Raw genomic sequence first — 63,678 nt, forward strand, 5'->3', positions numbered from 1 at the left:
AGCACCTGCAAAAGTCATGCTCTGTTTATATATAGAGAAGGCATGCTCTGTTTATATATAGAGCAAAGCACCTGCAAAATATATAAACAGTTCAGTTTATATATATATATATATATATATGTTTTGCCTCGGTTTGCTTTGTATAAAGCATGCTCTGTTTTTTTTTTCTTTGATGAAATTCACCTGTTTTTCTTCTGCAACTTCAGGTCAATATTTTGAGTGAGAAAGAGGGAGAGAGAGAGAGAGAGAGGTGGTTGTATTATGGTATGAAAGCCTGAGATTGAAGTGGATATATATGAGGTGCATTGGGAGTCTGAGATTGAGATGGATAAGAAGAGAGAGGTACTTGGCTACATGGAGGTGCATAGGTTTATGGTGGATTTGTAGATTCAAATGTTTAAGGTTTTTTTTTCTTTTTTTTTTATACACCTATACCTCTATTTATATTAATATATATATATATATATATATTTTTTTTCTCAATACAAGAAAAAATAAATATTCAAATCAATTTTTTTTATTAAAAGTTTAACATATGCCAAAAATAAATACATATCATTTAGTTGAAAATTAGTCAAAAATGTTCCTACGTAACGAAATTTTGATTAAAATATAACAAATTAAAGTTAAAAGAGTAAAAAAAATGCATAAAATTTAGTTTTAGAGGGATTGTTAATGATTTTTAAAATTTTACGGTCGCGACGCCCGATTCCCGATACGTACCGGCCGATACTACCGATACCGATACTCCGCGATCGATACCGTTACGTCAGCCGATACCGCGATTTAGAACTATGATGGGAGGGTCAACTCTCATCAATGGGGATCAGACCGGGGCAGTTGGTGATTGAAGAGGTCGGCGAATTGACAGCAGCTTCTCAGCCTCCACAGTAGCAACCTTATCAGGGAGATCGTTCCATTAATGGTCTTGACCGGATGACCCTAGATGACTCAACGGATGGGGTCCTTCGAGCTCTTCAACTTAATGGGCCAAGCCCAAGATTGAATATCCCTTTGGGTGAGGCCCAAATTCTTTCTCAGGCCTTCATGATCTCAAACCCAAGTCGGTTGGTGCAAATGGGCTCAGTTACGTTTGAAGAAGGCCAACCCAGTTCCATCATGGATGCCAGACCGCAGGGCCTCCCTCAGCTTACCGAACCGAGTCAAGAGTCTCTCCTTGCGGCCCCGTCCTTGCGTCCGTCCTTGCAGGCCTTCGGGCCTACTTTTAGGCCTAATTTTGATAATTCGAACCGTTCATATTTTATGATTTATTCAGTATATCATACCTGTAAAAAATCAAGTTGATCGGATGTCAGAAAGCATGTGTTCGGAAAACTGTTTATTAAATTATTTAAAAAATAGTTTTTAGTTCAATTTTTCGAACACATACTTTCTGATATCCGATCAACTTGATTTTTTACAGGTATGATATACTGAATAAATCATAAAATATGAACGGTTCGGATTATCAAAATTGGGTCTAAAAGTAGACCCGAAGGCCTGCAAGGACGGGCGCAAGGACGGAGGCCGCAAGGAGAGGATCCTGATTCTACCGAACCTCCTCCTCTCAGTCCTTCTTTATTAACTGAAGGTGGGCCTCCATTACGGAAAAGGTTGCGAGAAGTGGACGAGGGATATGAATTCTTATATGATACCGACTCTATGTCTGTGATAGATGAGTTTGGTGGTCCAGTAGGGGACCGAGAGGCCGAGTTGGCCATGCAAAGGACAGGTATCGTTTCTGACTCCAAGTGTTATCTCCACAGGTTGGGTTATTTTTTACGTACACAGTACAGTCGGCTAATGCGGGTACGGCCAACTTTCCCACCTCTTGTGCATGGCCATGCAGTTTCGTGGTCCGTGACGACTGCCTCTCCCAGATTTTCGTCTCTTCGGCGGCGTCGGAAGATATGGTATAGAGCGGGGCATGCACACGGTGCACGTCGGGGCCAGAGTTTTCGTAAGCTCCGCAGTAATCTACGCGGCCGTTCTGACCCCACGGTTCTTCCAGTACCAGTCAGCTTGGCATCGAAATCGGGTTATGACACTGGTGACAGTTCGTCGGATAGTCGTGGGTCCTGTTACGAGAGGCCACAGTCAAGTTTTCAAATGGAATTAGCTCGCGTTCATCAACAAACTAGTCGCTTTCTGGCTTTAGCTTTGGATCCAATTCTCGACTCTAACCAGCGGGTTTCACAGGAGGTTGTCCCACAACAACCTCCTCGTTCGCCATGAAACTCTTCAGCTGGAAGTGCAGGGGCTTGGGTCATCCCCTGACAGTTCAAGCAGCTCGGAATTTGACCCAACAACACAAGCCAGATATCTATTTTCTGATGGAAACCAAATGCTCAGTTCAGTGGGCTACTCAAATTGGTTATTCTCTGGGATTCAAGTATAATAGTGGAGTAGATTGTATGGGCAGATCAGGGGGATTATGGGTTGGGTGGCGCGACGGTAATCTAGTTCAAATATATGAGCGGGATTTGAATTTCATTCTCTTACAAATTCAAGATACGGTGTATGGCAGCTGGTTTATTATTTTTATGTATGGATCACCTTTTGTTCTGAATCGGGGAAGGGTGTGGAGACGAATAGAAGCACAGATTCAACACCTTCAACTGCCGTTTATTATTATGGGGGATCTCAATCAGGTTCGTGGATGGTCAGAAAAATTAAGTTCTCATCGTCGCACTATTCCTAGAGCTTCAGAGTTTAATGATTTGATTTTTCGCAACCGGTTGGTTGATCTCCCATCCCAAGGGGTGTGGTATACGTGGTGCAATAATCGACGCGAGTCAGATGTGGTCTATGAGCGGCTGGATCGGGTTTTGGCCTCCTCCAGTTGGGTCACAAAATTCACTCATTTTTCATTGGTGACACTCCCTATTCAAAGATCAGATCATAGTCCTTTACTTCTTGATACTAGCCGCATGGAACTACTAGGAAAGAGATGGGGCAGATTTGAGGCTGTTTGGTTGATGGACCTGGCAACTCCGAATATTCTTCAAAAAGTTTGGACGATGCCTATCCAAGGAGACGATTCATGTTTTCGCCGTCAAACTATACTTTTCCAACATTTGAAAAATTGGAATACGTTATCTTTCAGGAGCATCAAAGGCCAAATTGCAGACATTCAAGCTCGCTTACAGTAGGTCCAAGGATCGCTTTAATCTTTGGGTTTTCAGTCATCCGAGTCAGATTTGCGATTTCAGCTAGATGTTTTGTTACAGAAACAAGAGTTATATTGGGCACAGCGATCTAAACAACATTGGTTGCATTTGGGAGACCACAATACTAAATTTTTCCGTCGAATGGCCTCATGGAGGTGGGTTTGAAACCGTATCTCGCTCATTCAAGACAAAGATGGACATGTGCTGACTCACCCGAAGGACATTCAAAGGGCTTTTGTGGAGCATTTTCAGCAACTCTTTTCACCTTTGCAAGCCTCCAACACAATGTCATTGGACTCTCTGGACTCAGGTTCATTTCCAGCACATTTTGATTTAATCCATGTAATTAATAGTCATTTAACTTTACATCACTGTGCTTTTCTGGATCAACCTTTTTCCACTGAGGAAATTCAAGCTGCTGTGTTTCAAAGGGGGAAGTTTAAGGCACTGGGGCCGAATGGGTTTATAGCGGGTTTCTATCAAAAATTTTGGTCGACTGTGGGACATTCGGGTTTCTGACGCCGTTTTGGGATTTCTTAATTCGGGTTATTTATTTCCCCATCTCAACAAAACTTTTCTTTGCCTTATTCCCAAGACGAAGAGTCCTCTTACTATGAATGATTACCGGCCCATTAGTTTGTGCAATGTGATGTATAAAATTGGTGCTAAAGTTCTCGCTAATAGACTTAGCTCGGTGTTGCCGGACTTAATTGCCAACAATCAATGTGCTTTCCTTAAGGGTCGACTTATTTCTGACAACATTTTGCTGGCCCATGAAATTCTTGAATATATCAAAAAGCAGAAGCGAGGGCGTTTATCCAGTTTTGGGCTAAAGTTGGATATGAATAAAGCTTATGACAGAGTTAGTTGGGATTTTCTTCGGGCAGTCATGACCAAATTGGGGTTCTCCACTAAGTGGATTCAATTAATATCCCAATGTGTCTCTACCGTTCAGTTTGCGGTTATGATTAATGGTGTTCCCTCAAACTTCTTTTAGCCTAAGGCGGGGTTACGACAGGGAGATGCCCTGTCGCCGTATTTATTCTTGTTAGTCATGCAAGTATTGTCAGAAGGCTTTGCTCATTTGGCGTCGCTCAATGTCTGTAGAGGTATTGCCATTAGCCAGAAATCTCCCCCTATATCACATTTGCTCTTTGCAGACGATTGTTTTATTTTTCTACACTACAAGCCAGCGGAAATTTGGTGCCTTCATTGGTTCTTAAATGCCTTCTGCTCTTATTCAGGGCTTCGCATAAATTTCCATAAATTGGAACTTTTTCTTAGCCCAAACTTTTCACACTCCGCCCGGGATTGGCTTGTCTCTTTATTTGGTGTTAAGGTGGTTTCTAAACCTGGGATCTATTTGGGCGCTTATTTGGGGTTCTCGGGGCGTTCAAAATCTGAGATTTTTAATTCTATTTTGAGCAGAATCCAATCGAAACTACAAGGATGGAAATGTGATTTTTTGAACTTCGCTGGCCGGGGAATTTTAGTGAAACATGTTCTACAATCCATCCCAGTGTATCTCCTGTCTGTTTTTCGTATGCCTGACAACTTCCAACATAAAACTACAGCTCTAATTCGTCAATTTCTTTGGGCTTCATCCAAGGGTTCAGGGTTAGCATGGAAAAAATGGACAGCTCTATGTCTTCCCAAAGGTTTGGGTGGGCTAGGCTTTAGGGACCTTACCTGCTTCAATCAAGCCTTACTAGCAAAACAAGCATGGTGGATTCTGTCCTCACCTAACTTACTGCTCTCGAGAGTTTTGCTAGGTAAATATTGTCAACAAAATTCATCCTTGGAGGCTAAACACTTATCATTATCATCTTGGGGATGGCGAAGTATTTTATGGGAACGCTCGTTATTACTTTCTGGTCTTCAATGGGTTGTGGGCAATGGTCGGAGTATCAATCCATTTGAAGCTCAATGGATTCCGATTGTTTCCAATCCTTGTAAAGGACGCGGCTTGAGTGATCTTTGTCCTGCAATGAGGGTAGAGCATTTCATTCACTCCTTGTCTCTATCTTGGAGGTTGGATTTATTAACTTTGTTTTTTCCAGCCCATGTTATTCCTCATATTTTATCCATTCACATCCCCCACGAGGATCTTGAGGATAAAATTGTTTGGGGTCCAACTAAAAGCGGTCAATACTCGGTGAAATCAGGCTACAAGCAGGCCTTAATTCGTCAGTTCCTGGATGTTTGTAGGCTTGATTCGGACTGGACCGTCTGGAAGCGACTTTGGTATTTTAAAATTCCTCCCAAATGGACTTTGTTTTTGTGGAAATGTCTACACAATATTCTCCCCGTTAAGCATGAACTCAAGAAGCAAGGTCTCACCATAGATGTCCTCTGTTCGCGATGCTCAGCGAATGACGAAACTATTGAACATCTCTTTTTTGATTGTCCTCTGTCTCAAAGGGTTTGGCGTGGGTCTATTTTGGGCTTAGATTTTGGTAGTGGAACACCCTTATCATTCTTCTCCTAGTTCAAGCGTTGGGTGGAGTAGATTACTGATATTGAGATTTTATTTCACTCCATTGCTTTATTATGGGCCATCTGGTTACAACATAACTCAGCGGAATTTCGTGGTGTAATATTGCCCACTGATCATATCTTGCAAACAGCTCGTGAAGTGCTTTCCACCTTACTGTCACCTTCTACTTCTGCTGCTCATGACATTTCCTATTCGGATAGTATTGTCCACCATTCGGTTGCTAACCAAGTTATCTTGCAGAATGCTGCCACATCCCTTGGAGACTATCCGCAACAACGGATCGTCGTCGACGGGTCTTGGACCTCGGTCATGGCCAGGACGGGTTTGGCTTGGGTATGACTGGATGACGCAGACAATGTGGTTAAGCAGGAAGCCATTTTGGGGCACACATGTTATCTCCTCAGCAAACGGAAGCTGCTGCGGTTCTTCAGGCCTTACTGTGGGCATCACAGCAGGGGATCAAGAGCCTCCTTTTGCAAACAGATTGCTTGGTTTTGGTACAGCTCATGCAGCACTTTGATCAAGATGAAGACTAGCAGCTCCACTCTATCCTACATGACATTTTGTTATGCACTAAGCATTTTGTTTATGTTGTCTTAGAGAAAGTAGATAGAGCAGTGGTCCAACCTGCTCACTTTCTTGCACATTCTGTAACACTCTCTTTTGAAACTTAATGAAATATCTATGCTGTTTTCGTTCTCAAAAAAAAATTTAGAAGCTTTATTCCAAACAATATAGTCTTAGCTCATTATTTTAAGTAGGGATGTAATCGATTTGGTACGGTCAGTATTTAGGTTAAAAAATTTACCAAACCGATAATATTAGTTTTATTATTTTGAACATCGATACACACCGTTTTTCTCATCAAGTCGCACTGAACCGAACCGAACCGATTGAAACGGTTTAATTTGGTGCGGTTTAATCGGTTTAGGACCTTTCAAACTTGAGCCACTTTTTAATATAGTCACTAATGTATGTAAAAACATTGAATTAGTTATTTGTTCATCAATTCAAACATATCTAATCTATCCATTTAATAAATACTTTTCAATTCCTAAATTAACAAAAATACAACAAAAAAAAAAGAAGTTACAAAATACAAAGATTTTAAGAATAATGAGTTAGAATTAAGATTGTATATAATAGAAGTTTACAAATTTAGGTTATAGAGATGATAAATTTAATTAATTAAGGTTACAGATTTATTATACTTATTAATATCATTATATTATTAGATTATATATATATATATATATAATAATTATAAATACAATACATGTTAAAGCGGTCAGTTTCTGTTTAGTTCAATGCACAACATGCTTGAACCGACACCAATCGAAAATCGAAAAAAATTAAATTAAAAAACCGTATATACTGATTATTGTTAAAAAATAGATCAAATATAACTGGTTCGGTCCAGTTCAATCGATTTAATCGATTTTTATTTTTTATTTTTCTTATATCTCTAATTTTAAAAACAAAAATTCACCAGTGCGACTTGTATTTTTTTAACAAAAAAATACAAATAAAAATCACCACTACATCCTTTAGTATGAAATTTTGTATTCATTTTTCAAATGATTTTATGAACTTGTTGAAATCTAAGATGCTGAGATTGCCGGCCATGGTGGTCAATGCATAAATTTAAAATTCTAATTAGACCAACTTGTATAAACTGTAGAGGAAATTCTATAGTACACATGGAATGTGTATCATATGCTTCAGTTATAACATTTGTAATTTTTGATTATACTTAATTGTAATATTAATTATGACTCAATTATGACTAATTGTGATATTAATATTATGTTCCATTTGTTTGGGCGGAAAATATTTTATAAAAAATATTGTCCGTATTTTTTTGGTATTTGGTACAATAGAAAATGAAAGTCAACAGAAAATATTTTCTACTTTTAAAAGGCGAAAAATATTTTCCGGACTAAAATTTTATTATTGTCAACACACCGCCACCACCACTCTTATCTCCACCACCACATGCACCACCATCACCCACCGTGGTCACTACTACCATCACTATTACCATCACCGCTGCTGTCGCCCCACCACCATGTCACGACCTCCACCTCCACCTTCACACCACCACCATCAAATATAGAAAAATATTTTCTACAAAAGTTTTTCCTACAAAATATTTTTCACTAGAAAATGTTTCCTATCTAAACAAACGGAGCGTGTAGACGCCCCATTTTTGACCGACCTTAAGACTCAGACGTCACCAATTGAGCGCTCGGTGATGATGCATATTGTGCTCGTTCTGAGGTTTCAGAGTCTCGGCTGCGAGCCTTGCCTCCGGACTTCGGGGCTCTTTTGTGCTTTGTCTCGGTTTGCGAACCAGGTCTTGTTTTCTCTATTTTCTCTTCCCGAAGGGAGGGAGAGGTCTCATAGACCATCCCTCAGTGGCCATAGGCTATGTTTCGTGGTCGAAGGCCTTTTTTTTTCCCGTTTGGAGCCCAGTTTCCGGTCTTTGGAGCTGTCGGCTGTGCGCCTCGGTTCGGGACCTCTTAATTACCTCCGATTGCTCCGATTTTTGGCACACATCTTATTTCCTCCCTTTAGAGGGACATTGTGGCCTGGGAGACCACCTTCGTGGTCATACGCCACTTCCAGTGCCTAACAGCCTGTTTTTGAGGCCCCGGGCTGCGCGTGTTGGCCCCCGAACCTTCATTTTGCATCCGTTTTGGTCCATTTTTGGTAGGGACCCTATTTTCATTATTAGGAAGGTGGTACAATGGTGGGAGGCCACCTTTTCCCCTGAAAAACCAGTTTTCTCATTTTCTCTCTCCAAAAGTCGATTTTTCTGACCGAAAGTTGGTTTTTCCCATTTTTGAGCCACATTTTCTGGCTTTTCATACCACCATTGTGTTGTGCTCATCTGGGAGGCCACCAATATGGGTAGGCCGGCCAGAAATTTATCTTGACCTTTTTGAACCTTGCTTAAAAGCTAGCTTTTCTCTCTCTTAGGTTACTTTTTCGGGTTTTTCGCTACACAGCTGTGTTGCACTCATCTGGGAGGCCACCTTTTTGGAGTGGCCGACCAGAAATTTTTCTTGACCTGTTTGACCCCTGGTCGGCCGACCAGGGGGAGTGGTCGGCCAGCCACTTGAACTGGGCGGCCTGCTTCTTGCTTTTGCTCTCTCTGAGTGTAATCCAGCTGTGCTAACTGGAGGCCATTTAGTGCATCTTCCATACACGTGTATGGAGGATACTTGGGGTCTCTTGGAGATATTTTGGAGCCTCTCCTCTATAAAGGAGAGGCTTGGCTTCATGTTGAAGGGTTGAGCAATTTTGGTGAAGGCATATATCCTCCATCCTCCATAGTCACTATTCCAAGCTCCAAAATCCTAGTTTTCTTGGCCTTTTTGCACTACAACCCCTAGCACCACACCCCCATCATCCATTCCAGCACTTTGGGACTGATTTTCAAGGGTTGAAGGTTCACCAACTTGGTCCAAAACTCCAGCTTTGCTGCTCTTCAAGGGTAAGTGCCTATTTCCCTTAAACTTGTATTTTTTTGCTCCATTGATTAGCCTTACTTGCAAGTATTTCTGGACTTTGTCATAAACTATAAAGTGTCATATTTTGAGCTCCTCTTGAATATTGATTGAGGACAGTTTTCTGTTTGAGGTCTTCTACATCCTTGCATGCGTTATCCCTCTTTGTAGGCCTATTTTGCATCATATCTTAGTCCTACTTGTGAGCATTTTCGTGATTTGTCATAAACTAGAAAAAGGTTCCTTTTGAGCTTATAAACATGTTTGTTTAAGATATTTTTTCTGTTTGGGGTCATCTACCCCCTTTCATGTCTTATTTCCTCATGTTTTGAGCTATGCATGTGAGCACTTGCATTGGCCTTTTAGCCACTGAAATCCAGCGAATTTTCAGTGGCCTTGATGTGTCTTTGAGCTCCAAAACCATAGATGGCTGACCCTCTCACCCCTCATTCTCTTTACTAGCATTGTTGGCCTTTCAAAGGGACCCTATTTTTCATGCATTGAAGTCATGTTATAGGTCTCATTCTGAGGGTTTTAAGGTCTACCTAAGCTCTGTCAAGAGCCAATTTTGCCATATTTATGTCTATGATGCATGTATAGAGCAACCCCATTCAAGGCCTTTCAAAGGGGCCTTTATTTGCATGTTTCCGAGACTGATTTCAGGGCCTATTTGATGGGTTTTAGGGCTGTCATAATCCATTTCCAGAGTTTTTTTTTCCATGCTAAGTGTTCTTGTTGTATGTGCTTAATAACCCCTTGTATGGCCCTCTAAAGGAACTCATCATTTTTGCATGCATTGGTTGCATTTCAGTGGTTATTTGGGCATATTTTGACATGTTTTATTCACTATTTTTGGCTGGTTTGATGAGTTCTCATACGCTTCATATACATGTCATGTAAACCATGCTTGCTAGCCAAATTTGCATGCTATTTTAGTCCATCATGTTAGCACTTTTTGGCCATACTTTAAACTAGAAATGTGCATGTTCTAGGACTGCCTTGGCTCTGTCTTTATACTTCACGGCCAAATAATGCTTGCTTTGCATAGTTACAATTCGATACATGCGCCTAGCTTTGAATTTCGGGGCTTATTTCATGCATCGGGTGCCATATTTCCATGTTTCGGGACCGTTTAGCATCATGTTTCAGTGCTGAAAATTACATGTTTGTATGCCATCTTTCATCCCTTGCCATGCTTTGGTAGAGTGGTGTTTTATGCCTTAGGTTCGGTCCTTGGAATTCGTGCATGTGTGCATGCATTTCGATTCTCTCATTTTCATCACATGGCCACTGATGTGAGTGTGGCTGAGGTCCACTCATGTTGGTGTAAGTCCATCATGCATTGTGTATGCCATTTCAATCCATAGCATTGCGTATGCTAGGTTGCATTTTAGAGCATTGTGTATGCCATGTTACATTACGCGCATTGTGTATGCCGTTTTAGTACAGAGCATTGCGTATGCTAGGTTGCATGTTAATCGCATTGTGCATGCCATTCCATTTGCATGGTGCTTGGAATAGGGTTTAGTCCAAGCACGGGAAACGAGGGGCGTTTCGTACTCCAAGTGACGAAACGTGCCTCGATTCCCGGTCCCCGACGTTCTTGATTATCTATGATAGAATTGCTGGCTTCATATGTTCATACCTGCATTCATGTCATATTAAAACATGCAATTCGATCTCTCGGGCATCATGCATCGAGATGCGTGATTAGTGGCTCGAGAACCGAGGGCCACACTCCTTAGAGCTTGTGCAAGGACGGGGAGGAGTGGTCGCGCACACATATGTTGAAAATACATTGCTTTCTCTCTTTCTTGCCTTTGCTGCAGAAAAATCAGAGTCCAGGGGCAGAAAGTGGTCGGCCGACTAGGTTTTCTGGTAGGCCGACCACCTTTTTTGGTTTTCACCATGAGGGGTGGTCGGCAGGGGGTTTCCAAGCCAATACCTGGTCGGTGGCTTTCCCAAGGTGGAGTTTCAGCCTCTTGGAGCTTTGTGTAAGTTTCTGAAATCAGCTGCAAACAATGGCGGGACAAGGCATCGCGATGGAATTTACCGGCAAAGAGCATCGAGCATGCATGCATTCATTGTCATCCAAAACAGAGCCGGGGCAGTCCATTTGCATGCCAGTTTATAGCTTACTTAGCTAATTTGTTAGTTCGTTAGTGGATGTGTAATAATTAGCTGTAATTCGTTATTCATTTTGGACTGTATTATTTATTCGGACCCTCTGAGCGAGGGCACAACTGTAATAAGTGTGTGTGTGCGTGTGTGTGATGTATGTCTTCCAACCCCACGTCTTTCTCCCATTTATTTACCACCTTATGATGGTTAGATTAGGGCATGTTTCAATTAGCATACAGTATGATAGCATGTTTGCATTCATTCATCTGTTTTGCATGCACTGGGCTCGGCGCATCATACTAACTGCATTTGTATTTCAATTCCGAGTTGAATATTTCTTAGTTGTAGAATTTCACATGCCATCTTTAGAATAGTCGAGCCTATCTTAGTTGCATTTTGCATGTGTTTCATTAGGCATTTCTATATAGTTAGGATCATGCATAGATTTCTAATTAGCTTCTGTTTTGGCTTGGAGTACTCGGTAAGTTTTATGCTTTAGCATCCTTGCATGCGTGTGAGTGACTGCCTTGATTGCATGCTTACCATGAGGCTATGTGCTTATGCGATATAACTGCCTGAATGCCTGTGAGTGAAGGTTGGGTTATTTGAATTGGAATAATTCATTAAAATGTGAGTTTTAAGCCCACTAGATAGTGGCAAAACCATGTTTTCTAAGCCCACCTGAGGGTGGCAAAATCTGCATTTTAAGCCTACTTGCGAGTAGCAAACCATTTTCAAAACAAACATGAGATGTGTTGTTCCAATTCAGGTGATCCTGTCTATATTTGTATGTTGTGCGTACCACATAGTAAATCTAGGCTAATAACCAGAATAAGAACGCATAGTGTTTTCAAAACCCGATATCATGGTTAGTAGAGGCTGATCTTTGATCGGGCGAGCGGGGGTGCTTACAAAGTGACCTTCCCCAATCGTACCCAAGTTCACAAGCCGAGGCAACTTTGGTGATGACGGACACGTGGCCTTAGGCAACGAGCCAGGGTTTCCTAAATTTCCCAAAATAAAATATTTAGGTGGCGACTCTGTATCTGGCAAAGCAGTCCATGTTTGGCACTTCTTTCAAAAAATCTATTTTCAAAAACGATTTGCCGGATTTGTACTCTTTGATGATTTCATCGATCTTGCATTGCACTCTCCGAGATTAGATACAAGACCGCGACATTGAGTCCTGAACTGTAGTGAGCCCAATGAACAAAACGGGGGGAATTTCCTCCTGGGGCTTTCGGGGACGTCTACAGTTTCTGGCGACTCTGCTGGGGAATTAGAGAACTTGACTCGAACTCATGATTTCTTATTTTGATTACACTTATGTATTTCTTTGCATTGCATTTGCATTGGTGCGCCTAGGACACCGTGTTTGCCATATGCTATTCCTGAACGGTTTGCAGGAGGCTCGCTTCGAGAAGCGTGCCATAAGGCTGACCGGTTGCGGGCTCTACCACGACGGGAACACAAACCCCAGTTTTACCGGGGTACCCCTTTTGACCATTCGACCTAGTGCATATTTGGAATCCATAGTGACCATTCCAAACTAGGACAGGTTGCTTACTCGATCATAGGTTGTTTGAAACCACTATGTGCGTAGTGAAACCCTAGTTCCTGACAAAATAGGACAGGGAAACCCTACCCCACCATAGGGGTGTTTTGGCTCTCACTTGCTTGCTATATGCTTTTAGGGTGTGTCCCTACAGGAATGCATGTAACAGTTTGCAAGTCTGGGTATCAAGCCTGAGGGCATCAGTATGTGGGGAATCAGTTTGACCTAAGGGCATCAGTTTACAGGCAGAATCTTGGATAGAATTCAGTTGAGAGCACAGTTATTCGACTGCTCATATCTGTTTTGGTGAAATCAGGCTGAGATGCTGCATGTTTTCTCTTTTGCTAGGTAGTCTTGGAACCGTAGCTTCAGAAGGCTCCAATATCCCTTGAGGTTCATCGGACTTGTGCTGATAGACTTTGTCAGGTCAGAGATTCAGTTCAAGGGCAATCAGCGTTCCTTTGCCAGAGGCAGGGTAAAAAGGTCCAGTTAGGCACAGATCACCGGTTCAGCAGTTACCAGATCAGTGGCCCTTATTCACCCCACTAGTGAACAGTCAGGCTGAGGCCTCAGATTTTATCACAGAAACAGATATACCAGTTAGTCAGCCGGAATAGCAGAACATGGCAGGGATGGAGGAAATGATGCGTCAACTCCAAGAAAGTATGAAACTCATGCAGCAAGACGCTGCCCGCCAGACGGAATTTGCCAAACAGCAGGCTGCGATGATGGCTCAACAGGCAGAGTTAATTACCCGGCTACAGCAGCAAACCGGAGCATCTGCTTCGCACCAAGCCCCTCCCCCACCAAGAGTTCCAACACCCGAGGAGGCACCAAATGTCCAGGGAGATACAAACATTCCGACAGGACCGGCTCTGCCCCCAATATTACCCCAGCTGTCTAAAGCACCGATCAACCTGTCGGATTCACCCTTTGAATTTGAGTTAGACCCTACAACGCTGAAGGAGAGCAAGCTGGAAAAGATGTTCAAGAAATCTCAGGGAGTAAAGTCCATTCCGGACAATGAGGACCGGTATACCGACGCAGCTGTGACGCTGCTGGACAGATTTAAGATACCACACATCGACCGATTTGATGGATCTGGCGGTTCCATAGTGCACCTCCAGTTGTTTTCGGACATACTAAGGCCGATGGGCCTCACCAAACTGCAGAAACTTTCATTATTCGGCCGGACCCTGTCGGGTGTGGCGGCCATCTGGTACGCAAAATTGGAAGATGATGTCAAGAGGAATTGGGATGAGATGGCCGAGGCCTTCGTTGCACAATACTCGTATAACACGCAAATCAAGATTACGACCCGTGATCTTGAGATGACGAGGCAGGAGCCTAAGGAGAGCTTCTCAGAATTCGTAACTCGCTGGAGGGCCAAAGCCTCAATGATGACCATTAGGCCAACGGATAAGGATCAAATACGGATGGTTGTGCACAACCTCCAGCCCAAACTAATGCAGAAAATGATCGTGCTCCCCTTCTCTACCTTTTTAGATTTGCATGAGATAGGAGTATAGATCGAGGATGCCATGAAGCAAGGCCTTGTTGGCCAGGAGAAGGAGCAGCCAAGGCGGGCATTTTCCCGCAGTTCGAATGTGACCACCAGCGGTGATGCAGTTGCAAGATCTTCTGAAGTGGGCATGGTTACCACCACCACATCAAAAAAAGCTACCCCATTCACTGGTGCGTCCGGAAGTTGCTCACAGACGGCCAAATATCCACCCCGAGTCAAGAGGGTTTTCACCCCACTTTATATGCCATTGTCAAAGGCTCTAGAGGTCTTAATCCGAAAAGGATATCTGAAACCGTTGGAGCAACGGCCTTTACCTGATCCTCTCCCTCCAAAGCATGACCGGACTAAGTACTGTGCCTACCATCAACAAACCGGTCATGAGACCGATAGCTGCTTTCGTTTGCGCCATGATGTACAAGATCTGTTTGACAACAAGGTCATCGCCACACCAGCTCAGCAAAGTCTATCGCCACTGGATCAGTGAACTTGGGGGATAGTGCGAATATGTGATCAGGGGATAAACCACCTGCGAGCAGCACTCAGTTTACTCCAGATGTGGCGTATGGCACGCACTGTTTTGAGCATTTGCGAATGCTGGTTTTTGTAGCTTCTGACTTGGGTGTTGAGTCAGTTCTGTGGTTTTGTTTTGAGTCTGTCTTTTTGTTTTAAGTCAGTCTTTTTGATTAGGGGTCTGTCTTGTTGTATCGAATCAGTCCTGTTGTACAGAGGTCGGGTGATTCCGGGGGTGTTACCTCGGGCATCACCATTTTGTTTTGTGTTTGTCTTTTCATTTCCTTTTGAGTCTGTTTCTGCCTGGAGCCAGTAACACCAAAAGATTTGAATGAAATAGCAGTGGTTTTTCATGCTTTTATGCTTACTTCTGCCTTGTGCCGGTTGTGCCAAAAATTTGAATGAAACGGCAGTACTTTTTGCCTGCTCTTCTGTGCCTTAAAATCATTGTATTTACCTAAGCTTTTCAAAACTTTTTCTAACAGTGCGGTGAAAACAAAGAGGAAGGAATTTCTCGGGTTTTGCAAAAATTTGATCAATTGAGAGAAAGAGAGGCATGCTAAGCCCTTAATGAATGAGATCATGCTTGTTAATGTGAGTACTGAGAAGGACCCTGGCTTGATCTAGATTGGTTCTACATTGTCTTCAGCGTGAGCAATTAGTCGCTTTCTTAAAAGATTTCAAAAAAATATTTTGCGCAGTCCTGCGAAGACCTGTGTGGAATCGCTCTTGAGATTGTGCAGCTTAGGATCGATCTCAGCCTCGAAGCTCAACCCCTCACTTTCAAACCTTGAACTTGGATTCAGAATGTTCAACGGTCAATTACAATATAAGGCCTGTGTGGTCAGATTTGAAGCACCCCTCGAACTAGGGGCAAAGATGTCAGATGTGCTCGAAGAGTAAAAAATCGGGATGTTTCTCAAGCTAACAAAGATCGGCAAGAATGCGAAATCCCAGAAGGGAGGAAAGAAAAAAGTATTGCTGAAGGATAACCGAGTTCCTATCCACAACACTAGGAGCAAATTCAACCCCCCATTGGATGGACTCCTACATCGTCAGCGAACAGCAGCCATTCTCCTGGATTCAGATGACTTCAGGATCTCAAAACCATTTGACGTGGACAAAGCTACACTTTTACCCTTGAGAGGCTCGCTGGGCCGAAAACCCGGAAGGGCGACCTAGGCAAAAGTTAGAGCAAAGAAAAGAACAAAAAAAAAAAGAAAAGAAAAATGAAAAAAATGAAAGGAAAAGATGAAAAAGAGAAAAGAAGAAAGAAATGAAAAGAATTGAAAAGAAAAGAAAAACATAGCTCACAAGGTTGAAAACCCAGAAGCGCGGCCTTGGCAAAAGTTAGAGCGCAAAAGGAGAGGTTAATACCCGAGTGTACCTTAACCCCGAACTACATAAGGCTTGATTCCCATCTTTGGGATACGTAGGCAACTTCACTCTGAAGTCCAGCCGTAAAACACTTCAAATCTGACTGTGTCCATGTGATGGTTCTGGTCATCTTTGTCTTCTCTGTATCCGAGAATTTGGTTGTAATTGTCACTGTGAGGACTGGTTGCCATGTGTTGCGGCGCTAGTAAGGACTGGTTGCCATGAGTTGCAGCACCATTCAAACAAGGGGCAACTTTCCGTTGCCATACAGCGCGTTGCGGTGCCATTCAAACAAGGGGCAACTTTCCGTTGCCATGTAGTGCCGTTCAGACAAAGGGCAATTCTCCTTCGGATCTGAGGTTGTGTATCTCAAGAGTAGGTTCTGTGCTTGTTGAGCATTGGCCGTTTGCAAAAATAGTTTTTGAGAATTTTTACTAAGGTTGATTAATTTTCTCGAAAATTATTTCATTTTTTCCAAAACTGAACCTTTTTCTTGGACCTAAAAAAGGAAAATTTTCAGTGCTCATAACCTAACTTGCATGATTTTAAATCAGAAAGTTGAACAAGCATGTTAATCAAACTCTTATGCTGATCAAAATTGTTTTAGTAGAAAACCAAAACAAAAAATGGTCAAAATGATGAACTAGGGGCACAGTTGAGTCAGGCTTCCTGTCTTTTCCCTGTTGTCAATGCATTTGGCAGAAAGGGCACCACACTTGCCAAGAAGGGCACTTTACCTGCTAGAAAGGGCACAGCTGAAGCTGTCAGTAAAGGGTAGAAAGCTCTCACATCCTTCAAGCAATGAGGTATCAAGCCAAGTGCGAAGCACGAACTGGAATGGGATAAGATATTCCACTCCATCATCTGGATAGATCTAATCACGTCCAAACTCCCCAGCAGAGCATCATCAACCGATGTCAGCTACAGATTTGCTACACGCCCAATTGTAGCGCAACCCCTCTATGGGAGGAACTCACTGGCTATGAGCGGAAGAAAAAGAATCTAGCAGCAAGCTAGGGACAAGTGCCTGTAATTTCTTGTTTATCCATCAACCACCCAGGGGAGGGATAAAAAATGAGAGATTGAAGAGTAGAGAGATGTGCGCTGAGAGAAAAAGTGAGGAAAAGGGATTTTTCAGAAAAACCGAGCTTGAGGGCCGAGTGATGTGAGAATCACAAATAAGAAAGGGTGGGGAATGATACCCGAAGAAACTGGCTCCTCGTGCATTGAGAGGTCTCTTGCCATTGGAACACATTTGTGTGTCATGTCAGTCATTTTGTCTCGATTCTTGTTTTGAGTCATTTCAAGTGTCTATGTTTGTGTTTAGGTTGTCTTACCTTGTTTCGGGACCGTTTAGCATCATGTTTCAGTGCTGGAAATTACATGTTTGTATGCCATCTTTCATCCCTTGCCATGCTTTGGTGGAGCGGCGTTTTATGCCTTAGGTTCGGTCCTTGGAATTCGTGCATGTGTGCATGCATTTCGATTCTCTCATTTTCATCACATGGCCACTGATGTGAGTGTGGCTGAGGTCCACTCATGTTGGTGTAAATCCATCATGCATTGTGTATGCCATTTCAATCCATAGCATTGCGTATGCTAGGTTGCATTTTAGAGCATTATGTATGCCATGTTACATCACGCGCATTGTGTATGCCGTTTTAGTACAGAGCATTGCGTATGCTAGGTTGCATGTTAGTCGCATTGTGCATGCCATTCCATTTACATGGTGCTTGGAATAGGGTTTAGTCCAAGCACGAGAAACGAGGGGCGTTTCGTACTCCAAGTAACGAAACGTGCCTCGATTCCCGGTCCCCGACGTTCTTGATTATCTATGATAGAATTATTGGCTTCATATGTTCATACCTGCATTCATGTCATATTAAAACGTGCAATTCGGTCTCTCAGCCATCATGCATCGAGATGCGTGATTGGTGGCTCGAGAACCGAGGGCCACACTTCCTAGAGCTTGTGCAAGGACGGGGAGGAGTGGTCGCGCACATATATGTTGAAAATACATTGCTTTCTTTCTTTCTTGCCTTTGTTGCAGAAAAATTAGAGTCCACGGGCAGAAAGTGGTCGGTCGACCACCTTTTTTGGTTTTCACCATGAGGGGTGGTCGGCAGGGGGTTTACCGACAAAGCGCATCGAGCATGCATGCATTCATTGTCATCCAAAACAGAGCCGGGGCAGTCCATTTGCATGCCATTTTATAGCTTACTCAGCTAATTTGTTAGTTAGTTAGTGGATGTGTAATAATTAGCTGTAATTCGTTATTCATTTTGGACTGTATTATTTATTCGGACCCTCCGAGCGAGGGCACAACTGTAATAAGTGTGTGTGTGTGTGATGTATGTTTTCTAACCCCACGTCTTTCTCCCTTTTATTTACCAGCTTATGATGGTTAGATTAGGGCATGTTTCAATTAGCATACAGTATGATAGCATGTTTTCATTCATTCATCTGCTTTGCATGCACCGGGCTCGGCGCATCATACTAACTGCATTTGTATTTCAATTCCGAGTTGAATACTTCTTAGTTGTAGCATTTCACATGCCATCTTTAGAATAGCCGAGCCTATCTTAGTTGCATTTTGCATGTGTTGCATTAGGCAATTCTGTATAGTTAGGATCATGCATGGATTTCTAATTAGCTTCTGTTTTGGCTTGGAGTACTCGGTAAGTTTTATGCTTTAGCATCCTTGCATGCGTGTGAGTGACTGCCATGATTGCATGCTTACCATGAGGCTATGTGCTTATGTGATATAACTGCCTGAATGCCTATGGGTGAAGGTTGGGTTATTTGAATTGGAATAATTCATTAAAATGTGAGTTTTAAGCCCACTAGATAGTGGCAAAACCGTGTTTTCTAAGTCCACCTGAGGGTGGCAAAATCTGCATTTTAAGCCTACTTGCGAGCAGCAAACCATTTTCAAAACAAACATGAGATATGTTGTTCCAATTCAGGCGATCCGGTCTATATTTGTATGTTGTGCATACCACATAGTAAATCTAGGCTAATAACCAGAATAAGAACGCATAGTGTTTTCAAAACCCGATATCATGGTTAGTAGAGGCCGATCTTTGATCGGGCGAGCGAGGGTGCTCACGAAGTGACCTTCCCCAATCGTACCCAAGTTCCCGAGCCGAGGCAACTTTGGTGATGACGGACACGTGGCCTTAGGCAACGAGTCAGGGTTTCCTAAATTTTCCAAAATAAAATATTTAAGTGGCGACTCTGTATCTGGCAAAACAATCCATGTTTGGCACTTCTTTTAAAAAATCTATTTTCAAAAACGATTTGCCAGATTTGGGCTCTTTGATGATTTAATCGGTCTTGCATTGCACTCTGCGAGATTAGATATAGGACCGTGACATTGAGTCCTGAACTGTAGTGAGCCCAATGAACAAAACGGGGGGAATTTCTTCCCGAGGCGTTCGGGGACGTGTACAGTGCATTATCTATTCTAATATTAGTTATGATATATTATAATTATTATTTTGATTATGATTCAAAATATTTTTTATTATATTTTATGTGATATTTAATTATAACTCATTATATATATTTTTAATTATGATTAAAATTGATTTAATTATCACATTTATACTGATTAATACTAAAATACTAAAAGAGCGTGTATTATAGAATGATTAGGAGTTGACTTTCTGAACAAACTAAATTTTGAATTTTGTCAATTTAAATATCAAAATTTTGATTTATTTTCAATCTAAACTAAGGCCTTGTTTGGTTGGGAGTGAGAACCACCAAACCCATGTTTGTGTGTAACAAAATGCCATATGATTAGCAATCCCACGGGAGTATGAATCCCCTCCCATTGTGGGATTAACATTCCCATGGGAGGGTTGGGATAGTTAATCCCCTCAAATGAATTGATAAGTAAATTACTATTTTACCCTCCACTTTACAAAACTAACAAAATTATATTATATGTGAGGAGTGTTTTTAGGTAATTTTATAAGTTTAGTCATAACTAACTAATATCACTACACTAGTATACAAACAAGTACACTTTATCTTACATCTTTAACTTAATACTACCACACTAATAATCTCATCACTCAATCCTACCGTACTCATAATCACATCCAACCTAATTTGCCAAGTAAATGAGGGTTTAAGTAAAATTAACGGAAAAAATGGCATTTTAGTCATTAAATTCAATAAAAAACAATATTTTAGGCATTTTTTCCACGTTTATTTGGCGGATTAGGTTGGATGAGATTGTTAGTGAGGGAATGGTTAGTGAAGAGTATTAATGTGTAGATTGTTAGTGAGGAGATTAGGTGAAAGTGTGTTTGTTTTGATAATATAGTGCTAAAGATGGTTAGTGATGTAATTGTTAAATTATTTTTTAAAAATATCTAAAAAAAATAATTTCTATATTAAAAAATATTTAAAACAAATATAAAATTTTCTTTTAACAGGCTACAATTGCCCCCCCTCCAAAAAAAAAAAAAAAAAAGGGATTAATAAGCTGTTCACACTGTCAAGCGGATCTTATAAATCATCACCAAACATGTTGTGGGTGGAACCCACCGCCATCCTACTCCAGTCTAGCCGTTCATGCGACCAAACAAACGGGGCCTTTATGTATACGTACATTGGGTTTAGGCCTCGTTTGGCAACAGGCCGGTTTAGCCAAAAATTCAAAAAGTTACTAAAAAGTCAAAACGCCAACAACCCATACCAAAAAGTCAAAGATTCTCTTTTCTCTTTATTTTTTACACATCTTTTCGTAAAAAGTCAAAAAGTCATCCCAAATATACTAGTTTTTTTAGCTCGTATTTTAGCCAAATAGCCAAAAAAGTTACTAAATTAGCATATTCCCAAACGAGGTCTTAGTAGCTAAAATATCCTTTTTATATCGATTTTTCTTAACAAAAATAGACAAATAACTTGAATTAAAAGCAAATAAAAAAATTAAAATTTTAAAATTTATTTAATATGGTTTATTGACCTTTAAGTTTCTTGTTGGCTTTGAATGTAAATGTAAAGGCCACTGGTGAAGTACTTAAGGATGGTATCATTGGGGGATAAGCTCCCACCATATTTCATATCTCCATATTCATTCATTCTCTTTTTGTAGGTCTTAATTTGAAGTCACTTTGGGTTGGTTTGGGGTGTCCTAAAAAAGTGTACTTTTTGTCTTTTTACGAAAAGATGTGCAGAAAAGTAGAGAGGTGATGTGATAGAAAAAAGATAAAAAGATAAAAAGATGGATTATATAGGTTATGATAATTTAAACGGTCTATTTTGTAAACTTCGTAAAAGTTATTCATACAAAAATTAGATTTGTCAAACAGCTATAAACACAAAAACAAATCACATTTTGTTTTACAAAATGAATGGTTTAAATTTACAATTCTGTTTGCTATTTATTTTATAAAACAAAATGTGATTTGTTCTTATGTTTATAGATATCTGATGAAATTGATTTTTTTGCATGGGTGACTTTTATTACGAGACCTACAAAATAAATGGTTTGGATCATTTATGTGAATTCAAATTTGAGCTCATAGAAAAAGTATGGATAAGTATGAAGAGTTGCAAGTATGGAGGGGAGTTTATCCCGTATCATTGGTACGTAGCTACTCGAGATAACATTGATTTATATTAAAAAATAAGTTAAATTACAAAGGGTTGGGCTTCTCTCATGTTAAGATCTCAATATAAGAGAATTTGAGGGGCTTGTAAGGCCTATCAGGGGTCTCGTTTTGATAATCCAAACAGTTTATTTTATAAGGCTCTCAATGTATATTACCCATGAAAAATATTAGTTCAATCTAATAATCTTAACCTTTTCATTTTATTGTATTTGTCTCTGAAAAAAATGGACGACAAATAATTTGCAATAGATCGTCCATTTTTTTAGAGACAAATGTTAAAAAATAAAAAGTTACGATTATCGGATTGATTTAAATTTTTTCATGGATGATGTACAAGGGCTCTACAAAATGAACTTTTCAAATTATCGAAACGAGATTCATAATAGACCCTACCAACCCCTCAAATATATAGTTGTGTGTGTGTTTAGTAAACTTTATTTTATTTTTTATTTTTTTTGATTTTTCTAAACAGGATAGACTTAAAAATTAAAATTTATAATATAAAACAAAATTATAAATTTAGGATTAATATTGAGTCAGTTGAAATTACAAAATTCAAATAGACATAAAAACTAATGTATAAGGACTAGTGAAGTAATTTGTCCGAAAATATATTTTTTTCAATCTTTGTAACAAGGATGTCCTCTTTGTGATTCAGTGTCATTGTGAGTAATTTGCTACCACCCAATTCTTGGTAAGAAATTTATTGCAATTGCAGCTTCCTGTAATCTCTGTAGCTCTCTGGTGGTAATATTATAGCAGCCAATTCTTATCCTTCAATCTTACCAAATGTCCATCTCAAGGTGGTTAAATGCCTAAAAACAATTATTAATGGTTTTAATAGTTTGTGTGGCTTTTCTAAAGAGTTTAGTTTCTCTTCAATTTAAGCTTATGCGAATTAGTGGCCAAGTTTGGGAAGACTAAATAAGTGCACTTTTTGTCTTTTTGGACTAAAAAATTGAGGTTGAAAATATGGATGTTTGGGTTAACTTTTTGACTTTTTATTGAAAAATGTGTAATAAAAAATTGTAAAAATTGATTTGTAGGGAAAAATTTGAATTGGGAGTTGTGTAGCCGTAATTGTTGACTTTTGGTGAATAGTGTTAACTTTTTAACTTTTTGAGTAGCTTTTTGGCTTTTTGACTTTTTTGGAACATCCCAAACTTGGCCGTAGTCTCAGTAGTGGATGTTCATCCCATCGGTATTTTTTACAAATTAATAGCTTAGATTTTACTCTTTTGCTAACAAATTTAATATTAGATTCACACAGAAAAATCTAACACAATATTAAATGGATTAATGTGTAGTCTGAATCATTGATTTACAAAAGAAAATGCCAAAGTGGTACACATTCATTGCTCGGATTGTTTACTCCCATCCAAACCCAAACTAGAGAGAAACCACTCTCTTTTCTAAAAAGATTTTGCATTGGAAAATTATAATGCAACGCACTTAAACCATTAAAATATCTCGATGAGAAAAAATTGTGTGGCGCTAGCAATTTGGTGCATGTCATTAACTTGAATAATCATCACATAAGGATCACAAATAAAAGCAATCCAAAAAATATTAATAATATTTATATAAAATTTAATATCCGAATAACATGATAATGATATTCTTCTATTTACGAATTATAGTGATAAAAATTTTAATTTTCAATAAATAAATATAAATGAGATACCATCCACAATTAGTGATGAAGAGGAGGGTCCCTTTGAATTAGGTGCTAGAAGGAGAATGGGCTAGAGATAGCAGGAAGGGGAGGTAAACAAATACTAATAGAGGTAGTGTTTGGTAGAGTTTTTTAATATGAATTGAAAATAGAGTTATATTTTGAGTTTGTGAGTTTTGGAATTATGATTTGAGTGTGAAAAATTTGTTTGGTTAGGAGTTTTGAAAAGAGTTTTGAATTGAGTTTTGGATTTTTGATGTGACATATGATATTTGATATAAAGATTTACAACTTATAACTAAACACACAACTCAAAATTCTATTCAAAACTCATAAATTTTTTTAAAAAATATAAAAAATAACAGGTGCTAATTGTAAAAAAAAAAAAAAAAGCACTGTTTTGGTCAACCGGCCGGACGTCTAGAAGGATGACCGGTTAGTCCAAATTTTCTCACATTGAAAAGAGTTTTTAAAAGTGGGTGTAAAATTCATTTTTGAAAACTCTAAACAGACAAGACACTGAAAACAATGAGTCAAAATATATTTGGAGAAACTTACAAAAATACTCTCTCAGTAGAATAATCACATGCATGGGTATGCAATGTATATTTTTCCTTCAGATTTTTGCTTGTTTTCAGTACAATGCGCTTGTCCTTTCAGATCGATACAAATCAAATCCCCCCTCCCGAGTCCGGATCCTCTGCCGCTTTATCCTGCAGTGGTCTCTGCGGTGCCCCAAAACGACGTCGTTTTGGGGCCAAATTTAAAAAAAAATAAAAAATAAAAAATAAAACACAGAATCTGAATCAGAAAAGAGAAAGAGGGAAAGAAAAACACATCTTCTTATCTTCGGATTTGTGGATTTAGAACTTCTAAACATCTTTGAATTCCATCGAAAAAGCCTATATTTTATGGGTTTTTCTTGTTTACTGGTTTCAATCTTATGGGTATGCTTTATTTCTGAGTTTGGTTCTTTAGAAGCAAGGAGTTTTCCACAGAAAACAATGTTTTGAACTGGGTAAGAGCTCAAAGTGCTCCAATCTTCACCGAAGAACTCAAAGAAATCTTCTTGATCGGATGAGAATGATGATGATGACAAGCTTTGATATTCTTCTTGGGCATCACTGTATATTGGAAGATCATAGAGAGAGAGTGTCTCCTCTGTTTCATCTTCTTCTTCTTGATGTTGCTCTGCCATTGATATTTGGTTGGGAAAATCAGAGAAGAAGAGGCATCCGAATCATCTTCGTGAGATCTTTTTGCATCTCCAATGAATTCATAGCTCGACACAAGATTGCTTACAGCAGATTTCTTCCCCTCTTTCTTTTCTCTGATTCAGATTTTGTGTTTTTGTGTTTTTGTGTTTTTTTTTTTGAAATTTGGCCCCTAAACGACGTTGTTTTGGGCGCCATAGGGACCACCGCAGGATAAGGCGGCAGAAGATCCGGACTCCCCCCCCCCCAATTCCAAAAGAAAATTTAAATTTGATCATAAATTTGAGTATATGTAATTATATTTCATTCATATTTTTTTTTATATTCTCTTTTTAAATCTCTATTCAAATTCATAATTCAAACACAATATTAGAGTCATTACAACATATATGACTTTTAGCGACCAATTGTTTTAGTCCCTAAAACAACTTTAGTCTCTAAATACTTTTTGTGACAAAATTATATTCGTCAGCAAAAACGTCACTAAAAGTGCGTCCAGGAAAGTTTTTAGCGACTAATTTTCAAAAACGTCGCTAAAAATGACAATTGGCAACCAATTTAACACTGCCACAAAATGTTTGATTTTGCAAAACTAAAACATTTCGTCGCTAATACTTCGTCACAAAATGTCCTTATTTGGTCGCGAAATACAAAATAGTGACATTTTTAACAACAATTATTTTTGGTCGCTAAAGGATAAATGACTCTCTGCTATATATTTTCGTGACTAAAAGTCAGTTTAAAAACATTTTATAACCATTTAATTTGATAGCTAAAAATTCACAAAAATTAAATTTATCATCCAACCATAAAATTATAAAAATAAAAAGAAAAAAAAAATTGAAATTCACACATCAAAGCATTCTATTCCCAAACTACAATGAGTACATAAAAAGTAAAATTTTACAAAAATTTGAACAAACTAAATTACTGAAATATTACTAAACAAGATTACATAAACGAACAAAATTACTGAAATATTACTAAACAAAATGACAGCTACCTCAACTATAGTATGTAAAATCTCTTTCAGAATCTTCGGTTACTGTTTATGTTGGCACTCTAACCAGCAGTCATCAGGAGAGAAGAAACAAATATCGATAAGAACTACAAAACTCTGCACGGATTTAGTGCAACGTGCTTATCTAATACAAACCACTTAAGAAAATATCATTCGGTGTTTGCAGACTTAAACCCTGTGGTCAGCAAAAACAATATAACAAAGATAAAGGTTAGTGCCATCTCATAGAAACACATTGAAGGGGGAAAAAATTAATTGAAGAATATGTGGCCGTCGTCACGTACAAGAACGTTTTCTGGTTTAAGGTCGCAGTACACAACTCCCAACATGTGTAGATACTCGAGTGCCAAAAGAACTTCTGCAGTATAGAACCTGGTTACATGAGGAAAGACAATAACTATGACCCTTGTTCACCGGAAAATATTAATACAAATAAAACAAGAATTACAAAAACAATATAGTAACATTGTGAGAACACGGTCTTCATTTTTTTCAGAAGCTTCCTTTGTTATTAAGTTGTTTGCTTCTTGAAGTCCATAGCCCAACAATTTATAACTTCTAACAGCCACAAAATGCACACATTAAATCACACGATTTCCTAAAACATATGTAATGGTTATCAAGAAGCACATCTCTTTGGTCCAAAAAGTTCGGTTTCATCATGCAAATACAATAATGCACAGCTCCTAAACTACAGCTCAGTAATACAAAGCAAGGCTTAAAACAAAAACATGAAATAACATAATATGCATGTTTTACAAATTGAGAAAAGCATAGTAATTGTCATCTTGGGTTCTATCAACCAATGAGTTTTTCATATACTGAACAGGGAAACAGATACAGCTAGGATACAGCTAGATACCTTATGGACAAGTTCAGGATAGTTCTATAAAATCTTTTATTTAAAATTCTAAAAACAGAGGCAACAACATAAATAAGACTAGTTTTCAAATTAAAAGAATTTTTTGTCAAAAAAATCCAGTCCCATCCTCTGGAAAACTTGGTTGGAATCACCCCATCCCCATCTGATATTTTGTGAAGCAAAGGAAACAACTTAGAAGAAAAGTAAAAACAAAAACAAGAAAACATGTTCGGTGAGTTTTCAGAAGGGGTGGACTAAGGTGGGGGGTGTTGGAAGTGGCACCAGAGGGGTGGGGAGATTGCCAAAGGTGGTGGCAGGTGGGATTAGGTGGCTGGAGGAAGGGTGCTGGAGGTGGTGAGGGAGGGAGGAGCAAATTAAAACTTGTTTTCAAATCAAGTGAAAACACTTTTTTATTTGCTAATATTTTGTAAAATTTCATAACTGTCGAACATTTTTTTGAAAACGAAAGCAGTTGTCAAACGTGTTATTTATAGTTCACAGTTGTTTTGAAAACATAAACATAAACAAATGTTACCAAACATCTGCATTTAAGGTCAACAGGGATTAGTAAGACACACAACCCAACAATGCCTCAGATTTACAGTTACTCCAAAAACTTGGTTCAAAGCATAATCAATAAGGTGAAGTAGTGGAATGAAGGATTTTCAAAAGGTAGAATGTCAATGTTGCCTTGGACATCTCGTCATACTTGATGAGACTAAATTGCATAGGCAGTAGCTAATTTTAAAAAGTACATTAAGTGCACTTCAAGACACTAGCAAACTGCAGTCTCAACAAAATAAATGCTTATATGCGGTAGTATAGAAGTTAATTATTTACTAAATTGACGAAGTTGGAAAACAAAGCAAGAGAAATCAGGCTCAAAATTCTCTCACTTAACAATATGAGAGAGAGTACTTTGGCAAAAGCTGAAGTAGATCACATGCCAAGAAATAATTTGCGCATTTGAAGAACTTTTGTTTGAATAGTCAACTTTGTTCAGAAATTTATCCCCCCACACCCCTCCCCAAATACAAGCACAAGGAAAAAGATCTTTCTACATTTCCTTTGCCTTAATTCATAAATTTGGGCAGCAAGATTTGAGAAGGAAACAACACTAACTTAAATGTAGAACTTCCAACATAATAAAATCAAAAAGAAATGAATGAACTAATTCAACACTACAGATATCTTTTGTTCTCAATGTGTTCCGACCCCCAAAGAAAAAGGAAAATAAAATAGAATCAATGCTCATTAAAAGAGAAAGATAAGTTGCAAACATGAATTAGATGAAAGCCATGAGTCTCTAGCTGCAAAGTTGCACGTAATAGTTTAGCAACAAGGCATTGATGCGATGTATAAATTAATGAAATCATGAATAGTTGTAAATTTGAAGCAATAGAAAATCACATTAAATTTAAGAAGCAAACTACAGAAATTATATTTGCTTTAGAGTCGAAAATACACATGGAAGAGGAGTGTATACCTTGGTTAGAATGATGTCAAGAAGCTCCATCTTTGCTTTAGAGTCGAAAATCTCAGTTTGATGACTGGAATTTATTCGATAAAAACAACGAAATCAAATTATTTTTTTTATACAGAAATTGAGAGTAAAATTAATGAAAATGCAATATATTAATGAAAAAACAAAAAAAGTTAGATCATATACTTGAGATGCCATCTCGAAGGTCTAAATTGGTCGTTTACGGAGGGATTCAAGATACACAAATAAAACCAAACACCGATTCATCGAGGTTTACGGAAGAAGATGGAGTCAGATACAAAAATCGAGACCCCGCTAATCTCCCTGCACCGATTCATCTTCTCTTCCAGTTCACAAATCCAAACACCTGCACACTAAAAAAATTATGCCATATAAATATATATATATATATATATACATTACACACACACACACACACAGAGACCTGAGCAAGAAGGGGTGTTGGTGCGAAAACGAAGAGGGAGAGAGGATAGATCTGCGTTGGAGTATGAGATCGATCATGAAGATGAGATCCATCATGAAAATGAGATCGATTGAAGCTGAAGATCTTAGATCTCCATTGAAGTCCCAGACGATTGAAGCTGAAGATCTTAGATCTCCATTAGAGTCTTAGACAGAGAGAAGAGAGAACAGATCGAGAGCATGCATTTGACAAATTAGGGGGTGAGGATGCGATTTTATTTGCCTATTATTGAGATGACCTAAATTTGGTCTCTAAAAGTCTTCACACATTAGTAACCAAATATATTGGTTCCCAGTTCTTAACCACATCAAACAAGCGTGGATCAACTGGTCAAATACGGTATATATCCATCTCATAAAGGTAATATGAAGGGTTTGTATGGCTTTTTTTTTTTTTTTTTAAATTCATTTTTGTCCCTAAATGATGACTTTTAGAGACCAAATTTAATTGGTCTCTAAATATTAGTCTCTAAATCACTAATTTCTTGTAGTGAGTGTGGCCTCACAACATTAACTATTAATATACACCATTAATTTAAAATTCATCACAATTTTCTTGGCACTTTTCGTGGTGTTGTTACTAAAATTATAATGATATAATTTACACAAGAAATAAACTTTACATATTTATATTTTTCCTTTGCATATATTAAAGGCTCAGTCACGATAGGTTTTGTGGACAATACTTATTTATCAAAAAAATTTAGGGAATTTTTTTTTAAAGTCTTTGGTATTAAGATTTTATAAGATAAAGAAAAAGTAATATTTTCATAATAGTTAAGGTCCTTCCACATTTTTTCAGAAAAATTTTGATTTAGAGAAATTTCAAAATCAGAGAATTTCAAATTAGAGAAATTTCGCTGAGTGTGTTTGTATGTTCATGTTTGGAATTTCTCTAAACACATTAGAATCCCCTTAGAATTTCTCTGAGTGTGTTTGTGTGTTCATATTTAGAATTTCTCTAGACATTTTCACTGAAATTTCTTTGGACACATCACAATCCCATAGTGTTTGAGAAAATTCACACAGTAACCATAACTAGAGAAAATTCATATAGTGACCACAACTAGAGAAAATTCAATAAATTACAAACAGTGACCACAACCAGAGAAAATTCACATAGTGATCAGTCAGGAAAGATTTATATAGCTAAAGAAAATTCACACAGTTCCCATATCTAGAGAAAATTCATACAGCCAGAGAAAATTTTTACAGCCAAAGAAAATTCAATATGATTCTTGAACTGCGTTGTTGATGGAATCGACGCTGTCCACCTGAGCCACATCTCCATATCTCATATCAATGGCTTCGACGATTCCTCCAACAAGCTCACCAGAGAAGTCACTACCTTTCGTTTCCTGGAACCACTACTTCACGCAGTCCGACACCACCGTTGACAACGGCGTTGTGCGGTGATTCTCCCTATCACTATTGTTGCTTCTGCTACTATTCTTCTTCTTCTTCCAACCTCAATTCGTTACCAATTCTGGTGAGTTTAGGAGTTTAGTGCTTTTGAGACCCAACTACTGTTGTAGATTTAACTGTTGCTGCTCTGGTTTGTGTATATATATTTGTTCTTGGTGGGTTTGGAAGATGATTCGATGAATATTTGATTTCATGATCCAAATTTTGAGGATTTATATAGGTTTTCAATAGAGGGAGATGAATTTTCCGATCAAGTTTTAGGAGAGCAAGAGGTTTGGTGCGAGAAGAGAGAGGAGAGAGAATGAGAGAGTGGGTGTTATATATGGGAGTGGGTGAGAGACCTTAGATTACAAAAAAAATTATTATGAACCTTTCTCATTACTAAAAGTTGAAGAGAGATGTTAGACCAAATTTTTAAAAAAATTACTCTAATTTTCAGTGATAAATTTATTACTATAAAAATATTGTTACAAAAATATAATTCAACTACTTATATTTCTCACATCATATTTCAATAAAAATTAACACAAATAAACTAAAAATTAATCAAAACTTACAAACAAAAGTCAAAATATCTAAACCATTTATTAATTTGATAAATTTATGAATTTCATTATCAATACCAAATAATCATTCTACAAATATAAAACATATTAAAAAAATCTCAAAATTTTCTCATTCTTAATGATAAACAAACACATTAAAAAAATCACACAAGACATATGATTAAATAAATCTAGTCAATAAAATTAGGGAGTAATTATTCGTATGTTACTTGGGCAAATTACACCGGTAATCTTCATATTTGATCCCTTATGTCATTTTGATCCTTACACTTTCAATTGACTCAATTTTAACCCTTAATTTTAGATTGTGCGTCAATTTGATCTAATTGATAATATCGTTAGTGTTTCTATAAAAAAATTATTGTTAAATTGGTTGAGATTAACTCACTGAGTTGGATAAATTCATAATTTTACCCTTAAAAGTATGACACATGGCACTGCATATTTTTCATTAAAAAATGCTAAATGTTGCAACCCTTTGGATCAAAGTGAAACAAAGTCGTAAATTTATGATAAAAATTAAATCAATTAAAATTATAAAAACTAAAATGATACAAAGATTAACGTACAAAAATTACCATCATAATTTCGCCATGTTACTTTCATGTTTCTTATTCAAGTAACACTGACACCCACCAAATCCAGTCCTCCACTGCTATCTCTGCATGTTAGAAGATACTTTATATATCTTAAATATTGGAAATAAGACTGCCATTTTAGAATGCTGAGTGAAATTGATATGCTTTTATGGATTACCGGTATTGCTTGCATATAATCATTGTGAAAGGATGGGGGTAGCTGATTTCATATGCAGATAACAACAAACATATTTATCATACCAGAAAAACCAGCATTTGTAGCACGGTCAATAAATTTGGCACCAGAATGGGGTTATAAGTTACAGAAGGCAACCTATTTTACCAAAGAAAAAAAAGAAAGAAAAGGCAACCAACAACTCAGAAAATGAATTTTTAATGGGGTTATAAGTTACAGAAGGCATCCTATTTTACCAAAGAAAAAGAAGGCAACCAACATCTCAGAAAATGAATAAAAAATAGATGTGTGATTTATCTAATTGTTATAGAATTTCCCATTTTTATATGGTGAAGTCTTACATATGAAATGAATATCAACAATCCATCTATCGTTCTTTCTAAATAATATTTTTATAGATAAATTTTTTGGGTCCCTAACATTTCTATATAAATTACAATAATCATGTAATATATAAAGAATTAACAAAAAATTTATATAGAATTTTCATACAAAATTCAATATACACCATTCACTTTTAAAAAAAAAAATCCACAAAGATATCATTTTTATAGAATTTTTTGTATCAATTTTATGTATGAATATAAATTTTCATATGTAAAAGTTTAATAACGATCGTAATAAAAGCAATTTTAACAGCTAAAACTTATGAGGCTATTAATGGTCAAACTTTTTTGTCCCGAAAAAGTGATACAAAAATATTAAGAAATTAATTTTTAAAATAGGACTATGCGGAAAAGTCAAAAAAGGGCCTATAACAATAAAATTTTTAAAAATACCACTAATAAATACATTTTTGTTGATAAAATAGGTTTGTGACAAAAATTTATTTTTTGAGATAAAAATTTTGATCCAAAAAAGAAAGTAATTTGTTATTAAATGTTTAATTTCATCGCTAAAAATGTAATAATGATACTTTTAAAAATTAACATACTTCGTCTTTAAAAGATGATAAATTTTTATTTCTAAAATTTTAATTTGTTGTAACGAGTATGTTATATATTATCGTATCAAAGTTTAACATGATAAATGTTTGATAATAGATGTTTTAAATTTTACTATGTGTTATCAAAAAAATGCGACTAAATTGGACAACTAAAGTCCAAAGTAGCTAGAATACCAACAGTCAGCAAACCCAACAATCATAGCCAAAATTTGGAAGGAAAAAAAATAAATACAACTCCCATAATAGAAAAAAATAAATACCACAAAAGATATCAAATTATTCTCTATATAAAAGTTAGACCCACAACCTCACAACACAAAATGGTCTTTTGGCTACTTTGTTTGTAACGTCCCAAATTTCTAACCCAAATGATAATATAATAATCATGGCTCTTTCAAAGAAAACTGAATATAAATCTCTAAACTTACATTACATGATACAATAGTTTTTCATGCAACAATGTATTAATCCAACAACAAATAAATAAACAAATAAATACTCCAAGGGGTTTACAAGTTTCAAAGGCTTGAGCCTGGTTATACAAAACAGTTATTTAAACCCACATACATACAGCCCTTTGCCTACACACAGAGTCACAGCAAAATGAGAGTCTCGTACTCTCAACACACATTTCCTCGCCTTTAGTTAGGCGGCATCACCACATCTTTTCCTACACAAAAATCCCGTAGGGTGAGCATAAAGCCTAGTAAGAAATCCTTAACAAACTATATACCTTTTATACAAGTCTCAAGAGATGAAATGCACATGCCATGCTATGTTTTTTTCAAAGAAAATCACATCTCATATTTGAAAACCATCATGCTCAATGATGTCATGCAATTTCAATTCTTCAAAACTTAACAATTTATTTCAAGAGCGGTAAATACTGTCACGCCCCACTTTTTATTACTCGAAGTATTACCAATTTCATTTACTTAATTCCATTTCAGAGATAACATGCGAAAATAAACTCGTATATTTAACTTGTAGTGAATAACATTGCTCTCATTCGTATGCAAGTAAATACAACATGAGAACACTAAATAAATTGCCCTTGGGCTTACATCATTAAAAGTCAAGAAGAAGGGTATAACCCTTTTACATAAATGGCATTCCGCCAACACAAAAGAGGCCCCGTGGCCAACAAATAAGAAGATCCAAAACCTTGTAGCACATCCTGGCTATCACCTGAAAAAGATTCAACAACGTGGGATGAACATATAGTCCAGTAGAGATCTCAACATGATCCTTAACAATAACAACTTACAGATAGCTATGATCATGAATGTTCAATCTCATGCTAGAATAGTAATGTGACAGTTTATACAAAATATACGTAAGTATGAACTTTTCTCGAAAACAACCATTTCATTCAACGCTATAAGCGGTTCACCTTCTTTCCATTTAATTACCCATTTTTCCAAACTTTCATGACTATAACAGTTTTTTTTTATTAAAAAAAAAACAATTTCACCAAGCCCATTACTCTTCCCCCATTTTCCGTACTTATAACAAAATGACCTTTTTTGAAAACATGTTCACAAATACCCCACTTTCCTTCACGCTTTCCAAAATCTCAAAATGACATTTTGGTTTGTTCCTAATACATTCATATCAATACATGCATGCCTTAAATAAAAGGGAAATAACTCAACATGTATATAATCCACAAATGAGGCAGCTCAGCCTTTCAAAACTGTAACCATCGCAACCCATAACATACTCAGATATACTGACGATAACAATTAAAACTCTGCTCTACCGGCTATATGCACAGTAGCTAAGGATATGCCAAAGCGATAAGCGAGATAATAACTCATTTTAAACATTTCATACCTCATAATAGATACACATTTTAGTCCTGTATCAATCTCAGACAAAAACACTTCCATACTTCACAAATGATACACATTTTGGTGTTGTATCAATATCAAACAAAAACACTTCTATACTTCACAAATGATACACATTGTAGTGCTGTATCAATGTCAAACAGTTTCCGGTTTAGAGGTCCATCCCCTATCTTCCCCTAAACCGTGGAGTACATCCCCTATCTCCTCCCACACAACACAATGTATATAAACAATTATCATATACAAATTCCTCAATACAACAAAGCATCAATAACAAGTGTAATACATACACATAAACTATTCAATAATGTTTAACCAACACAAGTGTAACGCATACATCACAATTCAACACACCAATGTCATCCTCCACCGATGACCAAGGACAAAACCTCTAGATGCATGTATTTAGTACACCTAATAAAAGAGACTTAACTCTCAAGCAAACCTTAAACCCAACAACGACACTAGTACGATAGGTAAGGATAAAACCCCCAAATATGTGTATTCGACACTCATGATATAATAGTTTAATTCTCAAATTTATTTTTCGAGACTCACATAGAGTTAACATTTCATTTACCATTTTCAAGATCAACTTCATAATTTTCTTAAGTCAACATGTTCCATCACTTATTCCAAAAACACTTTTCCCTTTTCACAAAACCAATTACATTCTCTTCATTTTACAAAATCAATTCCATGGATAATAAGCCATAACCCAACTTGATTCAATACGTTCATTTCAAAATAACCCCAATACCATAATTAATCCCTTAACTATTAACACCTTCTACACAACTCATATTAACAATAGAAATTTACCAACATTGTTCAACCGTAAATCCTTTTTATTTTACCAAATCAAAATATAATTTAGGGCTTTCTCTTCTTCCAACAATAACATGCTAATTTTACTCTCTAATTAGTCCAAACCACAATCAGTGATAACAAAACCATTCTCAAACAATCAACCCTAGGTTCCCCTCATGATTTTCAAATAAATCCAACACGGATATGATTTTCATGCAATACAAAACTACCACATGTCTATCTATAGACGGAGTATTGAAAAGGAACAAAGAAATCCCTACCTCAAATGGAGAGACCAAATGGAGAAGATGAAGGCCAAAAACCAAAGTGCTCCAAATCGCCAAACTTTCAGATTAAAAATGAAGCCCTCAACCCACTCTACCTTTCTTACAAAGGACTTAGTATAGATTTACACTAGATGGAGATGAAAACCTAGAGAGAAGGTGTGTAGGGAGAGAGAGAAGATGGTTCTAGGGTTTTGAAATCAAAAGGGAGATGAACAAGTGATATTGAAAGGTTGTTATTAAAGCCCATTAATTGGAAAATGAAAGGACAAGTTAGAATTAAATGAGCACTAGCTAGCATTAAATGAACACTAACTAGAATTAAATGAACACTAGTTAGAAATATGAATGGACAAGTTTGTCATAAAATCCCACTAGTGGAATATGAATGGATCACTAATTCGAATTGAATGAACCATTATGAAAATTTAATAGACACTAGTTGGAATTAAATGGACATCAACCCTTGGTTTCCAAACACAACTAACCTGTTTTAAACCTATCCAACACGACCAAAGACTCATATACAAAGAGTAAAGGATGGAAACAGGAAAAAGACAACAATACATCTACGGAACCGAGTCTGAAATACAATTAAACAATGAAGGGAAAACCGGGATCGCTATAAATACAACTTTGGTAATCCCTAGGTCGATGTCTACAAGTAGACTATATAAGTACTACCAATTTGTCATTTTTACTAGCATTAACTAGAAGGCTCGACACCTATAATCTGTCATTTTTACCAATATTAGCTGGAAGGCTAGACACCTATTCAATTTCATCTACACCACCTGTCAAGACTTACTGTCATATTTACCCCAAAACCAATCCATAGAAACTTGTTTCTCAACATTCTTTTCTCAATGCAAGTTTTTAAATCAACTATCAAAGTTTAATATAATCAAATGAATTGATATGCCAATAACACAAGATGAATATAAATATTTTTATTCAAATTCATCATCCAAGGAATAACACAATTTTCTTATCTCAAGTATCCTCAACAATTAGTCATTTCAAGACTATTTCAACGTTTTGAACAATAATTTCCAAAATGAACAACAATTTTCATATTCCTTGAAATCCATCATTTATATAAATATAAATAAGAAACTTTCCAAAATCCATTTATTTTGACATACAAAATAAATATAACAATATCATTTATGGATTTTCAGTCTCTTTTAAAAAAATTCCCAAATTCTAAGTTTTCTTACAAAAATTATACAACTCAAATCTCTTGAAAGAAACTTTCCAAAATCATCTTTTCTTCAATAAACGAAGATCAAAACCTATAAGATCATTTTAAAAGAACAAGAGACAAACCCACTTTAAAAATCGCTCAACTTCTTGAATCAACAATTAATTTTCAAAGCTATCGAAAGATGATTTCGAAAATCATATAGATCTTGCAAAAACATATATATAACTCTAAGAAAATCTCTACCTTAAGTTTTGAAGAAGAAATGAGATGAAACCCCTAAAATCAACGGTGTCGAAACTCGATTTTCACCGCACACAATGAAACCCTCGAAAAGTTAACCAACATTGATGAAGAAACTATGGCAGAACTCTAATGGATCTTGAGAAATCAAGGTTTTGATCCAAGTTGGCGTAAGAAAATGTAGAGAGAATGGAGAGGAAATGGTTTTTTAGAGAGAGAGAGACCTAACAAGAGTGAGATACACTCAGTTTAAAGAGAAGAAAAGACTAAAATTTTGGACTCACCTACCACCGTACGTGCGACGCTTCTCCCGCACTTGCACTCCCGCACCTGCATTTATTGCAGTAGCCAAACAAGCCCTCCTCTATTTTCCGCATGTACGGCTCAAGTAACTTCGAATGCATTTTATTTTTGCTTCGGGGGCACTGCCCCTTTACCCCACCAGGGCGCTGCCCTCGGACCCGCCAAGGGACGCTACCCTCTGGACCCCCGCAAGATGACCAGGTAGCTCGATCCCCGACCTGCCCAGTCGAAGTGGCAAAACATAAAAGAAGGATCGAAACCGGGATCGCTACAACCTTCCCCTCTTAAAGAATTTTGTCCCTGAAATTTCAAATCAGACTACCCAAACAATGGGGTTTCTAGCAATCAGAGCCACGCTATTTCATTTTCAAATCACAATACTAACTCTCAACCAAATTTCACCATGGTTATCTCATTAACAACAACCTCCCAAATACGTATAAACATGAAATTTCCTAAAAAGTAATGGCAACTCTCAACAACCTTATGCTTAAAACAACAACGCACATATCGACATGTGGTTAACAACCTTAAATACGTTTCCCTCAACACTAGGGAATATTACAAAGAAAAGTAACTTAAGCATTTTCAAACAAATTGGGATATTTAAAGCGGACTTCTGCCTCCCCTTCCTACGTCGTTTCTTCAACCTCATGGTGTCTTCACAACACCTTTACCAACGGTATAGTTTTGCCCCGTAGCACTTGCTCCCGGGTATCTAATATTTGAACCGGTCGTTCTTCGTAAGAGACATCCTCATCTACCTCTAAGTCAACCCAATCAAGAACATGAGAAGGGTCAGGTTCATATTTCCTAAGCATAGATGCATGAAATACGTTGTGAACTCCCGAAAGTTGTGGCGGTAAAGGTAATCGGTATGCCACTTCCCCAATTTGCTCTAAGATCTCAAAAGGCCCAATGAACCTTTGCGATAATTTACCACTCTTACTAAATCTTATCAAATCCCGCCTTGGTGAGATTTTTAGAAACACATGGTCACCAACTTCAAAAGATAAAGGTCGTCTCCTCTTATCGGCATAACTCTTTTGTCGGCTTTGGGCCGTAGCTAACCTCTTCCGAATGAGAACAACTTTCTTGGTTGTCTCTCTAACAATTTTGGGACCCAGTAACGGTGCATCACCCACTTCGGCCCAACAAACCGGTGATCTACAAGGTCAGCCATACAAGGTCTCAAATGGTGCCATCCCAATACTAGCTTGGTAACTATTGTTGTAAGCAAACTCAATCAATGGTAAGTGCCTTTCCCAAGGCCCCTTAAAATCAAGGACACAAGCTCTAAGCGTGCCCTCCAAAAGCTGAATGGTACGTTCCGACTGTCCATCGGTTTGAGGATGATAAGCAGTGCTAAGAGTCAACTTAGTTACCAACGCCTCTTGAAGGCTTTGCCATAACCAGGCAGTAAAACGAGGATCCTTATCCGACACAATAGTCACAGGGGCTTCATGAAGTCAAACTATCTCTCTAATGTACAACTCTGCCAAGTGTTCAATTGAGTCACTGGTGCACATCAGAATGAAATGTGTAGACTTAGTCAACCTATCAACAATCACCCAAACGACGTCTCGTTGTGTTTTAGGAAGCCCAACTACAAAATCCATGGTAACACGCTCCCATTTCCACTCGACTATTGGTAAGGGTTGTAACAAACCCACTGGTCTTTGGTGTTTGGCCTTCACTTGTTGACAAGTAAGGCACTTCGATACAAATAAAGCGACATCCCGTTTCATACCCCTCCACCCAAACTGACGACTAAGATCGTGATACATTTTAGTGCCTCCAGGGTGTACCGCAAGGCATGAGTGATGGAACTCCCGAAGTACTTCCTCTCTACAAGATTCTAGTACAAACAAACGATCTAGGTAACGTATACTCAGATCCGAGTGAACGTTCAAACCTTTCTCTTCCTTCCCATTGAAAATCTTAACACGGATTGATTCCACATCACGGTCTCCTCGTTGTGCCTCTATGACCTTACTAACCAAGGTAGGTTGAGCATTCAAAGTAAACAAGGTAGCACTCTCTCCGGACTCACCCAAGTGCAAATCAAATTTGCCAATAACATCTAGCATATCCCATTCCCGAATGGCCACACTTGCCAAACTACTCACAGATTTTCGACTCAAAGCATCGGCCACCACATTGGCTTTCCCCAGATGATAGTGTAACTCAAAGTCATAATCCTTCATAAATTCCATCCACCTTCGTTGTCGTAAATTCAAGTCTTTTTGAGAAAACAAACTCTTTAGACTCTTATGATTGTAGAAAACCTCAAACTTCTCACCATACAAGTAATGCCTCCAAATTTTCAAGGCAAAAATCACCGTCGCTAATTCTAAATCATGGTTCGGGTAATTCTTCTCATAAGTTTTCAATTGTCGTGAACCGCAGGCCACAATTTTTCCCTCTTGCATCAAGACACAACCAAGTCCATCCCCGGACGCATCACAATAGATAGTGTAATTCCCTTTCCGAAATTATTAAAACCGGTGCGTGTAGACACCCCATTTTTGACCGTCCTCAAGACTTGGACGTCATAGTTTGAACACTCGATGATCATCCATGTTTGTGTTCGTTTTGAGTTCCCGAAGGTCTCGGTTGCGCGTCTTGCCTTAGGATCTCTCAACTTGACTGTTTTGTGTTTGGTTGTGGACCAAGGACTTGTGGTTTTTACACCTAAGGGTAGGAAGTGGCTTGTTGGCCATCCCTCAACCACCGGCCATGGCATGAGGCCACCGGCCTTGTTTTCTTGCCACCGGCCAAATGTATTGGTCGATCGGCACTGTATTTGGTCGGTCAGCCATTGTTTTGGTCGATCGGCCACATTTTCTAGCCGAGGCCTTTTCTTTGCCTTTTTCAGGCATTGTGCATGCCAGCTGTGCCAGCTGGTGACCACAGACTCTGCCCTCCATACACGTGTATGGAGGGATTTCATCCTTACACTTAGCTTCCATTGGAAGCTTGGAATTGGATTTCCTATAAGAGGAGGGCCTCTCCTCCCTTTCCAGAGGTTGAACAATCTGATATACAAGATATATATCACTCTCTCTCTATATCTCCTCTCTCTCTCTATAGTTGTGTGTGTAATAGTGTTCGTTCATATTTCTGCACCAAAACACCTAGTGGTACACTATCCCTTAGTTACTGAGGTGCTAAGGAGTTGATTTCAGAGTTTTTGAGTTGGTTTTGATTAGAAGGAGGTGCTGGAGTTGGTGTTCTTGAAGTGTTCTTCAAGGGTGAGAAACTACTCTTTTATTCCCTATTTTTGCTTAAGCTTTTAGCAATACTTGCATACTGTTTTAAGCTTAGTGTCCAACTGAAAAAAGTTCTGTTTTTATATGCTAAATATGTTTGTTTAAGGTTACTTTTGGGTTGGGGGTTGTCTACCCCCTCTTAGGCCTTGTTTTGCCTCTTTTTGTGCCTTCCTCTTTGGGCTTTGGAACCCTTTTGTTTTGACCTTCTCACCACTTTGGATTTTCAGTGATGAAAAAGTGGTTTTGAGGTCTTGAATAGGGGAGGGACACCCCTCTCTCCTTTTGTCTCATGTGCTTGCATTAAGGGCTCATAAGGGTAGCATGTTTGCTTAGCTTTATTTAGCTCCATTTCAGAGGGTATTTGGTGTTATTTGGTCTTTCTACACCTCTGTTTTGGGTTGGTTTCCTGGTCTCTTGCATGCACCACACACTTGCCTTGTAATCCTCCTATTTACCTAAACATGTATCATGCATTTAGACCATCATGCTTACATGTTTTGACTTAACTTTGAGAAGTTTTTAGCCTTGTCTTACCATGTATAAGCTCTGTTTGGTGTTGTCTTGGTCATGCTTGCCATGCTTTGTATGGCCACCATGCATTCTAGCTTGTTAACTTTGGGTGTGTGAGTCGTGAGCATACTTTACTTGGGCCGTTTCAATGATTTGGCATCATTTATCATGTTATTTCAGCCCTAACTCTATTTTTCTTTGAATAATCCATGCCATTTGTGGTTGTGATAGGTGTACTGTAACACCCCTTTGTTGACCTTGCATGCCTCATATTTTGTGCTAATCTTTTTAGCATATTTCGGCCTTATTCCATGCATGTTCCAGCCTTGTTTTGGCCTCCCCTAGGACTGTCCTAAGTCATTTTGGCCCTTTGGGGCTTGGTTGATAAAGTCATGGTTTGAGCCCCTTCGCTAGTTTCAAGTTTTGAACCTTCTTGCATACTTTACTTGGGTAATTTGATTGGTTTGGCACCTCTCTTAACATGATTTCAGAGCTTAACATGTTTGTCAAATGTCCATGTTTGTCTCTTTTAAGTATGCTCAAAAGCTCCCCTTTTATGTCTTAGGTGATAGGTCATTGTGCATGCATGCTTGTATGCTTGCTTTATGCCTTTGTTGCATCATTATGGCCACTGTTTTGGCATGGCTGAGGTTTGCCCATTTCAGTTTAAGTCCATTGAGCATGTGAGCATGTTTGCTTTCATGATATTTGCATGCTTGTATTGTATCATGTTTGCACGTTTGGTATATCGCATGATATTTAGCTAATTGCATTACATAACATTGTTGCATACTTGGCATGCCCGTGTTACATTAGCTTAACTTGCATGCTTAGGTTGCAGTGCATTTGGCATGCTTGCTACCTTAGTCTTGTGTGCATACTTGAGTCTTATTGTATTTGGCATGCTTAGGTTGCATAAAATTGCTTCTCCATGTTGCATTTGGCATACATGCATTGCATTGTGTTTGGTTTGGGATGTCAAACCAGACACGAGGAGCGAGGAACGTTCGTACTTGAAGTGACGAAACGTCTCTCAATCCTTAGTCGCCAACGCTCTTGATCCAACATGATAGAGTGTGAGGCATTTATGTGTTTTTGTGCATTCATTCCATAGTGAATTGCACACTTGGCTCCATTGGCCATCATGCATTGAAATGCGTGATTGGTGGTCCGAGGGTTGAGAGCCATACTCCCTCGAGTTCATAGTACGATATGGAGGGTGGTCGTGCACACATTGTCTTGTAAACACTCTGTCATGCATTGTCTGTCCTCTACTGCAGCAAAAACAGCATTTTGCAGGAAGGGATGGCTGGTCGGCCATCTTCAGTGCCGGCCAGCTAACTTAACCTGGCCGAGAGCTCCACTTTTGGTCGATGATCATTTTCTCATGGCCGGTGACTTCATCTCTTGGCCGGTGACCTCCCACAGTGCTCAGGGAGTGTTTCAGAAGCATCTTAAGGATTTTCACCATTTTCAGAGATGCAAAACAGTGCAAACAGAGGCAACATGTGGCATGGCAACGGGTTTCCGAGCGAGGAGATCGAGCATGCATCATTCAATCATTCCGAGGTGGACCTGCGGCGGCCTCCTTTTTTGTAATTAATTTGTTAATTAATTAAGGGTTTGTAATAATTAATTAGCTAGGATAGTTGATTAATTATTTGGTTTGCATTATTTATTCGGACCCTCCGTCGAGAGGGCGAATTTGTAATAAGTGTGTGTGCCAGTGTGAATGTCTTCCAACCCCACGTCTTTCTCCCTTTTACTTACCTGCTTTCAATGGTTAGTTTTAGGTCATGTTTCAATTAGCATCCTTATGCTCGCATGTTTGTATCATTCATCTGTATTGCATGTACCGGGCTCAGTGCATCATACTAACTGCATAGTATTTAATTCCAACTTGAATACGTGTATCGAGTTGTCGCATTCCACATGTCATTCTTAGAATAACCGAAACTGTTTTAGTTGCATTTTGCATGTGTTGCATTAGCCATCTTAACATGAACTAGGATCATGCATGATTTCTAACTAGTTTCTTGTTTTGGCTTGGAGTACTAGGTAAGTGTTTATCCTTTAGCATCTTGCATGAGTGTAAGTGTTGCCATGATAGCATGCTTGCCATGAGGCTATTTGCTTATGTGATATAACTGCCTGAATGCCTGTGGGTGAAGGTTAGATTACTTGAATTGGAACAATTCATTGAAACGCGAGTTTTAAGCCCACTTGATTGTGGCAAAATCATGTTTTCTTAAGTCCACTTGAGGGTGACAAATCCACATCTTAGCCTACTTACGAGTAGCACCTTCAAACCATTTTCAAACAGACACTAGATGTTTTGTTCCAACTTAGGCAATCTAGTCTATACTTGTGTGTTGTGCGCATCATATAGTAATTCTAGCTAATAATCGGAATGAGAACGCATGCGTTTTCAAAAACAAGATATCGTGTTTAGTACAAGCCGATCTTTGATCAGGCGAGCGGGGGGTGCTCATAGATGACCTTCCCCAATCGTACCCAAGTTCCCGAACCGAGGCAACTTTGGTGATGACGGACACGTGGCCTTAGACACGAGTCAGGGTTTCCTAAATTTCCCAAAATAAAATATTTAGGTGGCGACTCTGTATCTGGCAAAGCAGTCCATGTTTGACACTTCTTTCTTAAAAATCAGTTTTCCAAAACGATTTGCCGGATTTGGACTCTTTGGTGATTTATCAATCTCACATCGCACATTGTGAGATCAGATTAAGAACCGTGACAAATGAGTTCAAACTGTAGAAGCATGAGGCCCTCCGGGGCGCGTCTACAGTTTTTGGCGACTCTGCTGGGGAATTAGAGAACTTGACTCGAACTCATGATATCTTGTTTTGATTACACTTATGTGTCTCTTTGCATTGCATTTGCATTGGTGCGCCTAGGACACCATGTTTTCCATCTGCCATTCCTGGACAGTTTGCCGGAGGCTCGCTTTGAGAAGCGTGCCATAAGGTTGACCGGTTACGGGCTCTGCCACGATTGGAACACAAACCACGATTTTTACCGGGGCACCCTTTTTGACCATTCGACCTAGTGCATATTCGGAATCCATAATGACCATTCCAAACTAGGACAGGTTGCTTACCCGATTACAGGTTGTTTGAAACCGCTGTGTGCGTAGTGAAACCTAGCTTCTGACAATAGGACAAGGAAACCCTACCCCAACATAGGGGTGTTTTGGCCCTTACTTGCTTGTTATGTGCTTTTTGAGTTGACCTTTACAGGGTATGCATGTATCAGTTTGCAAGTCTAGGCATCAGTGTTTTGAGAATCAGTTATATCCGCGGGTATCAGATTCAAATTTGGGGCAGTGGTTTGGAAACAATGATCAGTAGCTGAGAACAGTATATTCAGCTTACAAATGCCAACTGTGTGTTGTCATACCGACTGTGTGTTGTGTTGTGTTTATTTAAGTCGTTATGCTGTCCATTTCTCTGGTTGTTTGTTTCCTTATTATGCTTTATTTATCTTTTTGCTAGGTATTTTAGCACAATTGCTTCCGACCAAGCAGATATTTCCCAAGTACTCTAGACTAGAGGTCGCAGACTCCATCGATCTGAGGATCTGATAGATGGACAACCAGTGTTCTACTCTTTACCCCCGGTTGCTAGACGGAGGTCAGTGAGGCACAGTGTATCGGTATCGCGGTTCCCAGATCAGTGGTCCTTGAGTAGTCAGGTTGAGATTTCCGAGTATACTGCAGAGGCAGATATACCGGCAGTTTAGTTAGATCAGGACAGTATAGTAGAATGGAGGAAATGATGCGTCAACTCCAAGAAAGTATGAAAACTATGCAGCAGGACGCTATTCGTCAAGCAGAATTTGCCAAACAACAGGCTGAGGTCATGGCTCAACAGGCAGAGTTAATTACCAGGCTATAGCAGCAAACCAGAGCATCTGCTTCACACCAAGTTCCTTCCCCACCAGGAGTTCCAACACCCAGGGAGACACCAAATGTCTAGGGAGATACGGACATTCCGACGGGGCTGGCTCCGCCCCCAATCCCACATTGTGAGATCAGATTAAGAACCGTGACAAATGAGTCTGAAGTGTAGAAGCATGAGGCCCCCCGGGGTGCGTCTACAGTGCGGTAGTCAATCTAGTCTTAAGCTCTTGGAATGACTTTTCACATGCCTTGCTCCACACAAATTTGATACCCTTTCTAGTCAACCTAGTCAAAGGTGTAGCTAATCTAGAGAAGTCCCTTACAAAATGTCGATAATACCCCATTAATCCCAAGAAACTTCGGATTTCAAAAACATTCTTGGGTTGTTCCCAATCCTGTACGACATATATCTTTGAGAAGTCCACAGTCACTCCCTCTCTAGACACTACATGCCCCAAAAATTTCACCTTCGTTAACCAAAACTCGCATTTTTCAAATTTAACATACAATTGATGCTCACTAAGTAAACCCAGTACTACTCGTAAGTGAGTGTGGGAGCCGAATTTAACTGGATAAATAGGGACGAATGGACCCATCCGGTCCGGAACGTAACCTCTATTCGGCATTGATCCTAGTCAATTGAAGAGCCGAATAAAATAACCGACACTCCAGCCAAAGGCTGAGTAGAAGTACACATAAAGGATCAAGGATGGGCCTAGCCCTAAGGCCTAAAGAGAACACTATAAATACGGGATTATCAATCAGAGAAAGGTATGTGAGAACTAGTGAACTTAACTTAAGATACAAGTAATCAAGAGAGTATACACTGACTTATCCGTTGGAGTGCTAACTCCGGCATCCCCGACCGGAGTGTTCATTCCTTTTTACGTGACTAGCTGAGGATCACAAGCGTCCCCCAGGACCGGAAGAGTATTTCCAAACCACATCCCCACAATTGGTGCAGTCTGTGGGAATACTCAAGCACATCCATGGCGGGCGTGACGGAAGATCCTCCGCCAGTAACTGTCGACCCTACACCGCAAGATGAGACCACTCCAAGCAATATGCTTGGGCTAGAGAATATTATCACAAGAAGGGCCTTGAACTTCGGTTCACCCTTGACATTAGCACAAGAGGCAATGCAAGCGATTATGGAGCAAGCAAAGCAAAACGAACAGAGGTTGGAGAACATGATCGCTAAGAACGAACGTCTCCGCCAGGATTTGGCCTTGGAAGTAGCGAAGTCCAAACAAGCTGTACGCCAAGATCCGGAACGACCTCTGAGGGCAGGTGGTCGACAACCTCGAGCCCGACAACAAGACACTGACAGCGACTCTCTGACTCACTATCCCCGGAGCCCAAAAAGAAGGGTCGACTCGAAGCTGCCAGTTCTTCTGAAGAGAGTGTACATATAAGGCATAAACGAAGAAGAAACAACTCTGACAAAGAAGACTAGCACGACCCCTTTGTATGACTGATCGCAAGGGCGGTCCTGCCCAAAAAGTTCAAAGCTCCGTCGTTCACTCTCTATGATGGAAAATCAGACCCCACCGATCATATCCATCACTACAAGCAAGCCATGACATTGCATGCAGACGACGAGGCCCTCATGTGCCGAATATTTCCCAGCAGTTTGGGATCATTGGCTGTCAGGTGGTATTATAAACTGGAGCCGGCTTCGATCAAGAGCTTCCATCAATTACAAAAATCCTTTAGGGCCAGATTCATCACCAATGAGGTCTAGCCAAAACAAGCAAACTTTCTCTAGGCAATGCAGATCCAGCCAGGAGAAACACTAAGAGCGTATTCGGCACGCTACTGGGAGTGCTTTAATCTTGTTGATGACGCTTGCAACGACTCCATGGCCATCACCACCTTCAAAATGGGTTTGTATCCTGACAGTGCTCTCTGCAACTCCTTGACTAGAAGACCCCCTAAAATAGTCTGGTCGTTGATGAAGAAAGTGGAGGAATACTGGAAAGTGGAGGATGACGCCTTGCGAGTTAAAGCCGGAAACGTGGCCAACAAGATGGCCCCCTTCTGGAATTGCTCAGCTGATAAGTTCCGCACCACCTCAGAGCCCCCAACCACGGCATCGGGCTAAATGGGACAAGAGACGGGATTCTCGCCGATCGAGCGACCAATGCCCCCACCGAGCAAATGAACAACTGCAAGTTGATGGCAGGCGCACAAGGAGCACCGATAAGAAATACACAGCATTGTCAGAGCCGATCAGTGCGGTTATGTCCAAAATCCAACACCTTCCGTTCTTCAAGTGGCCGTCCAAAATGGTGGGACCTCCCGAAACAAAAAGACGGGATAGGCGGTGCGAGTATCACAAAGATCACGGCCATGACATTGAGAGTTGTTACGCATTGAAAGATCACCTGGAGGAACTGGTACAAGATGGTCGGTTACAACAATATGTCCGTAAAGGCAACTCAACCAAAGCAATAGCCTTACGACAAGATTCACCGCCACTCGGCGTGATCCACATGATATACAGCCTGCCAATGTCATCCGTGGTGCATACGATTCAGTTGAATCACGGTCCTCAAAATCAGCTCACTGTAGCTAAACAACCCCATGAAGCTGCGAGCATTACTTTTGATGATTCAGATTTGGCCAGAGTGGCACTCCCCTACATCGATCCCTTGGTAATCGAATTACGCATAAATCGATTCACTGTTGAGCGCGTACTCATTGATCCGGGGAGCACATCGGAAGTTATGTATTACAAGACATTCACCAAACTTGGCTTCTCTGAATCAGATCTCTCTGTGGCACCTTATCCACTACTCGGCTTCAACGCCAATCCAGAATACCCGTTGGGGAAAATCACACTACCCGTTCGAACGGGCTCCCGAACAGTGGAGGTAGAATTCTTGGTCGTCAAGCTGCCGTCGCCGTATAATCTCATCATGGGGCAAACTTGGTTGCACATTATGCAGGCCGTGCCGAGTACCTATCATCAGCTGCTACGCTTCCCGATAGAACGCGACATTGAGCAGATCCGTGGCTCCCAGAAATCGACACAAACATGTTATCTCCTTGCTGGAAAAACGCCAAAAGAGTTGCAAGTGAATTCCATTGAGGTGCCGGATCGGGAGAGCCTTGACGATGTTGGACGGCTACCAAATGAAAAGGCCACGGAAGCCCTAGATCGAGTTGAAATCGACGGAAGCCTGGACAGATTCTTCATGGTTGGCGCCTTCCTGAATCAACCCGACAGGCAACAACTAATCTCTTTCCTACTCAGCAACCTTGATGTCTTTGCGTGGACTCCATACGAGATGCCGGGTATAGATCCGTCTATTTCACAGCACCGTTTGAATGTTGACCCTAAATGCAAGCCGATCATTCAGAAAATCCGGCGGTCAGCCGCAGAGCACATTGTCGCCGTTGTTGAAGAGGTTAACAGGTTGCTTGACGCCAGGGCAATCAGGGAAGTGACCTACCCTACATGGCTCTCTAATACTGTGGTAGTGAAGAAGAAAAATGGGACTTGGCGAGTGTGCGTTTATTTCACGGACCTAAACAAAGTCTGCCCCAAAGATTGTTTTCCCCTATCCAGAATTGACCAACTTGTGGATGCAACGGCACGCCATCAGCGTATGAGCTTCCTTGATTCTTACAGAGGCTACCATCAAATCGCCATGCATCCGGAGGACCAAGACAAAACTGCATTCCTCACCCCAGAAGGAACTTACTGCTATAAGGTTATACCTTTTGGGCTGAAGAATGCATGGGCAACTTACCAAAGACTGGTCACTGCTATCTTAAAGGAGCAACTCGGCCAGACTATGGAAGTGTATATTGATGACATGGTGGTTAAGTCCAAAGAAGAGCAAACTCATCTAGCCGATCTGGAAGAGACATTCGGTATTTTACGCAAATACAAAATGAAGCTGAACGCTTCCAAATGCGCGTTTGGGATCGGCTCTGGCAAATTCTTGGGTTACATTTTCAACCACAAAGGAATCAAAGCCAATCCCGAGGCAAATCACAGCAATCTTGGATTTTGGCTCCTCTCATTCAGTAAAAGAGGTTCAAAAGTTGATGGGGATAGCCGCGGCACTCAACAGGTTCATCAGTCGGTCTACAGATTGCTGCCGACAATTCTTCCACACACTACGGCAGGGCAAGGCTTTTTAATGGTCCATCGAGTGCGAAGCCACGTTCAACAATCTTAAAACCTACCTCCGATTAGTTCCACTCCTAATAACACCTTCGGCAGGCGACCCGCTCATTTTGTATCTGGTAGTTTCCGACTGGGCCGTCAGCGCTGTACTGATAAAGGAAGAACTAGGGGAACAGCGGCCAGTGTATTATGTGAGCAAGGCAATGGTTGACGCTGAAACACGCTACCTTCCATTGGAAAAACTCATTTTGGCCCTTGTCATGGCAACAAGAAAACTGATGCATTACTTCCAGGGACATAGCATCGGGGTGCTAACAGATTACCCCCTCCGATCAGTACTACGAAGTGCAGAAGCATCAGGACGCGTTTCGAAGTGGGCCTTCGAACTTAGCTACTACGATATTCAGTTTCTACCTAGAACCTCAATGAAGGGATAGGTGCTTGCCGACTTTGTTTCCGAATTCACAGGGGGTCTTACCGACTTCAAGCCTGATGAAATTCGACCTAAGCCGAACTGGAGAATTTATGTTGGGGACATTTGGCAGTTGTACTGTGATGGATCATCCAATCAACGGTGCAGTGGAGCCAGAGTAGTAATCATGGCTCCCGATGGTGCAATAATTAAGCAGGCCGTCAAGCTCAGCTTCGAAGCATCAAACAACGAAGCCGAATACGAAGCTTTTCTAACCGGTTTGCGTAATGCACATCTTCTGGGTGCTCGGCGTTTTCTTTTATTTTGCAATTCAAAAATGGTGATCAATCAGCTAAAGGGGGAGTACGCGGCAAGAAATGACCGTATGGCGGCTTACATGAAAACGGCTAACTCCTTGCTGGCAAAATTTGACCATCATGAATTGAATCAGATAACACGTGATCAGAACACACATGTAGATGCCCTGGCTTGTCTAGCCTCCGCCATTAACTCAGAAATTAATGGACCATCGAAGTAGGTTTCATCCCGGAGCCGAGGATTAGCCCTTCGGGGGAAGTCCAGGTCAATGTTATAGAATTTGGACCGAGTTGGATGGATCCCATTGTTGCATTCCTATCTTCCGAACAGCTCCCAGAGGACAAGAAAGAAGTACACAAGCTATGAAACAAAGCCCTGCGATACCACTTGGATCCGCAAGGAAAGCTTTACAAAAAATCCATTTTCTGGTCCATACTTGGAATGCGTGCATTCGGGCAAAGTCGAAGAGCTTCTGACTGAAATACATGAAGGCAGTTGTGGTGCCCATTTGGGCGGGCGCTCTTTGGCTCATCGAGCTGTGACACAGGGGTATTACTGGCCGACAATGAGAGCCGATGCCGAATGTTATGTGAAAAAGTGTGAACAGTGCCAGAAGTTCTCTCATTTGACACACCTGCCTGCTGAAGAGTTAAGCTCCATAACCAGTCCTTGGCCGTTCACCCAATGGGGACTTGACATCGTCAGACCACTGCCTCGTGCCCCGGGTAACAAACGATTTTTGATTGTCGCGATAGATTATTTTACAAAATGGGTAGAAGCGGAGGCACTAACGCACATCCGAGATACCGACGTGAAGCGTTTCATTTGGAGAAATATCATAACACGATTCGGCATTCCAAGAGCACTCATTTCAGACAACGACACCCAGTTTGATTGTGGTCTCTACCAAGAGTTGTGCAGCAAGTATGGTATCCGGCCTTACTTTTCCACGCCAGCTTATCCACAAAGCAATGGTCAAGCTGAAGCCTCTAACAAATCCATCTTAGACGGCATCAAGAAAAAGCTGGAGATAGTTAAAGGCAAATGGGTCGAAGAATTGCCTAGTGTGTTGTGGGCTCATCGAACTACGCCGAGGCAATCTACCGGGGAAACGCCGTTTGCTCTATGCTTTGGAACCCAGGCAATCATACCGTTGGAGATCGGCCTTCCAACTTTGAAATCGAAAGTCTTTGATATGGGCCAAAACGACATGATGTTGGCTTTGGATTTGATTCTGATTGAAGAACGAAGAGACCGTGCCCTTGCATCCATGGCGCGGTATCAGTAGCAGCTTACTACGCCATATAATCAACATGTCCAGCTGCGACGCTACACACCAGGAGAGTTAGTTCTGAAGAAAGTACTCCCAGCTGCCAGAAAACCGGCTAATGGAAAATTGGGTCCTAGCTGGGACGGCCCATATCAGGTCGATTCGATCGCAGGAGTAGGGGCATATCAGCTCAAAGACATATCTGGAAGGAGTCTGCCATGGCCTTGGAATTCAATGTACTTGCGTAAATTCTATCATTAAACCCGACCTGTGGGGAATTATACTAGTTTTGAATGGCTCACCATGTACACATTCCAGTTTTGTAATGCAAAGATTCCTGTTCACTCATTGCGCAATTCAGTTCAAAAGTTTTCCGTTCAAAGTCTCCGGATTCAGAGCCCCATCGGTGCATGACGCCTTTGGGCCAATAGAGCCTCTAGATTCGGAGTGCCCTTTGTGGATATCACGATTGGCCAAATAGTCTTCGAATTTGGAGCCCCATCGGCGCATGACGCCTTTGGGCTGATAAAGCCTCCGGATTCAAAGCGCCCTTCGTGGATATCACGAATGGCCAAATAAAGTCTCCGGATTCGGAGCCCCATCAGCACATGACACCATTGGGCTGATAAAGCCTCCGGATTCAGAGCCCCATCGGTGCATGACGCCTTTGGGCCGATAAAGCCTTCGGATTCGGAGCGCCCTTCGTGGATATCACGATTGGCCAAATAGTCTCCGGATTCGGAGCCTCATCGGCGCATGACATCTTTGGGCCGATAAAGCCTCTAGATTCGGAGCCCCATTGGCACATGACGCCTTTGGGCCGATAAAGTCTCTAGATTCGGAGCGCCCTTCATGGATATCACGATTGGCCACTCTCCTGATTCGGAGCCCCATCGGCGCATGACGCCTTTGGGCCGATAAAGTCTCCGAATTCGGAGTCCCGTCAGTGCATAATGCCTTTAAGCCGAATAAGGCTCCGAATTCGGAGTGCCATCGGCGCATGACGCCTTTTGGCCAGTTAAGCCTCCGGATTCGGTTGGCCAAATAGAGTACGGATTCGGAGCCCATCGGTCCATGACGCTCACGGGCCAATAATATTCCGAATTCGGAGTGCCCTTCACGGTGAAGATTAAAACATGAAACATTTACACATCAAAGTGAGATGCTACGTTAAGTTGAGCCGGCAAAAACCATTTACACATCAAAGCATATAAACATTCAAAATGAAATAATTAGTTGACTTGGGCCGGCCCAACTGCATGAACAAAACAAAACATGCCCACATTCAAAATGAGATGCCTAATTAAGCATGTAAAAATTTAGAATGAAATACAAACATTTAAAATAAAACATTTTATTCAATTAGACAATAATTACATAATCTTGCACACAATCTGCGTTTGAGCATTACAATGTCTATTTTTGTCCAGCGTCTCCCTCGTTGTCACTCTTCTCGACTTCGAAGGCGGAAAAGGGGAAGTGATCACGATGGTATAGCGGGAACGCCGAATCAACGCCCGTTGCTCGGAGAGCTTCCTTGGCTTGAAGTGCCTTGATCCAACCATGTTTAAATCCACGATTTTCACATCGGCAAACTTCCTCGGCGAGCGTCTCCTTGGTCTTCTGTATCCTTACTTTCCGGCCTTCATGGAAGCCCTTTTCATAGGCCCTCCCCTTCGCGGACTCTATTGCAAACATGCTCGTTGTATCACGATCGGCAAGTGCGGTACTAATATGCCGCTGGGTCACCCTTTCTTCCACGATTGGGTTAGCCTGTCCGGCTGGTTATGTCTGAGCGGCCTTGACCTTTCTTAGCTCGCACTCAGTCGCTTCCGTGCGAGCTTCCAAGCTTCGAATGCGTACATCCTTCTTCTCTATTTCTCGTCGCGCAACATGAAGGCGCATGCCGATTTCATAGGCGGTGTACAGCCCTTTCACCGCCCCATGAACACCCTCTCGAACACCCTCTCGAACACCTCGAAGTCAGGTCATCCAACCATCGACTGTTGTACTTCCGGCGGAAAAATCTGTTGTGCAAATTCGACCGCCACGTTTGGGTCACGAATGATAGAATCCACCTTTGTCATCTATCTATTCCCAACGAAAACAGCAAAGCTCAATGGGGGTGTTGGTTCGCTGGCCTCACTTCGCGAACGAGGGGAGCTCCCCCGCTGGCACTTCTCCTTCCTTGGTGACCTGCTTTGTCGACGCGGAGAGTGGCGCCTCTCGTGCTCTGCAGATGTCCTACCTCCCGTACGGGGAGGCTCGCCACCTCGATTCATTGATGAGTCCAGCTCCGCCAACGTCCTGCCTTCTTCCTTACTATTATAGAAAAGTCTGGTTGACATTCACACTTTTTCGGCCACGAAAGATGAGCAAAATCGAGTTGCTTTATGAAACCCAGATAGAATCGCTCAACCCCTTTTTAATCACTCAGGAGTGCACCCCACTCCTGAGGCGACATCATCAATGCGCGCACTCCAGCAACCACAATTATTCAACATTATTGATTCATTCCGATTTAGAAGTGCTATTCGGCTTTCGGAGTTCATACATTGGCTGGGGCAAGGACAAATTTATTAATCTGATCGGCCAAATACCTGAGCCCAATGTCAATCGATTTGTGCCGCAGCTACTCTATGAACTAGTCCTATTCGGCTTTCGGACTTCATACATTGGCTGGGGCAAGGGCAGATTTATTAATCTAATCAGCCAAATACCTAAGCCCAATGCCGATCGATTTGTGCCACAGCCACTCCATGAACTAGTCTTATTCGGCTTTCGGAGTTCATACATTGGCTGGGGCAGGGGCAGATTTATTAATCTGATCGGCCAAATACCTAAGCCCAATGCCGATCGATTTGTGCCGCAGTCACTTCATGAACTAGTCCTATTCGGTTTTCAGAATTCATAGATTGGTTGGGGCAGGGGCAGATTTATTAATCTGATCGGCCAAATACCTAAGCCCAATGCCGATCGATTTGTGCCGCAGCCACTCCATGAACTAGTCCTATTCGACTTTTGGAGTTCATACATTGGCTGGGGCAGGGGCAGATTTATTAATCTGATTGGCCATATGACGGGGCCCTGAGTCGATTTACTTGTTCGGTTAAATTAAGGTTAAATTAATTGTCAAGTTACACTGTTATCTAATCGGCAGCTATCTAAGGTTAAATTACTTGTTCGATTTCCATATTTAATCTACTCATCTCATGATCCTACTTCCTATTGGATCGATAGTTAACATGCAAAATAGACAATAATCATTTTATCCAAAGTAGTGAAAAGCAAAACTCTTCATTAATATCAAAAACTGCGTGCAACTAATAGTGAAATGAAAAGGAAATTTTTATTAATAAATTGAGCGCAGATAGTAACTAATTTATACATGAAAATTACCTTGAACTAACAGAAATCTATTAAACAAAAACATACATTGAAATTGAAAATATCTAATAAAACTAAAATGTCTCCCAAATCAAGCCTCGGGATCAGACTCAAGCGGCTCAACGTCCACTTGCTTGTATGGAATTGGTATGGCCAATGTAACTCCAACGGCAGCAAGGGCATTGAGCCACCCGTGTTTAATTCCCCGATTCTCGAATTTGGGGACTTCTTCTACGTAGTTTTCAAGGGCGGCGCTCCTTCCAGCCTCGAACGCCGCAGAAGCCTCAAAGTCGGCTTTTTCCTTGGCCTTCTTCAACTCTTCTAACTCGGCCTCCACCTTGGCTAACTTGAGCGATTCCTCGCTTGCGTTTTCCCTCTCCTCGGCGTCGGATCTGAGCTGGTCAGCAGTCCGAGCCTTCTCTTTCTCAACTTCGGCTCGAGCACTTTCCATTGTGGCTCTCGCCGCCTCGAACTCGGCCCTGCTCCTCTCACATTCAGCTTCCGACTTCAAGCGGCCAATTCTTTCAATGGCATCGTGCTGGCGGCGGCCTAGTTCGGCTATCCTTCCAACCGTCTACAAAACAAGGAGTTAGGATCGTCATATACCAAGAAATATCGTATGCAAACCAAACCAAACAAGGAGTAAAAGAGATCAAGTCACATACCAGAAGGGCCGACTGGGCAGCTAATGCTATTGCTACCAAATCCGGCTCGACACAAAAGGTTGCATTGTCAGTCAGCAAGGAGACCGAGGCAGCCAAGCTTAGAGCCACAGCTGGATCTTTCAAAGCCGACGCTTCAGAGGAGATCGACATGTTTTTTATCTTTGGTTCCACAATGAAAAGAGCAACCACACCCGACTCCTCTAAGCATGGTCATTTGTCAGCGGGGCCCTCCTCGGAGCTGGCCTCGCTCTTAGCGGTACGTTTTTCTCCTCGATCTTCTGAAATCGGCCGTTCTTGTCATCGGCCTCTCGGCATCCTTCTCCATCTCAGCCGCATGAACTTGAGCCGTTTCTTTCACTATAATGGGTTCGGAAGATTCAGTCGGGGCAAGTCCAGAATGAGTGGCCAAGGCTTTCCGTCGGGCGGCCATGCGTTCGGTGTTTTTCTTCCGTGCCAACTGCGTGAGGCTTTCCCCAACCATGCCCTCAGAATAAGCGCTGAGAAAGTCTCCCAAATTCGTAAAAATATCTTTAAAGGAGACGTCTCCTCGGGCTGATGTGGACAGAGGGTCGGACGAGTTGAGTCCGGCTTCCTCAAAGGCCGAATTAAGAGCTTCGTCAATCTCCGCCGCCGACTAGTTCGGGTCCTCGGCGATAGTTTTGGCCGCTTGTTCTGTTACTTGTTCCAAATCGGATGCTTCTAAACCAATCTATCTCAAGTTTTTGAAGCTGGGGAAGATAAGGGCTGTAAGATAGTTGTCACCTTTCAGGATCAGAACGTTGTCTGCCGCCGAAAATGTCATGTAAGTCGGCTCGTACCGCAGAAGAATGTGGGCTGTCCTCCCTTGTTTTTGAAGGTTTGGACGGCCGACAAACTGTAGCGCGGTTTTGATTTCTGCAAGTATAGCATCGTCGTCTGAGACCAACACTTTCTTCAAGTCGCTTCCTGCATAAACAAAGCGATTAGATGTATATAGGGTTGAATTCAGATATGGAAACAACAGAAACAAAAGTGATCTAATCGGCCACCTAGTTCGCCCTTTTTCCTTGGCATAGGGTCTAGGTGATCTTCACCTTCGCTGAATTCCCAATTGCCGCGGACGACGACCATCACGTCATCGACTCGCTTGCAAGAGCTGGCAAGCATCGTCACTAAGTGATGGTCAGTATCCTTGGCTCTAAGAAAGCAGCGTCCTAGCCGGCTAGTAGATTTGGCTAGGACATAACAGTGTCGAATGGCAGGTATACCTAAATTAATCCTAAGACACCGATTTAGCTCTACGATTCCCATTATGATACGAAAGAAATTCACGTTGGGCTGGGAAGGGATTAGACCCCAGTATCGTAGAATGGCCCTCAAAAATAGATGAAGGGGAAAGCGGACTCCGCCCTCAGCAATTGACAGGAGAGGAAAGACGATTGTGCTCTCGTCATCCCTCTCTATATCCGCGGTGCTGTCTGCCAAAAGTGACAGATGGACGTCATCGGGAATGAAAAAATGGTGACGAAAGCTGGAGATTTGGTCCGTTGAAAGGAGCTCCTTCAGATGTTTTGCCATCTTAGCCAGCCCAAGGATTATGGAAAACTAAAAACAAACAAGGAAGCGAGATCGAAAGTGAAGGAGAAGAAAACTTACAAGGGGCGAAGGGAAAAACGAGAAACAAGGAGTTACAAAAGCCGCGAAGTGAAGGAGTTGCACTAGAAGGAACCAGATATCTTTGAGTATTTATAACATACATTCGAAGAGACAATTTCAAATCACGTTAAATGGAGGCAATGTACGAAGGGGCGAGAAAGCGTTACAATGACCAAAAAGCATGTACGCGTTCTAACACGCATTGGGAAGAAGGTTAACTGCCGAATTTTTGACTTCCCAGGCTAGAAGCCAAACACGCCGACTAACTAATGCTAGTGGGGTGTTTGGGGGGCAATTGTGCGAGCCGAATTTAACTGGATCAATAGGGACGAATGGACCCGTTCGGTCCAGAACGTAACCTCTATTCGGCATTGATCCTAGTCAATTGAAGAGCCGAATAAAATAACTGGCACTCGAACCAGTAGAACAAAGGCTGAGTAGAAGTACATGTAAAGGATCAAGGATGGGCCTGACCCTAAGGCCTAAAGAGAACACTATAAATACGGGATTATCAGTCAGAGAAAGGTATGTGAGAACTAGTGAACTTAACTTAAGATACAAGTAATCAAGAGAGTATACACTGACTTATCCGTCGGAGTGCTAATTCCGACACCCCCGACCGGAGTGTTCATTTCTTTTCAGGTGACTAGCTGAGGATCACAAGCGTCCCCCAGGACCGGAAGAGTATTTCCAAACCACATCCCCACAGTGAGTCTCGTGTTCCTCTTTAGAGGTTGAATAAATCAAGATGTCATCCACAAAGACGACCACAAAACGGTCCAAGTATTCCCGAAAAATTCTGTTCATCAAATCCATAAAGGAAGTCAGTGCATTGGTCAACCCAAAAGGCATTACAAGGAATTCATAGTGGCCATAACGAGTACGAAAGGCCATCTTCTGAATGTCCTCCTCCCGGACTCTCAACTGATGGTACCTCGACCTCAAATCTATTTTTGAGAAGCAAAGAGACCCTCTAAGTTGGTCAAACAAATCATCTATTCTGGGTAGGGGATACTTGTTCTTAACTGTAACTCTATTCAACTTGCGGTAATCAATACACAACCGCAATGACCCATCCTTCTTTTTCGCAAAGAGAGCCGGTGCTCCCCAAGGCGATGTACTAAGGCGAATAAATTTTGGAGTTGAATCTTCAACTCATACAATTCGGCGGGTACAAACCTATACGGTGACATGGAAATCAGTGCCGTGCTAGGCACTAATTCAATGGAGAACTCGATCTCCCGGTGAGGTGATAAACTAGTAAGATATTCTGGAAAGACATCCGGGTATTCACAAACTACCCTTGGTAACTCAATACGATCCCCGTCACTCTTACTATCCAAGAGAGTTGCAAGAAGGCCACTAAGCTTGCTCCTACTACGAGGGTCAACAACTGGCGACAAGGCTCTATCAACTCGGTTCCCCAGAAAATAAAAACGATCACCACCCAAAGTGCACACCGTAACTCTTTGACGGTAACAATCAATCACAGCTTGATAAGAACACAACCAATCCATGCCTAAAATGACATCAAAACTCGACATATCTAGCAACACAAAAGCAAATGGAAGTCGACGCCCGGCAACTTCTATTTCACAATCACGACAACCCCGGTCTAAATCAACTGTACCCCCAACAGGTGACTCTACTCTGAGTGGAGGCACTAACCGTGCTACCTCTAACCCCAATGCAGAAGCAAATGCAGTAGATATAAATAAATGAGACGCACCCGTGTCTATCAATACATTAGCCAAAGAATTACACACAACAAAAATACATCTCATAACTAAGGATTCTGGCAACTACTCTGGCACGGTAACAGCATACATACGCCCCTGTGGCCTCTAATTAACTTGCTCCCCTCTCGGAGCATAGGCCTGTTATTCTAATTCAACCGAAGTGGCTCCTTGATTAACTCGCGAAGCTTGGACTAATTGAGCCTGCTGGTGGCTCTGAGTCTGTCTCGACCCTGATGCGCCTCCCAACTGTGGGCAAGTTCTCGTCATATGCCTCGGCTGACCACATTGATAACAATTAAACCCTTGACCTTAATTCTGAGACTGAGACTGACTTTGAGATTGATTAGGTGGTGGTAATATTAACTGCCCCCCTCCCTTCTGTGGGCATGAGAAGGATTTGTGACGTGGTTGGCCACACTTGAAACACGAGAAGCTACTTGATGCATTTTTCCCAGACCCACACTAGGGAAAGGAAAAGTGGATCTAGACTGCTGTGGTTGGGACTGGCATGGATAGGTGTTCCTGCTCTTCTTGTTCTGCCTATAGTCTCCTTGAGACTCTTGGCCCCTAGACCTTGAACTCCGAAGCCTCTCCTTCTCGGCTTGTATGGAAATTTCTACGTGTGTCACTGTCTCCACAAGACGGTCATATTCCCGAATCATATTTCCAACAAGTTTGAACATAATTTTTGTTTTCAATTTCTTTTCAAATTCAATGCAACGGTGCTCTTACATTGCCACCAACTCTGGTGCAAATCTGGACAAACTAGAGAAGACCACCTCAAACTCGGCCACGGGCATGTCGAGTTGTTTGGGGCCTTTAAACTCTAACCTCAATCTCTCCCTAGCAGTTGGAGGTATGTACTTATCTTGGAAAGCAACCGCAAAGGCTTCCCATGTCGGCTCCACTCTACCCTTGGCATATTTCTACCATTGACCCACGTCTCCCTTAAGGTAGTAACTCGCTAGAGTCACTCTTAGTTCACTATCTTCGATGTGAAGTATCTCAAATGTCTTCACAGTTTGTTCGAGCCACTCATCTGCTTTCTTGGGTTCGGGACCACCATGGAACTCATCCAGTTTGGCCCGCAAGAAATCTCTAGTAAGGAAACTCGCCCTTGACTCCACGGTGCTCTCTCGGGCTTGATTCTTCACCCTCAAAAAGTTCATAGACTCCCTTAAAGCCTCTACCATTTCTTGAGCTAGGGCCCCCATTGCGGTTTGACCCGCTTGTCCCACCTGCTCAGCCACATTAGCTTGGCCTACTTGCTCGGCCATATTAGCTTGGTCAAACCCTTCTTCTTGCACCGGAACCCTATGGACCGGTACCTCAGGCATACCTCAGCGAGCCCTACCATGCCTCCCGCCTCTACCACTATGGACTTGACCCCTTCTTGACATCCTAATAAAGGACACAAGAGAAATAATTTAGTACATTTACTCATATGTGCTCGTAACTTGACTCAAACGTTCGACTACAACAATTCCATATATTTCTCTACCATATACACAATTCAATTTCACTCCACATAAGCACTTAGTCATGTAAACACATACGGACTATTCTTTTACGATGAAATCCGTTCCACGAAAAATCAAGAATTCTTAGTAGAACAAGTATTGATCAAGTACCCTTCTAATGAGACTTCAAGGAATTTAACAGGCGCAAACAACATCCCAAAAGTCCAGTCCCATACCCATTTCGTCACATAAGCATGTTTTCACATAGTCATAAAATACATAACACTCCCTAAGCATGCTAAATGAACCCATTGTGGTTAAACAACCACTTCCTACAAGCTCCAAGTATTCAAACCCGATAGCTCTGATACCAAGCTGTAACGTCCCAAATTTCTAGCCCAAATGATAGTACAACAATCATGGTTTTTTTAAGGAAAATCGAATATAAATCTCCAAACTTACATTACATGATACAATAGTTCTTCATGCAACAATACATTAATCCAACAACAAGTAAATAAACAAATAAATACCCCCAAGGGTTTACAAGTTTCCAAGGCTTGAGCCTGGTTACACAAAACGGTTATTCAAACCCACACACATACAGCCCTTGGCTTACACACAGAGTCACAACCAAATGAGAGTCTCGTACTCTCAACACACATTTCCTCGCCTTTAGTTACATCACCACATCTTTTCCTACACAAAAACCCCGCATGGTGAGCATAAAGCCCACCAAGAAATCCTTAACAAACTATATACATTTTATATAAGTCTCAAGAGATGAAATGCACATGCCATGCTATGCCCTTCATCTTTGAAAACCATCATGCTCAATGATGTCAAGCAATTTTAATTCTTCAAAACTTAACAATTCATTTCAAGAGCGATAAACACAACTTTGGTAATCCCTAGATCGGTGCTGCAAGTAGACTATACAAGTACTACCAATTTGTCATTTTTACCAGCATTGACTGGAAGGCTCGACACCTATTCAATTTTGTCTACACCACCTGTCAAGACTTACCACCGTATTTACCCCAAAACCAATTCATGGAAACTTATTTCTCAACATTCTTTTCTCAATACAAGTTTTCAAATCAACTTTCAAAGTTTAATGTAATCAAATGAATTGATATGCTAATAACACAAGATGAATATAAATACTTTTATTCCAATTCATCATCCAAGGAATAACACAATTCTCTCTTCTCAAGTATCATCAACAATTAGTCATTTCAAGACTATGTCAACGTTTTGAACAATAATTTCCAAAATGAACAACAATTTTCATATTTCCTGAAATTCATCATTTATATAAATATAAATAAGAAATTTTCCAAACATCCATTTATTTTGACACACAAAATAAATATAACAATATCATTCATGGATTTTCAGTCTCTTTTAAAAAAATTCCCAACTTCTAGGTTTTCTCACCAAAACTATACAACTCAAATCTTTTGAAAGAAACTTTCCAAAATCATCTTTTCTTTAATCAACGAAGATTAAAACCCATAAGATCATTTTAAAAGAACAAGAGAGAAACCCACTTTCAAAATCGCTCAATTTCTTGAATCAACAATCAATTTTCAAAGCTATCGAAAGATGATTTCAAAAATCATATAGATCTTGCAAAAACATATATATTACTCTAAGAAAATCCTTACCTTAAGTTTTAAAGAAGAAATGAGATGAAACCCCCAAAATCAACGGTGTTAAAACTCGATCTTCACCGCACACAACGAAACTCTCAAGAAGTTAACCAACTTTGATGAAGAAACTATGACAGAACTCTAATGGATCTTGAGAAATCAAGATTTTGATCCAATTTAGAGTAAAGAAATGTAGAGAGAAGGGAGAGGAAAGGGCTTTTTAGAGAGAGAGAGAGAGACCTAACAAGAGTGAGATACACTCAGCCTAAAGAGAAGAAAAGACTAAAATTTCGGACTCACTTACCACCGCACGTGCGGTGCTTCTCCCGCACTTGCACTCTCGCACCTGCATTTAATGCAGTAGCCAAACAAGCCCTTCCTTGTTTTCCGCATGTGTAGCTCAAACAACTTCGAATGCATTTTATATTTTTGCTTCAGGGGCGCTGCCCCTCGACCTCACCAAGGCGCTGCCCCCCTGGACCCTCGCGAGCTGACCGAGCAGCTCGATCCCTTACCTGTCCAGTCGAAGTGGCAAAACATGAAAGAATTATCGAAACTGGGATCATTACATTGCTGGAACTTGAAAGGATATTTTTTTTTAATTTGGTTGGCTATTTTAACTAAATTAATGGTTTAGCTGAGATTATAAGCATGATCCTCAATGAATTAACTTTCAACCCAAACATTACTCCATTAGTTTCAACAAATTTAAATCTCGTTTCTCAATTATATATTTTAGTTAAAAAGTTAAAAAGTCACTATAAGTTATCATATCATTTTCTATATTTTTCTATATATCTTTTCGTAAAAGACTAAAAAATTACTAAAATAGTATATTTCCAAACGAAACCTTAGTCTATAGTTGGCTATTATTTATAATTTTTCAACAAATTTGTTGAGAAGCTATTCATTAGCTATTAAATAGTCTTTCTTTGATAGATTTAGCGCCACTATTTTAAAACATTTTTTTAGTACTATTCTTTGAGTGAATGGATAAATTTTTTTTTTTAAGTGAATTATATTTTTCACTCTTATAATTTAACTCAAATTTTACTTTGGTTCATATTGTTTTAATTTGAACAATTTAGTTATTACACTTTAAGAGCAGTTTCAATTTGATCATTGCGTTCAAATTTTCATCAAATATGTCTACATGTACACCTCAAAAGACTAACAAATATTCAAAAATTGTTAATTTGAACATTGAACTTGAATGAAATGATCAACTTAAACTAGATTTAAAGTATAGTAACCAAATTGTTTAATTTGAAATAATGGTGATCAAAATGAAATTTGAATCAAATTATAATTATTAATTTATCCTATTTTTTGTAAATAGAACATCTAATAAATGATGTATTTAAAAAGATAGTACATAAAAATGAAAAATAAAAAATAAAGTGGTTTTTAAATTATAATTTGCCACAAAATTTATTGGCCTGATGTGGATGCTCTAACTTGCTGGGCATGTTTTTACATGTAGCAATGTTGATTAAAGAAGTCACCAATTGGAATGGAGACACCAACGTTGTTCACCCATTGATCTGAGTCTTCAAGACATACTTTTGTCTGTTCCACATCACCATGCCATCCCTAACCTGATCCGCTAAACAAATCCTATAATTTATATAAATAGAACCCCACTCTCCTTGTTGATCTTCAAGAACTAAAATTCATTGTTTAAACAATTTGAGCTTTAATAAAAAGCTTTGATTTGTTTTCTGAAAATGGATCCTATACGGGGAGGAAATAATTCTCCTCGTATAATCCTGTTGACCAAGTCCACGCTCCTCCGTACGACGTTGCTTTGTCACCTGAAAACACAAACGTGAGCTAGCCGGCGGGTGTGTGCCGGAAACCTCTCCGATGCCTAAGTCAGTAAGCTTGACAAATAGACAAAGTTTTATGTTCTCAAAAAGGTTGTGTTCAATTACCTCCTCCAAGGTGATGCTTGTGGGCTTTTATAGGTTTCGAGTGGCATAATCCTAGTAGGACTTGTACTTCTCCATGCAGAGTCCTCCTAGGATTCATTCTCCTAAGGATAATGCTTATCCTTTTACACCCTCCCCCACTGCTTAAACCAAGTGGGATGGTTTTCTTTATGGCCGAACTTCCATTTGACCGAAGTAAAATTGGCTATACCGAGCCACAGAGGGCCGAACTATCCTTAGCTCGGTCTTCTCCTCTAACTCCTTACTTCGGCTGCCCTTGTTCAACCTTGGTGTGCTTAGATCAAACTTCCAAGTAACAAG

The 63,678-nt window shown here is 40.2% G+C and overlaps 1 protein-coding gene and 1 long non-coding RNA gene across 2 annotated transcripts; one reads left to right on the plus strand and one right to left on the minus strand.

Moving 5' to 3' along the window:
• Positions 1–2,231: 2,231 nt before the first annotated feature.
• LOC145821676 (uncharacterized) lies at positions 2,232–3,152 on the plus strand. Its single transcript, XM_082918226.1, has one exon. The coding sequence runs from the start codon at positions 2,232–2,234 to the stop codon at positions 3,150–3,152; it is 921 nt and encodes a 306-aa protein (XP_082774352.1).
• A 22,939-nt stretch (positions 3,153–26,091) lies between these two features.
• Positions 26,092–28,507, minus strand: LOC145821061 (uncharacterized). The gene is made up of 3 exons (XR_014363101.1): positions 28,339–28,507; positions 28,156–28,219; positions 26,092–26,165 (listed from the first exon to the last, which is right to left on the minus strand). It is a non-coding gene; the product is annotated as an uncharacterized LOC145821061 (long non-coding RNA).
• Positions 28,508–63,678: the final 35,171 nt, after the last annotated feature.

Source organism: Camellia sinensis, chromosome 3 (assembly GCF_055761805.1).
Source record: "Camellia sinensis isolate YWXY chromosome 3, ASM5576180v1, whole genome shotgun sequence".
NCBI classification, from domain to species: domain Eukaryota; kingdom Viridiplantae; phylum Streptophyta; class Magnoliopsida; order Ericales; family Theaceae; genus Camellia; species Camellia sinensis.

Bases quoted from the DNA above. Each gene is read 5' to 3' on its own strand.
- LOC145821676 (XM_082918226.1), top strand. From the start codon at position 2,232: ATGAAACTCTTCAGCTGGAAGTGCAGGGGCTTGGGTCATCCCCTGACA.